This window comes from Aulonocara sp. 'chitande type north' Nkhata Bay, linkage group LG22, assembly GCF_057382095.1.
Source record: "Aulonocara sp. 'chitande type north' Nkhata Bay isolate Kocher_YH1m ecotype deep benthic linkage group LG22, A_spYH_male_GT1.1, whole genome shotgun sequence".
In the NCBI taxonomy this organism is placed as follows: domain Eukaryota; kingdom Metazoa; phylum Chordata; class Actinopteri; order Cichliformes; family Cichlidae; genus Aulonocara; species Aulonocara sp. 'chitande type north' Nkhata Bay.
This window is the reverse complement of record NC_141364.1, coordinates 4,525,664-4,597,752: the sequence shown is the minus strand read 5'-3', so window position 1 is coordinate 4,597,752 and position 72,089 is coordinate 4,525,664. Positions and strand designations below refer to the sequence as shown.

At 41.4% G+C, this 72,089-nt stretch overlaps 1 protein-coding gene, 1 pseudogene and 1 gene segment (V, D, J or C); all 3 read left to right on the top strand.

Annotated features, from left to right (window-relative positions):
- Positions 1–3,874: 3,874 nt before the first annotated feature.
- LOC147303269 (Ig kappa-b4 chain C region pseudogene) lies at positions 3,875–4,317 on the top strand (annotated as a pseudogene).
- A 26,655-nt stretch (positions 4,318–30,972) lies between these two features.
- Positions 30,973–32,450, top strand: LOC147303268 (Ig kappa-b4 chain C region-like). The segment is given in 2 exon segments: positions 30,973–31,260; positions 31,976–32,450. Coding segments are annotated over 2 exon segments (465 nt in total).
- Positions 32,451–41,226: 8,776 nt separating this feature from the next.
- Positions 41,227–52,643, top strand: LOC147303267 (immunoglobulin lambda-like polypeptide 1). The gene is made up of 4 exons (XM_086281240.1): positions 41,227–41,260; positions 47,051–47,292; positions 51,341–51,422; positions 52,110–52,643. The coding sequence occupies exons 1-4, from the start codon at positions 41,227–41,229 to the stop codon at positions 52,442–52,444; spliced, it is 693 nt and encodes a 230-aa protein (XP_086137366.1). The 3' UTR covers positions 52,445–52,643.
- Positions 52,644–72,089: the final 19,446 nt, after the last annotated feature.

Below are 72,089 nucleotides of genomic sequence, written 5' to 3'. Positions count from 1 at the left end.
AATCCTATAAAAAGCAGAAATAGTATATTAAGCACAAATCCTATTAAAAGCAGAAATAGTATATTAAGCACAAATCTTATAAAATAGCAGAAATAGTTTGATTTAGCACAATAGTAATAAGTTAAACAGAAAAATTGGAAAAGCAAAATGGACAGCTGAAAAAATGCTGAACATGCTGAGAGTCCCTCAAATATACTTGTTAAATGAAAAAAATCAGCAAAAAAAATATATAACAGCCACACAATCAGAAATATGTACACAGAAGGAAACACACATGCACAGAGAGACACACACACAAGATCCAATTCAGTCAACCAGTCTAAATATATTGAATTTGAATCTTAGAATGAGATCATCCCATTAAAAGCCTTTCTCTCTCTCTCTCTCACACGCGCACACACACACACACACACACACACACACACACACACACACACACACAGGGAGAGAGAAGTAAGTTTCTAGGTCAGCCTGGGAGCTGCTGAATTTGAATCCACCAATCAGAGTGGCTGTTTACGTTTTCCCGCCAAAACAGGTGCATCTGTTTACACAGGCAGCACAGAGAGGCACAGGATTATTGCAGTCTATTTCTCATAGTGACGACTCCCCTCAAACAAATGACCATAATTTCCTAACCGTAGGGGCTAGAGCGGTCATTCTTACACCGTTTTGTTCAGAAGAGATGGGGGAATCTTCCAGTGTTAACAATTTATCATTAAAATATGAATTATTAAAGATATTTGACTTGTAATGCACCATAACTGAGTAGAGTGAAGCAAAAACTGCCTTGACTTGCCCTCAAACAACGCTTTGTAACTCGAAATCTATTTGGAGCATTGATATCATTCTTTCACCGTAAGAGACAGCAGGCTTTGGTGAACAGTCATGGAAATTTTCAGGTCTCTGTGGAAATCCAACAAAAAGTTATGACGAGAGAAAAAAGTGGTTCATTTCCAGAGTTTGAAATCTGAAGAAATCTGTGCGACGGACGAATTTCCTACCCTCAAACAAGTCCAACTCATTTCAGAACGGTAATAGGTGAGAAAGAAATTCTTGAATTGTGAGCGTCAGGAGTGTCTGAAGATATACCGGGACAAGCCTCATGTCTTAAAGTCGCTTCGTTAAGGAGATATGACGATTCAAATATGCCTCTCATTACAGAAATCCAGCGATGATTTTGAACAAGCTCTCCATTGACTTTCTATGCAGAGTTTTGAGAGTTTGTGTTGGTCTGAGGAGATTTGCCAAAATTCTATAAATCCCACAACAATGATAGTGACATTTCCTGAAAGCCAGCAAAAATACCTACGTTTTGATGTATAATTTGTGGAAGTTGAGTGAAAATTGAGCAAGTAGCAAACAGTTGTTCGGACATGAAGAGAAGACTGCAAAAGCTTCAGTGGCACACTGGAAGCCAAGAGCATAGCAACCATAACAACGCATGTATTTTGTGAAAAATCACAATTGTGCAACTCAAAACTTTAAGAGGCATAAAAGTAAAACGGTAAAAGATTTGAAAAAGCTGAATCACACATGAATAGCCCAATAATTTGTGAACATTTTAAAGTTTGAATGCTTGTTCTACGTGAAAATATGAGGAAGTAGTTAAGTTTCAGAAACGAGCAAATTTTAGCAGAATTGCAGAAGTTTCCCATTCATTTCAATGGGACAAATTAAGCTTAATATTTTAAAAAGTATAATAGTGAAAAATACCAAAAGACATAGCACACATTAGCAGAAATAGCAGAATAGTTTAAAATTTGAACGGTGAAAATCGGCTGAAAATTGCGGAAGTAGTTAAGTGCCAAAAAGTGTACGGAAGTCCCAAGAGGAACTCAATAGTGTGGATGCTTAAAGCATCCACACAATAAAGATTCGAATAACAATACTGTGAATGCTTTTCAAGCATTCACACTAATAATAAAGATTCGAATAACAATACTGTGAATGCTCTTCAAGCATTCACACTAATAATAAAGATTCGAATAACAATACTGTGAATGCTTTTCAAGCATTCACACTAATAATAATAAAGATTAGAATAACAATACTGTGAATGCTTTTCAAGCATTCACACTAATAATAATAAAGATTCGAATAACAATACTGTGAATGCTTTTCAAGCATTCACACTAATAAAGATTCGAATAACAATACTGTGAATGCTTTTCAAGCATTCACACTAATAAAGATTTGAAGAACAATACTGTGAATGCTTTTCAAGCATTCACACTAATTATGTGTTTTACAATCATTAGAGTTTAATCTAAATGTCAAGGAGATTTTGGGCCGATGTGTTACAGAGCTCTCGTCTGCATGATTTGGGAGAAAGGGCCTCATCCCTCCAGTACAGTTAAAATTCTTTGAGAATCAGTGCCAAGGAGCACTGAAGATGTTCCTTTCAGTGCCAACTAGACACTAGTTTTAAAATGTATATATATATATTCAGTTTATTGGAGGCAAATATGTCTTTATGTATTTTTCAGTATTTATGGATTTATCACAATTAACCTACACTGTATATCACGTGAAAAGTTAAAAACAAAAGATATTTGAGGGAATCAAAAAGGTCTCAGTTTATACTGACACATATTAAATCAAGTTTAAAATTCCATTTTAAATTGATGATTTCATTACTGATTGATTTGATATCATCAGAGGAAGAAGTCCCATTTTCAAAACTCATATATTCAAAATAAAAATATATCTTCTTTAAATATGTAGCACTGCAATAATTTCATTTTTTTTAAATCAGTTGGTAAAACTGAAAAGGAAGGAGTGAATGATTTTGTTGAGTTTGTTTGTTTCAGAGTCAGAGAGCCGTGTCTCTCTACAGTCAGAGGTTTTTGTACGGCGCCTCAATCAGTTTGTATCACTGTGGTGGACTTTTGGTGGAGGAACCAGACTGGATGTTGGAAGTAAGTCAAAAACGAAGTTACTTCTATGTCCTTTTTCTCTTTAATGTAATTTTCTTTTCTTTGATTTCATTTAATATGAAAGGCTAGGAAACTTTTTCTGTAACTGATTAATTATTTTATTCATAAATTTTGTCCTAAGAAACAAAGTCAGCTTTGGAAATGAATATTCAGACACTCAGGACAATTTCCAATGAAAATCTGGGATGTTTCATAGTATTAATTATTATTTGTAGTTCTGATGATAAAGTTGTATTTTGAGGGATTGTAGGTTTAGTTCAGTCTGACAGTCAGAGAGCCGTGTCTCTCTACAGTCAGAGGTTTTTGTACGGCGCCTCAATGACTTTGTATCACTGTGGTGGACTTTTGGTGGAGGAACCAGACTGGATGTTGGAAGTAAGTTAATTAACTGTGTTTATTATTTTCTTTTATAACTACTTGTTAGGCTGCTTAGATGAGAGAAAACTATTTTTTTTATTAAAATAATTTAGTGTTTGATGTTTGTCCTTTTTACTGGACTAATTCAGATGAGCTCTGCGAGTTTCTCTTGTTGAATCTACATTTCTGTCACAGTAAAATGTAGACAAGAGTAAACTTCATCATCTTATGATTAGTTTGTAAATTTCCACCACATCAGCTGCTGTTTGGATGAGTTAAAGTTTGCTTTCTGATGTTTTTATCGTGTCAGATGTTTCAGATTTAGTTTGAAATCATGTGAGCTGTTCAATAACATTTCAAATCTACATGAATGAGTAGCTGCTCTGTGCTTGTGTCCACTAATGTCTTCAGTCGTCCATGATTTAGACTTCTAATCATTTTAAAGCCAAACTTCTGCTGTAAATGTTTCCACATCTGCTTCTTTTATTTCCAGTGTAGTTTGAACATATTTCAGCTCAAACTGTGTGATGATTCTCTCTGTGCTGATATGCATGAGAGGTTTCTTAAAGGGAAGTGAAACAATGTGTGAGTGAATGACTGGTGGAGCAGAAAAAACACCTGACAGAAACTTCTTAACGGAGAAATTCAAATTGTGGTTCTTGTCCTCTAAGCTGATTGGTGTTTCCTAGGTGATACCCGCCCCGCCCTGAAGGTGCTGGGTCCCTCCAACAAGGAGCTGGAGCAGGGGAAGGCCACGCTCATGTGTGTGGCCAACAAGGGCTTCCCCTCAGACTGGAGTCTGTCCTGGAAGACGAGCGACAGCAGTGGCAGCAGCAGCATCAGAGGGGAGGAGAGCAGGACTCCTGGAGTGCTGCAGAATGACGGCCTCTACAGCTGGAGCAGCACCCTGACGCTCACTGCAGACCAGTGGGGGAAGGTGGGCTCTGTGACCTGTGAGGCCACCCAGGGCTCCCACACTCCGGTCTCAGAGATACTGAGGAGAGACCAGTGTTCCCAGTCCTGATGTCAATCACTGAGTCTTTGATGTTGATTTTCTTCTGTCTCTTTGTTTCTTTGTGTTTGCAGATTTAAAAAATAAACTCATTAAACAGTCATATTTCCATCTCATAATGACAACAATCAGAGCAACAATCTCCTCTAGTTTCATCCTTTTGTGTCTGTTGTAAAGCTGATATTTCAAACTCTTAAAAGAATAAAAACATAACGAGAAAACATGTTCTTTGACTCTGTGAGTTTAATAAATGCACTTTAAAAAATAAAAATGTTGTAAAATTTAGTTAGAAGGACCAAAAAAAATGTCAGCAGACGCATCAAGTGTAATGTGCAGTTCAAATAGCTTAATATATTTTTAAATCCACATATTAAATATTTCTCTATAAGATGTTGAGGTCATGTCAACCATAGATTATCTGTGTGCTCTTCATAATTTCTACTCTCAAAGCTGTTTTATGATCTACATTTTAATCTGATCTAAAACCTAATAAGTAAAATTAAAGAGCAGGGTGTCATCTGTATGTTTAAACAGAGATCATTTAAATCAAGTTTAAGAGAAGATTTACTGATGTTTGATTAATGAACTATTTGGCAGTGAAACTGTGATGAAGCACCAAAGCAGAGAAGAGTCTAGAAGCTGGTGGTGGCAGAGGTGAAGCAGGTGGAGGCTTAGTTGAGGATCCCTAATTGAACTTTCTCAACAAATTACAACCATAAAGAATGAATGTGTGCAAAAGAAAAAAGGAAATTATCTTCAGTTAGAGCTCAAAAAACTTTTAAAAATCTTTAAAAGTAGGTTTTGTGTGTAAAAACAAACCATTCAGTATTTGATCCTCAGGTTTGTATTTCATCACCTTCAACAGCACATAAAGTTTATAGAGTTGTAAATGAAAATTAACTAACTTAAATCTCTAAAATCTGAGAAGAAGGACATTTTGAGCATTTTATTGTTTCTGAAAATGAAAGCTTCCAACTGCTGGGGAAGTTCTTGCTTTATGATTTATTTTCAGACTCTCATTTTTGATAACGTTCATGGAGAAGTTGCTCTTATTAATTATCGTATTTATAATCGGCTTCATGGACCTGGTCCATAATATTTAAAATTATGATAATGAAATTTGTGTGTGTGTGTGTGTGTGTGTGTGTGTGTGTGTGTGTGTGTGTGTGTGTGTACGTGTGTGTGTGTGTGTGTGTGTGTGTGTGTGTGTGTGTGTGTCCTCAGTGAACTGTATCAGTCTCTGCAGTATCTTCCAGCTGCAGCAGTCACTTCAGTTTCTGTTCAGTCTGACTGAGGGAGGTTTTTGTACGACTGTTTTTCACTGTGTGTTCACCCACTGACTGTTAACATTGAATTCCCCATGACAGTAATAAACTGCTGCATCTTCAGCCTGGACTCCACTGATGGTCAGAGTGAAGTCAGAGTTTGATCCACTGCCTGTAAAACGAGCTGGAATCCCTGATACTCGAGTGCTAGCACGGTAAATGAGTAGTTTAGGAACTCCTCCATCTTTCTGTTGGTACCAGTGTAAGTAGTTGCTATAAACATCCTGACTGGTCCTACACGTGATGCTCACAGATCCTCCCACAGCAGAGCTCACTGCTCCAGGCTGAGTCACTGTGATCTGTCCTCTGGACTCTGAGGACACAGAGACAAAAACATAAAGCAGCTTCATGGTTTTGTGGGCTTCATTTCAGAGGGACAGATGTTGATAGAGGAGAGGAGTTTGATTCTCTGGACTTTACCTGTGAAGCAGCAGCAAAGGAGAGTCCAGATGAGGACGCAGATCAAAGTCATGTTTTTGATGAGGAGGATTTCTGTGGCTTCTGTTGTGATGAAGGACAGCTGTCAGTCATCCAGTGTTCAACTCTCAGGACTATAAACTCTCCCAGAGCACTGGAGCATGGTGCTGCTGATGCAAAGTGCCTCTCTACGGAAATGACTGCAACAGGGAGTGGGATCGATCTGATGATGCTGTTGATGATGTTCACTGTAAATTATTTCAAAAAGAACATTTCTTCCTCCTTCTATGAAAAATTCAATTCTTTTTATCTTGATCTGGTGGTGAATCAACTGATTTTATTATTAGTTAGAAAGATATTTCAGATTTTGTATAATTTTTTTTGAGTGAATGTATGATTGTAACCTCGTGTCTTAGGTTACAATCATACATAGGTATGGTTTTAAATAGGATATTTTCTGCAATCCTCTTAAAAAAACATCTCAGCTGAAGGAGAAGACAAGAAAATATTTCAAGAGCAAACCTGAGCCCTACATTGTAATATAATACTAAGTGTTGACCAGTCTGGACTGTGCAGGGTGCCAGTTCAAGCTCAGTGGGTGCGCAGACGACCACCTGACCCATGGTCAAAGTCAAGTCAAAGTCAAAGTCAAAGTCAACTTTATTGTCAATTCTGCCACATGTACAGGACATACAGAGAATAGAAACTACGTTACTCTCAATCCCTAGATAAAATAGCAAATGAACATTAAAATATAAGAGTGATTAAAAATGCAAGTAAAATAATTAAAAAGTAAAAATTTAAATAAATACAATACAATACAATTTTACATATAACAAGAAAGCTATACAATATACAATATAATGGGTAAATGACATTGGGTGTAAACCAGGCAGAGTAGTGCAAATAGGCAAATAGTGCAAATGGAGATTTAGTAATGTATGGTAAGAGATAGTGTAACAACAAAGGCTTATGAGGTAATGGCAGTCCAATGCTCCACCAAGTGACTGGTAACTGGTGCAGGCCAGTGAGTGAGTCAGAGTGTGTGTGTGTGTGTGTGTGTGACAGAGTTCAGTGAGACCGTGGAGGAGAGAGGGGAGAGGGGGGCAGAATCGGGAGGGAGTTAAGCTTCCTGACAGCCTGATGGATGAAGCTGTCCTTCAGCCTGCTGGTCCTGGCCTGGAGACTCCGCAGTCTCCTCCCCGACGGCAGCAGCTTGAAGAAGCTTTGCATTGGGTGCGTGGGATCAGCCGCTATGCAAAGAGCTTTTTTAGTGAGACGGGTGCTGTAAATGTCCTGGAGGGAGGGGAGAGAGACACCAATGATCCTCTCTGCAGCTCTCACTATGCGTTGGAGGGTTCTATGACAGGACGCATTGCAGGCTCCAAACCACACAGTGATGCAGCTCGACAGGATGCTCTCGATGGTGCCTCTGTAGAAAGTGTACATGATGGGGGCTGGTGCTCCTGCTCTTCTTAGTTTGCGGAGAAAGAAGAGACGCTGCTGTGATTTCTTGGCCAGTGCTGTGGTGTTGTACGTCCAGGAGAGATCCTCTGTGATGTGCACACCCAAGAACTTGGTGCTGCTCACTCTCTCCACAGACGCTCTGTCAATGGTCAGAGGAGCATGTTGGGTGTGCATTCTCATGAAGTCCACAACAATCTCCTTCGTCTTCTCCACATTCAGAGAGAGATTGTTGTCAGCACACCACGTGGCCAGGCGTCTCACCTCACTTCTGTAGTCGGTCTCATCCCTGTTGCTAATGAGACCCACCACCGTTGTGTCGTCCGCAAACTTGATGAAGAGGTTGGAGCTGTATGATGGAGTGCAGTCATGGGTCAGCAGAGTGAAGAGGAGGGGGCTCATGGGATTAGGGTATCGCTGTCATGGTACTGGGTGTGAGACCCAGTGTTTTGTGTATTTTAGTGCTATTTCGTTGTTTATTGTATTTTTTTGGCCGTTTTTTCTGTTTTATTTTTGTTTTATTTTAATTTTGAGTCTTGTGTTCTTTGTTCCTTGTATTAGGTTCACTTCTCCTGTCCCGTCATTATGTTAATGTCAGTCAGCTGTTTCCCCATTTGTTCCCACTTCCCCATATCACCTCCTGTATACAATACAATACAATACAATTTTATTTATATAGCACATTTAAAAAAACACAGGTATGCCAAAGTGCTTCACAGAACGAGTTAGAGCAATAATAAATACAAAACACAAAATACAAAATACAAATAAAATATACTAACAGGCAGGTGACATAACTAACCAATAATACACCAGGCGTAGTAGGCACAACCCGAAAGGCTGAAGGTTAAAACATTATAAATATTAATAAAGCGAAAAAGATAACTTACAGTACACCAAAAATGCGGGTTCTAGGAGGCGGGGAAAGCAAAGCTAAACAAATTAGTTTTTAATCGAGATTTAAAAGATTGAATTGAATCAGACGCCCGAATAGCTAGAGGGAGGTTATTCCAGAGGTAGGGTGCGACAGCAGCGAATGCGCGGTCACCTCTGGTCTTGAGCCGAGATCTAGGTCGCACCAGGAGCATTTGGCCTGCTGATCTAAGCGCTCTCCCAGGGATATAAAAGCTGAGGAGATCCGTAAGATAGCTGGGCGCGGTGTTACTTATGATTTTAAAAGTGAGCAATAAGATTTTAAAATCAATACAAAATTTAATAGGGAGCCAGTGCAGGTCGGAAAGAACTGGAGTAATAGACTCAAACCTGCCAGTTCCAGTTAAAAGACGCGCAGCCGCATTTTGAACGAGCTGTAGTTTGTGAACAAGGGCAGAATGGAGACCAGTGTAAAGGGAATTACTATAATCTAATCTTGATGTAACAAAGGCATGGATAAGTTTCTCCAGGTCCTTACGTGGTAAGTAGGGCTTGGCCTTAGAGATTAGAAGTAGTTGATTGAAACTTGATTTAACTACAGAGGACACATGTTTGTCCAACTTGAAGGAACTGTCCAAGACAACACCCAGGTTCCTCACAGTGTCATAAAGGGAGTCAGCAAAGGGCCCAAAAATACCAATTAGTTCAGCCCGAGAGAAGGGAGTATCAAAGATTACAATTTCAGTCTTCTTATCATTTACAATGAGGGAATTGCTCAGTAGCCAGATTTTAACTTCATTCATACAATCGGAGAAATGTTGCAACGACAACATGACATCCTCAGCTAGTTCAAAATAGATTTGAATGTCATCCGCATAAAAGTGGAAAGAAATATTGTATTTATCAAAGATTCGGCCCAAGGGTAACAAGTATAAAGAGAACAGCATGGGACCCAGCACAGACCCCTGGGGGACACCAGAGGTAACAGGGGCAATAGAGGAGGCGTAGGTACCCATGGTGACAGAAAAGGACCTGTGTGTATTTTTTTCATACACTTGATTAATGAAAACATTCTTGGCAAATGCTTTCGCTTTCGTCCGCCGTATGTATTTAAGTCGGTGTGTTTTCTGTATGTCTGTCATGGTCCTGAGTCTGACGACTCTGTGTTTTGTGTGTATTTATATTATTCTATGTTCTTTGTTTATTCTGTTACATCTTTTGTTAAGGTTTACCATTTGTTAGGGTTTTGTTCTGTGCCTGCCTGCTCCCACTTCTCCGTGTTCATTAGCGTTTCAGGTTTGTTTTCTTAGTTTTTTCCAGTTTAGGTTTTGTTTAGTTTCCTCCACTCCTCTGCCGTTTCTGTTTGTACCTCCACCTTCTCTATAAAAACTCCCCTGCATCTCAGCTGCCTGCATCTTGGGTCCTCATTAAATTCCACACGGCTCATCCCACGAGCCCTGACAATGTCATTGTCAGGTCGTCTGTTATACCCACCACAATTGTCACCATTGTCACAGTTCTCATAGTTTTTTCATAGTTTTCATTTTTGGTTCAGCCCTCAACCCAAATAAAGGCTCATTTTTTGCTGAAACCTACAACTCCTCTGTCATCATCTGCTTTTGGGTCCTGTATCAAAAAAGCACAGGCACATCCTGCCGTGACAGAACGATCTGACGCAAGATGGACCCAGTGGATGCTGTTCGTGAGGAGGGTGTCCCCGTCTCTGGAACCTGTGAGCATACATCTCTGGCACCTCGGATGTGTGGACAAAGCTTGTGGGAGTAAACACCATGGAGGTGATTCTTCACGGCAATCCCGAACTGCTGGAGATCCCGTCGGCTTCGGTGCTGATCTGCTATCTGGTCCGAGCCAAGGAGACGATCCAAGCCCGGGAGTTGCTGGATTACTCTGCCCACTGCGGCTGCAGCTGCCAGTGGACTGCACGCCTGCCGTTTTTTTGTTCCAAGATGGCGCCGGTGTGCATGGCTGGCCGTCTTCGACTCCGTCTGCGCCTCGGCGTTGTACTCCTTGTGTCTTTATCTTTGGCACTTTGTTCTCTAGGTGATTGTACGCTAATAACCTATGATAGAAACACGCTCCTGAATCTTCGTTTCTCCTGTTCTCAACGACCGAACTGTCTTGGGACCGCGGGTGATGCCATTCCCCTGATGCCCGTCTCTCCCACTCATCTGACCGATTTACCTCTTCCCATGCCCCGCAGGATACGTCCCAGGAGACGGGGTAGAAGGAGTGGTGTCCGTGTCCGCTTCAAGGCTTATATCAGAGCCATGGCTACGGATTACCCCCCTACTAGCTGTGAATTTTCTCGTTTCATCCACCATCTTGGTAGCCGCTTTGCGGCTAAACTGCTCAACCACCGTTGGATATGTCCCGTTGGCCCTCAGTCCTATCCTGCCTGCCCAGTGGCCTTCCACTCTGCTCGTTCTTGGATATCACTGCCTGGCCGTGGTGTTCAACAAAACAACCTCAGTACCCTCAAACGAGCTACTACTAAGGACAGGACTCCTCGGACTCGGATGGCCTTATTTAATGTTAGGTCTCTTTCTAATAAGGCCTTCCTCTTAAATGATTTTTTTCTCTCCTCGGGTCTGGATGTTTTATTTTTGACTGAGACATGGACCTCTCCGGGTGAGTTCATCCCCTTCTCTGAACTTCTCCCTTCTGACTGTGCCTTTTTTAGCTCATCGAGGCTTACTGGTAGAGGTGGTGGCTTAGCCTCGGTTTTTAGAAATAAACTTGAGGCACGGCTGCTACCCTCCCCAACCTATTCTAGCTTTGAAGCTCAGCTATTGGAATTGACTGGTCCTCGAACTACTCTGTGTGTCGTGGCTTATCGTCCGCCTAAATATCATAAGATGTTCATCTCTGAATTTGCTGATTTTTTGGGTTCTATTCTTTTTAAATATGATTCTGTAGTTATTTCTGGTGACTTCAATATTCATGTTTGTTGTATGGATGACCACCTGTCTAAAGATTTTTCTGCACTGACTGACTCTTTTAATCTTACCCAGTGGGTAAATGAACCTACTCATGTTAAGGGTCACACCCTTGATCTGGTTTTTTCATTTAACGTGGATATATGCATTAAGGAAATTAGAAATACTGGACTTTCTGATCATTCCCCGGTCATCTTTGACGTTGACCTGGGTATCACTGACCCTTACTTGGAGGTTCCTCTCCATCCTACTCGGACTATTAACGCCGATACTGTGGTCAACTTCTCTACATCTTTTGTTAATTCTTCATTTAATATGTCGGACTGTTTTATCCCACACACACTTGAGAATTTTACCAATACTTTTTTAACTACATGTTCCTCGATTCTTAACACTGTTGCACCTATCAAACACAAACGCCCCAGAACCTATTCGCAATGCTGGTTAAACGACTCTGTCCGTGTTCTACGGCGTTTGTGCAGGCGCGATGAGAGGAGGTGGAGGAATGATAGACTCCAGTCATCATATGACATTTTACGTATTAGCCGCTCGAAATTCCAATCTGCTGCCAGAATGGCTAAAGCAGCCTTCTTCGCTAAGATTATTACTTCTAATGGTGACAATCCTCGCATCCTATTTAAAATTTTTAACTCAGTGGTGAATCCTCGTCCCTCTATGCCACTCTCGTGCTCCCCAGGTCTCTGTGAAAAATTTTCAAACTACTTTAGATAAAGTTTTATCTCTTAGATCTACGCTTCCTTTGGTGGCTGACAGTATGTCTAATCCTGACTGTTCTGCTGCCTTACATCAATTTGAATTAATTTCACTTCCCACTCTGAAGCGTATAACTGAGAAACTAAACAATACTAATTGTGTACATGATGTTCTTCCATCTCGTATAGTCAAGGATTGTTTTAATGTAATTGGACCCTGTCTATTGTCTATATTGAACCTCTCCTTGCTTTCTGGTTATGTACCTTCAGTTCTTAAACATGCTTTTATTCAACCCGTTTTAAAGAAAAATAACCTGGATCATAGTGATTTTGCCAACTATAGACCGATTTCCAAGCTTCCTTTCTTGGCTAAAATCCTTGAGAAGGTGGTTCTACTTCAACTGCAGACCTACCTGGACGAGAATAATATAAATGATAAATTCCAATCAGCCTTTAAACAACATCATAGCACTGAATCAGCGCTGCTTCGTGTTTTTAATGATCTTTTACTTATGGCTGATAATGGTCGTCCTTCTGTTTTAGTTCTATTGGATCTTTCATCTGCATTTGATATGGTTGACCATAACATCCTAGTCGCAAGATTAGAGCACTCTGTTGGCATTAAGGGCACTGCCTTGGACTGGTTCAAATCTTACCTCTCCAATAGGCTTTCTTCGGTACATCTGGCCTCATCTTCCTCTTCCCCTGTACCTGTTTGCTGTGGTGTCCCCCAGGGTTCTGTGTTAGGCCCGACCCTTTTCTCACTGTATATGCTTCCTTTAAGCGCTATCTTTGAGAAATACCACATTGCTTTTCACTATTATGCGGATGACATCCAGATTTATTTTGAGTTACATGATGATCTCGCTTTATCTTTAAATAACTTTCGTGAGTGCATGAGTGAGGTCAAGAAATGGCTGTTGGCAAATACTCTTATTCTCAATGAAAAAAAGACTGAAATCATGATTTTTGGCAGTAATGCCCTTCGCGCCAAACTTCAAGATGCCTTTGGCTTTCTTACTAGTTCTTTCTCTGATACTGTCAGGAATCTGGGTGTCTTGTTTGACAACTCCTTTAAACTTGATAAACAGGTGTCTGCTGTTGTCAGATCTAGTTTTTATCAGCTTCGTCTCATCTCCAGGGCCAGACACTATATCCCGTATAATGACTTAGAAAAGCTCATTCATGCTTTTGTAACGTCAAGACTAGATTACTGTAACTCACTCTATTCTGGTCTCCATGTTACCCTTCTACATAGATTACAGACAGTTCAGAATGCTGCGGCACGTATTCTAACTAAAACCAAGAAGTTTGACCATATTACTCCGGTTCTTGCTGAGCTGCATTGGCTGCCTATCAAATACCGTATTCAATTTAAAATTTTGCTGCTTACTTTTAAAATTATCAATAATACTGCACCAACCTATCTTAAGGAACTTTTAAACCCTTATGTCCCTGCCAGGGCTTTAAGGTCATCCTCGCAGTTATTGTTAGTTCAGCCCAGATCTCGGTTGAAATCTAGAGGCGATCGATCGTTTGCCTTTGCTGCACCTGAGTTATGGAACAGCCTCCCGATTGGCATTCGGGAGTCTGATTCTATTTTTTCTTTTAAAGCACGCCTTAAAACTTATCTTTTTGAACTTGCCTTCTCTACCCGTTAAATGCTGACTGTTAACTGCGACCTATTGCATTAACTTTTTACTATTTCTTCATTCTTGGTGTTCTCTATCATGCGGCACTGGGTCTGCTATAATCTATGTGCTGCAGTCCATTTTATTAGTGGCTTTCTACTGTGGACATTGTTTGCTGTTCTTATTATATTTGATATTAATGCTCTTAACTGTATTATTTTATTGTTTTTTGTAAAGCACTTTGGTATGCCTAAGGCTTTTAATGTGCTCTATAAATAAAGGTTGTTGTTGTTGTTGTTGTTCGTCTCCGCCAGCAGTCCCCGCGCTTGCTGGTTCGGCTTCGTCTCAGTTACGAATCCGTCGCCAGCAGCTCCACTATTCGTGGCTCTCATGCTGCCGTGACATTCGGCGTGCCTGACGCCTGCCAAGCCAATGCTATGCAGCTACGCAGAGTGTGTGTAGCCAAGCCACTGGGGGCTTTTCTGCCATGGCCTCACCGACGACGTCACCGCTTTGTATGCAGTTCGCCACCACAGGCCTCCTGGTTGCCCCCAGAGTTACATCGGTATCAACTGTTAAGCTGTCGACCCCCACAACTATTTGATCATGGGCTATTGTGTTGCCGACCTCCGGGTCGTCCTCTGGAGTTTCATTGAAACTTCATTGATTATCATTCTTTTGATTTTTGGGCCATGTGCTTTTTGTATTGGATTGTCTTGGACTAAAGTGCTGTTAACATGTAAGCAGCACAGAATAAATAGAAAAGTCTGTTTTCCAAAAGACGCCTGCACATGTAAACAGGGCCTCAAAAGTGAAAGACATTTAAAAAATATTCAGAGGAAAGGTACAATTTGTAAAACTTACTTTAGATTTTTAGAAAACTCACTCAGTTAAACACACTTTCAGTGATTCACAATGATGTACAATGCTGACCACAGGATGCAAAAGTTAAACCTGACCACAGCTCAGAATCATTCATCTCTGTTTTAACTTCACATTTGTATATGTTTTGTAGAATAACAGGACAACCTGTGACACTGGACAGACTTGAGTTTCATGCCCTGAACAGGTTTTGTGATGTAGTGTGTAATAACTGCTCCTTATTGTTTTTAACCTGTGTGTGGGAGTACACACAAAATAGTTTTTTGATGCAGTTTGAAGTTTAGTGAATGTATGTTAAAAGTACATTTTAATGTTTAGAGTAGTGCTGTTAGCGTTAATTTCATTAAAATGACGTTGAAGCCACAACTGCATTAACACTACAAATCTCTCTTAGCGAGTTAACGCAGATCGCCCCGTGCGTTGGCTGCACGGCGTCAACGCATTAGCGCAGTTAGATCGTTAACGTGTTAGTGGCGTGCAGCCCCATGCACAGAGAAGGGCTGCAGCCACTGGGGAGCGCCATATTGCGACCTCCACAGTAACAGGAAGCACGTGACCTCCACACTAACCGGAAACACGTGATCTCTACAGTAGGCGGAAATGCGTTCCTGCATGGATCATCGACTGTGGAAACCTTGCAAGTGGATTGTAAAGGTTGGGACAGAGTCTGTCATGTATAAATTTGCCGTTAATAATTATATAATTCTAGGAATCATCTAGTTTGCTTACACTGATTATGTTGGCACTTTGTTAGTGCGGCACTATGTTAAAGACAGAGACATGAAAATAGTAGCCCCCCCATTTTATTTGATGCTCAGAGACATTTTCTTTTAGTAAGGCCACTGCAATGTAAGTTTTACTGTTGTATAAGTTCCGCCAGCAGAGGGCGCTTGGTCCTGTACGCATCGGTAGCTGACGCTACACTAGAAGAAGTAGTGTCAGTGGTGAAGAGGCAGCGTACGGCCTGCGCGCCAAAGAGAACTGATTGTCTTATTTTTCTGTTTTTACAGGTAAGCTGGGTGGTTGATAATATAAACAGATGTTATAAAAGTGACAGACAGCAGTGGCGATTAATGGTAAATGTCTTGTTTGTGGCGAATGTTAAGCTAAAGAGCTAATTTCCAAGTTGGTCCAGTTGTTAGCCTGTGCCGATCCAAGTGTTAGACTGTACCGAAACTCCGTGAGCTCGGTGCAGGTATTTTTGGGTTAAAGCCACAAGATATATATTTTGCACAATAAGAGAAAATGTGAATTGCTTTATGTTTAGTTCATGAAGAGTGAATGCTATAGAAATCCATCCATCCATCCATCCATCTTCATCCGCTTTATCCGGGGCCGGGTCGCGGGGGCAGCAGCCTAAGCAAAGAGGCCCAGACCTCCCTCTCCCCAGCCACCTCCTCTAGCTTATCTGGGGGAATACCAAGGCGTTCCCAGGCCAGCCGAGAGATATAATCTCTCCAGCGTGTCCTGGGTCTGCCCCGGGGCCTCCTCCCGGTGGGACATGCCTGGAACACCTCACCCAGGAGGCGCCCATCCTTGTCAGATGCCCGAACCACCTCAGCTGGCTCCCTTCGATGTGGAGCAGCAGTTGCTCTACTCTGAGCCCCTCCCGGATGGCCGAACTTCTCACCCTATCTCTAAGGGAGAGGCCAGCCACCCTTCAGAGGAAGCTCATTTCCGCCCGCTTGTATCCGCGATCTCGTTCTTTCGGTCACTACCCACAGCTCGTGGCCATAGGTGAGGGTAGGGACGTAGATCGACCGGTAAATTGAGAGCTTCGCTTTTACACTCAGCTCCCTCTTCACCACGACGGACCGGTGCAGCGTCCGCATTACTGCAGCTGCAGCCCCAATCCGTCTGTCGGCTCCCTTCTCCCATCACTCGCGAACAAGACCCCGAGATACTTGAACTCCTCCACTTGGGGCAGGAACTCATCCCCGACCCGGAGTGGGCACTCCACCCTTTTCCGGCTGAGAACCATGGCCTCAGATTTGGAGGTGCTGATCCTCATTCCCGCTGCTTCACACTCGGCTGCGAACCGTTCCAGTGCGAGCTGGAGGCCCTCATCCGATGAAGCCAACAGAACCACATCATCTGCAAAAATCAGAGATGAGATTCTGAGGCCACCAAAGCGAAAGCCCTCCGCCACTTGGCTGCGCCTAGAAATTCTGTCCATAAAAATTATGAACAGAACCGGAGATAAAGGGCAGCCCTGGCGGAGCCCATCACCCACCGGGAACGAGTCCGACTTATTGCCGGCAATGTGAACCAAGCTCTTGCAACGGTTGTATAGGGATCGAATGGCCCATAGCAATGGGCCAGACACCCCATATTCCCGCAACACCTCCCACAGGACACCCCGAGGGACACGGTCGAATGCCTTCTCCAAGTCCACAAAACACATGTAGACTGGTTGGGCAAACTCCCATGCACCCTCAAGTATCCTGGAGAGGATAAAGAGCTGGTCCAGTGTTCCGCGACCAGGACGAAAACCGCATTGTTCCTCCTGTATCCGAGGTTCGACTAACGGACGAACTCTCCTTTCCAGCACCCTGGCATAGACTTTCCCAGGGAGGCTGAGGAGTGTGATCCCCCTGTAGTTGGAACACACCCTCCGGTCCCCCTTCTTAAAGATGGGGACCACCACCCCGGTCTGCCAGTCCACAGGTACTGCCCCTGATCTCCACGCAACATTGCAGAGGCGTGTCAACCAGGACAGCCCTACAACGTCCAGAGCCTTCAGGAACTCGGGGCGGACCTCATCAACACCAAGGGCTCTGCCACCAAGGAGTTGTTTAACTGCCTCAGTGACCTCGCCCCCGGAAATTGGCGGGTCATTCCCCTCATCCCCAGACTCTGCTTCCTCCTCGGAAGACGTGTCAGTGGGATTAAGGAGGTCCTCGAAGTATTCCTTCCACCGCCTGACAATTTCCTCAGTCGACGTCAGCAGCGCTCCGCCAGCACTATACACAGTGCAGGTAGAGCACCGCTTTCCCCTCCTGAGACGTCTGACGGTTTGCCAGAATCTCTTCGAGGCAGTCCGAAAGTCTTTTTCCATGGCCTCTCCGAACTCCTCCCACACCCGAGTTTTTGCTTCAGCCACTGCCCGAGCCGCATTCCGCTTGGCCTGTCGATACCTGTCGGCTGCCTCCGGAGTCCCACAGGCTAACCAAGCCTGATAGGACTCCTTCTTCAGCCTGGTGGCTCCCTTCACCTCTGGTGTCCACCATTTGGTTCGGGGATTACCACCACGGCAGGCACCAACCACCTTGCGGCCGCAGCTCAATGCAGCAGCTTCGGCAATGGAGACGCTGAACATGGTCCATTCGGACTCAATGTCCCCAGTCTCCCTCGGAATGCTGTTGAAGCTCTGCCGGAGGTGTGCGTTGAAGATCTCGCGGACTGGGGCCTCTGCTAGACGTTCCCAGCACACCCTCACTACGCGTTTAGGTGCACCAGGTCTGTCCAGCGTCCTCCCCCGCCACCTGATCCAACTCACCACCAGGTGGTGATCAGTTGACAGCTCAGCCCCTCTCTTTACCCGAGTGTCCAGAACATTTGGTCGCAGGTCTGCTGATACGATTACAAAATCGATCATCGACCTACGGCCTAGAGCGTCCTGGTGCCACGTGCACTTATGGACACTCTTATGTTCGAACAGGGTGTTCGTTATGGCCAAACTGTGATTAGCACAGAAGTCCAGTAACAAAGCACCGCTCGGGTTCAGATCAGGGAGGCCGTTCCTCCCAATCACGCCCCTCGAGGTCTCGCTGTCGTTACCCACGTGAGCATTGAAGTCTCCCAGCAGGACAACAGAGTCTCCAGGTGGAGCACCCTCCAGCACCCCCCCCAGGGACTCTAAGAAGGCTGGGTACTGCCACTCGGCGCATAAGCGCAGATGACAGTCAGGACCCGTTCCCCGACCCTAAGGCGCAGGGAACAAACCCTCTCGTCCACCGGGAAAAACCCCAACGTACCGGCAGCAAGCCGAGGGGATATTAGAATACCCACCCCAGCCCGCCGCCTCTCACCAGGGGCAACTCCAGACTGAGACAGAGTCCAGCCCCTCTCCAGGAGACTGGTTCCAGAGCCCAAGCCATGCGTAGAGGTGAGCCCAACTATATCTAGCCGGTACCTCTCAACCTCACGCACTAACTCAGGCTCCTTCCCCACCAGAGAGGTGACATTCCATGTCCCTATTGCCAGTCTTGGCAGCCGGGGGTCAGTCCGCCAGGGCCTCCGCTCCTGGCTGCCACCCGGCACACAATGCACCCGACCCCTATGGCGCCTCCCGCGGGTGGTGGGCCTGCGGGAGGATGGGCCCATGTCTCCTCTTTGGGCTGTGCCCGGCCGGGCCCCATGGACTAAGGCCCGGCCACCAGACGCTCGCCCTCGAGCACCCTCCCCGGGCCTGGCTCCAGGGCGGGGCCCCGGTAACCCTATCCCGGGCAGGGTAAACTGTTCCCTCGGTGTCCTTTTCATAAGGGTCTTATGAATCGCTCTTTGTCTGGTCCCTCACCCAGGGCCAGTTTGCCATGGGAGACCCTACCAGGGGGCAAAAGCCCCCAGACAACATAGCCCCTGGGATCCCTGGGACACACAAACCCCTCCACCACGATAAGGTAGCGATTCAAGGAGGGGTGCTATAGAAATATGTTAAGAAAAACATTTATTTGAAAGAGATCTAGTTTATTAAATACAGTTAAGAAGACAGGTTCATAAATAGATTAAAACAGTAGTAAAAACAAGATAAAACTAACGAGAGTTCACTATGTTATTCATGTGTATAGTAAAATGTATTTGTGTGATTTAACCAGTTTACAAAGGTGGTGCATGTGAATGTGAAACTGTATAAGTTACTTGTATAAAGTAAGGTCAGCTACACTAGAAGAAGTAGTGTCAGTGGTGAAGAGGCAGCGTACGGCCTGCGCGCCAAAGAGAACTGATTGTCTTATTTTTCTGTTTTTACAGTTTTCTGTAAAAATAAATATGTTGCACGAGAGATGAGTTGGCCCATCATTTCAGCAGTGTAACATTAGCGTTACAACAACGGTCAGACCCCCGAGGTATCTAAACTTGCAATGTGTGTACTTTTTACACCTCTGGTTAGCTTTTAGTGGTCAGTTTCAAACGTATTTGATTTTTGCTTGTTATTAAACAAATTCACTTCACTACTTTTCTCTATCTGACATCAGTGCACATTGTTCCCTTTACTGCATATTGCACTTTATTTATGTCTCTCATTCCACCTGCATCAACATTGTAACGTTTGTCACAAAGACAAACTTACATTCTGCTCTGTTTTTTATTGCCAAGATGTTAGTTAGCCTTTGTTAAATGGTCTGTTATATGTCAATAGATACGTATGTCACTAATAAAAGTGTCTGGTAAATTATGTTTTTGTAAAGAATTTTCTCCCAAATCTCTTACATGCTAACTGTAACGTGTTATTTCTGCTAAAACCTGAACTTAAATGTGTATATGGTGTTTATCTCTTTTTCTCTCTGTTTATTCTGCCTCCAAGCCAGAATTGCAGGGTTAGGGGTTTTTTGTCCTTGCTACATTTGGAGCGCTTAGGCCTAATAAATTATTGTTAAACCATCTGCTGTCTCTGCTCTGGGTTTCTGTGCCTGAGTTCATTTCAGTACAGACCACTCGGTCCCGTGACAGTAACAGCATCGTTTATACTTCTTACTTCAAAGTAAAAAGCTTACAGTTGCTATTAACATTAATGTATTACCCTGTAATCAATAATATTTTATACATTTTATGCATTAACCCTCTGGGCTCTATCCTGGCCATTTGTGGCCACTTCACTTTTCTTTTGACTGCTACACTGCAGTGGACCAAAAGAATGGTGCAGGTTTGATCTTAATGTGGTTATGGCGTTAACGTCATTTTAACAAGATTAACGCTGACAGCACTATTTTAGATTTTTTCAAACTCTAAAATACACAATATATCACAGCCATAACCTTTTGGTTACTGAGGACCAAAACTGGATAAAAACTCTAAAATAAATGCAAATTACATTTTTGGAAAATTGTTTTATTGTGTTTCATTCATTTTTATTTCATAATTATAATAATAATATGTCGTGAAATTATGATTTAAAGAATTCATATTGGTGAGTTTGTTTGTTTCAGAGTCAGAGAGCCGTGTCTCTCTACAGTCAGAGGTTTTTGTACGGCGCCTCAATGAGTTTGTATCACTGTGGTACACGTTCGGTGGAGGAACCAGACTGGATGTTGGAAGTAAGTCAAACTTAAACCTCATTTACTTTAGCAAATTTCTTTCTTTTGATTATCTTAAGTTTTCTGTTCAGTGTGCCAGAAAAAACCTCAGGAAAATAGTTTTTAGATAAATTTTCATGAAGAAACAAAGTTAGCTTCAGAATAAATGTTAAAATGAATATTAAACACAATATAAAACATCAGAGTGGACTTGAGGATATTTTACATATACATACATCTGGTTAAGTCTAGAGAGCTTTTAGTTTTAATTCAGTCTGTTAGAGTCAGAGAGCCGTGTCTCTCTACAGTCAGAGGTTTTTGTACGGCGCCTCAATGAGTTTGTATCACTGTGGTGGACTTTTGGTGGAGGAACCAGACTGGATGTTGGAAGTAAGTTAATTAAACTGTGTTTATTATTAAATATTGTATCATTTTATTTAATAATTATTTGTTAGGCTGCTTAGATGAGACAAAAGTATTTTTTTTATTTAAAATAATTTAGTTTTTGGTGTTTGTCCTTTTTACTGGACTAATTCAGATGAGCTCTGCAAGTTTCTCTTGTTTAATCTACATTTCTGTCACAGTAAAATATATGTAGACAAGAGTAAACTTCATCATCTTATGATTAGTTTGTAAATTTCCACCACATCAGCTGCTGTTTGGATGAGTTAAAGTTTGCTTTCTGATGTTTTTATCGTGTCAGATGTTTCAGATTTAGTTTGAAATCATGTGAGCTGTTCAATAACATTTCAAATCTACATGAATGAGTAGCTGCTCTGTGCTTGTGTCCACTAATGTCTTCAGTCGTCCATGATTTAGACTTCTAATCATTTTAAAGCCAAACTTCTGCTGTAAATGTTTCCACATCTGCTTCTTTTATTTCCAGTGTAGTTTGAACATATTTCAGCTCAAACTGTGTGATGATTCTCTCTGTGCTGATATGCATGAGAGGTTTCTTAAAGGGAAGTGAAACAATGTGTGAGTGAATGACTGGTGGAGCAGAAAAAACACCTGACAGAAACTTCTTAACGGAGAAATTCAAATTGTGGTTCGTGTCCTCTAAGCTGATTGGTGTTTCCTAGGTGATGCCCGCCCCGCCCTGAAGGTGCTGGGTCCCTCCAACAAGGAGCTGGAGCAGGGGAAGGCCACGCTCATGTGTGTGGCCAACAAGGGCTTCCCCTCAGACTGGAGTCTGTCCTGGAAGACGAGCGACAGCAGTGGCAGCAGCAGCATCAGAGGGGAGGAGAGCAGGACTCCTGGAGTGCTGCAGAATGACGGCCTCTACAGCTGGAGCAGCACCCTGACGCTCACTGCAGACCAGTGGGGGAAGGTGGGCTCTGTGACCTGTGAGGCCACCCAGGGCTCCCAGACTCCGGTCTCAGAGATACTGAGGAGAGACCAGTGTTCCCAGTCCTGATGTCAATCACTGAGTCTTTCATGCTGTTTTTCCTCTTTCTCTCTGTTTCTTTTTGTTTGCAGATTTTTAAAAAAGCATCAAACAGTCATGTTTCCATCTCATAATGACAACAATCAGAGCAACAATCTCCTCTAGTTTCATCCTTTTGTGTCTGTTGTAAAGCTGATATTTCAAACTCTTAAAAGAATAAAAATGTAACGAGAAAACATGTTCTTTGACTCTGTGAGTTTAATAAATGCACTTTAAAAAATAAAGATTTTGTAACATTTATTAAACCAGACCAAAAGAAAAAACATCAACAGAACACAGTGAGTGTAATGTGCAGTTAAAATATTTAAACATATTTTTAAACCCACATTTTTTTATAAGATGTTGAGGTCATGTCAACCATAGATTATCTGTGTGCTCTTCATAATTTCTACTCTCAAAGCTGCTTCATGATCTACATTTTAATCTGAAAATGTTGAAAAATTATTATAATTGACATTAAAGAGCAGGGTGTCATCTATATGTTTAAACAGAGTTTATCTAAATAAAGTTCAAATGAAGATTTACTGAAGTTTGATTAATGAACTATTTGGCAGTGAAACTCTGATGAAGCACCAAAGCAGAGAAGAGTCTAGAAGCTGGTGGTGGCAGAGGTGAAGCAGGTGGAGACTTAGCTGAGGATCTCTAATTGTCAGGATGAGGTGGAGATCAGGAGTCTGAGAGTTAAAGCACACAAAACAGAGGCTGAGTAACTCACAGAAGGCAGCGAGACAATAACTGGACTCAAATAATGACGACAGAATTGAGCTTGAAGTGGACACGATGTTAAGAACAGACTAACAGAACAAACACAGGAATGCAGGCAGATGAGAGACTACAGGTCTGCTTTAATCAACTTATATAGAAGTTAATCTCTTCTAGTGTTCACAGCAAAGTGAGAGAAACTCACTTCACTAAACCTCTTAACACAAGAAAAAGACCACGGTCTGTCAGGAGGACGCTTGCTGGTTTTACATCTGACAGAGACAGTCTGTCCTGGAACAAAAGACTGAGTCGGCACTTTTTCTCCCAGTTAATAATAAAGAATATCAGAGTTATTGAAGTTACAGGTTTCATGTTTCATGCTTCATGCACGACATTCACAGTGTTGGTTTTTGCCCAGTTTAGGTATTTGTGTCTTAGTCCTGTTTTTCCTTTGCTTTGTATTTTTCATGCAGTCTCAATGAACGCCTCGCTTTCTGGTAAATTCCATCCTGTTTCCACGTGTCTGATTTTGGGTCCTCTCACTCTCCGCTCCACACAATCTGCTGCTGCAGATCGTGACATTATTTGAATTATTCATTCTTTTTGTTAAAGTCTTTATTAGTTTCACTATTTGACTTGTCCAGGGTGTACCCTGCCTCTGACCTTAAGACAGCTGGAATAGGATGGGATGCATGTATAGTTTCATTATTATCATTATTGTCAGATCATCAGCATGTGATAATGTGGATATAATACCAAAATAGTAAAATGCCTTCTTATTTTGCATTTATTTATTACAGTTTTTTCATTTTTGATTTCAGACAACCAAACTGTACGATTAAGAAGAAAGCTGTGTTTCTTTACACTCAGAGGTTTTAGCTCAATCATGATGAGACAAACTCTTTTCTTTCAGGATCCAGACTGGATGTCTGGAAATAAATCAATTTTAAATGAGTATTTTAAACAATACTTTGTCCTTCTGTTTTTGTTTTAGCATGCTAAGTATGTAAAAAAAAGTCCTGTTTAGAAGCGGACATGTCACAGTGCTGGATCTGTGACCCAGTGTTTTGTCTGTGTTGTTAATTTATATTCTTTGATTACTTTTATTCATGGTTTTGGTTATCTTTTTTTCTTAAGTTCTTAGTGATCCTAGTTCTCCCTCCCTCAGTGTCCATCTCAAGCCTGTGTATAAGCTCTTGTCTCCATGTTTATTGTTCCCTCTGTTGCACAGGCAGTCATGTCTCCATGTCTCGGTGTCTAGTGTCTGTCTCTGTTTTTGTTCCCCCAGTCACGGTGTCTTTTCTGCATCTACATATTCGTCATGCTTCCTGTTTTCTTCTGATAGTCCTTGTCCTGTGTTCAGTTTTCAGTTTTGCTTCCCCTTGGTCTCCTTATGTGTGATTATTTCCATCTGTGCTCTCCTCCTGTGTGTCATTCCCTTGTGTGTTTCCTCTGCCTGTTGTCGTGTTGTCCCATGTGCTGTAAGTTTCTCCATGTTTCTGTCCATCATTCCTAGTTCCATGCTCCTTATTTCCTAGTGTTTCTGTCTCTAGTCCCGCAGAGTCTAGTTCTTATTTTCCATGTTCAAGTTTTGGTTTGTTTTTCGTAAATGTTTATTTTGTGCATTATTTCCCAACAAATAAAGCTGCCTCTTTAAATTTGTTTCCGTGTAAGAATCCTGAATCCAGGAACCTTCATGCTGCCTGCCATACAGCAAACATGACAGGACATTGAATAACAAACATTAGTATACACAGAGCCAGCCAGATGTAGAAGTGTGATGTGTCTCATGTGATGGTGTTTTAACCTGAGTGAGCACTTCATTTAATTATTCACGATATCCATATCCATTTCATCTTTCCAGGATATCAGTGTATTTAAACTTTTAGCGTCCGAGAGCCTGAAAGCTATAAATATTTTACTTTTTACCACTTTGCTTCAGTTTAGTTAATTTTATATCTAAATGTTTACAAATTGCATTTAATTCCTGTTTGAATCATGACATTAAAATGGGAAACAGAGACATTGTCCTGGTAATTTGATGTTTTTGTGTTTCTTTTTAAATTCTTAAATGGTTTTGTCCTGCCTTACCTCTGAGCTACTTTACTCAAATACTCCTGTACAGAAACATGTTATTAATATATGTTGTTTAATCCTGTCATGTCTGGCAGTTTATGCAATTTGAATTATGATCTGAATGCACTGTGGTGCCAAAAACACGTTGCAAGATCAGCTCTATAAGTTCTCTATGGTTCCTCTTGTTTCCTCTGCCTGTTGTCGTGTTGTCCAACAATGTGTCACCAACTGCTGCACCTGTAAGAAAAAACAAAGGGAACAAAAACATACAGCACCTGGAACACAAAGATATGAAAATGCACAGATACATAAATTAACAATCTTTTTGTGGTGTGTGTCATTGTCACAAAAGGTAGACAATAATGAGGGCAGGGAGGTGCAATAATGCCCTCCTGGGTGTCAGAGGCAGACAGCGATAGATCCAGGAGATCCAGGAGATCCAGGAGGCCACAGCAGGAGAAGGAGGAAGGCCCCAGATGGGGCACCCAGAGGGTGAGAGTCTCAGAGAACCAGAGGCAACAGGCATCAGTCAGATGTCCTAGCACGAGCCGAGAACAGTGCCCAAGGACCACCTGGCACGACTTTGAAAAGTGGAATGAGAGGCAGAGTCTTCAGCTCAGAGAAGATCAGCTTCCAAGTTGAAGTCATGAATCACAATCACACACAAATCTGTGTTTATTGATACCAAATACAGTTACAATGCATTCATTGTATACTCTGATTACATTGTATAAAGAGTGAAATGCATGTTTATTACTGCTTCTATTAATAGTGTTGTTATGAGTGGTTATGATGCTGTTTAAGGTAAATCTGGAGGAAATCCATCACTCTCTGCAGCAGTCAGTTCAGCTCTTATTCAGTCTGAGGTAAAATAATATTAAAATGTGTAAACACATCTGTGCTGAGATAACTCTGAACTCTAAACTTATTTGTTCTCTATCATGTAGGAACGTCTGTGAGCAGTAATGTGGTTTTTCTGTAGCTCCTTATTTATTCATGTTGCTTTAAAATTTAAGACTTAAGATTCAAACTAAAAAAATCATTTCACTTTGATAAGGACAAATCATGCTGAAGAACTGAACATAATTTATTGGAGCACAGAGTTTGACAAAAAATAAAGATTTCAAAGTTATGCTCTGATAAAGCAATTAACAAAGTGGAGTCTAAGCAATGATGGGAAAGAGGAAACGAATGCTGGATTCAAAAGTTTACTATTTAAATTTCTACAGCAGCTAATTAATAAATACTTAATTTATCTACTGATGTTTTCTGTGTGTTCAAAGTATTTGGTGGTCTTTTAATTTACAGCAATACACTCAATGTTAATGCTGTGTGTGTGTGTGTGTGTGTGTGTGTGTGTGTGTGTGTGTGTGTGTGTGTGTGTGTGTGTGTGTGTGTGTGTGTGTGTGTCCTCAGTGAACTGTATCAGTCTCTGCAGTATCTTCCAGCTGCAGCAGTCACTTCAGTTTCTGTTCAGTCTGACTGAGGGAGGTTTTTGTACGACTGTTTTTCACTGTGTGAACACACGCTGACTGTTAGGATAGTGATAACTCTGACAGTAATAAACTGCTGCATCTTCAGCCTGGACTCCACTGATGATCAGAGTGAAGTCAGAGTTTGATCCACTGCCTGTAAAACGAACTGGAATCCCTGATTCTCGAGTGCTAGCACGATAAATGAGCAGTTTAGGAACTCCTCCATCTTTCTGTTGGTACCAGGCTAAATAGTGGTTGTTGCCAGAAACATAAACATTCTGACTGGTCCTACACTTGATGTTCGCAGTTCCTCCCACAGCAGAGCTCACTGCTCCAGGCTGAGTCACTGTGATCTGTCCTCTGGACTCTGAGGACACAGAGACAAAAACATAAAGCAGCTTCATGGTTTTGTGGGCTTCATTTCAGAGGGACAGATGTTGATAGAGGAGAGGAGTTTGATTCTCTGGACTTTACCTGTGAAGCAGCAGCAGAGGAGAGTCCAGATGAGGACGCAGATCAAAGTCATGTTTTTGATGAGGAGGATTTCTGTGGCTTCTGTTGTGATGAAGGACAGCTGTCAGTCATCCAGTGTTCAACTCTCAGGACTATAAACTCTCCCAGAGCACTGGAGCATGGTGCTGCTGATGCAAAGTGCCTCTCTATGGAAATCATCTGACTGACTGATACAGAAACGTGTATCAATCTGATGATGCTGTTTACTAAAGAGAGAATTTTTCACTTGATCTTTGGCATGTGACTTACACAAGCCATTCATAATCCATCAGGCTGTTCTGTTTCCAGGACAGATTTTCCTGAACCACTTATTCTGTTACAGTTCGTCTAAATGAAGTATGAATGGTGTCTTCTTGGATTAAAATGTCTGAGGGATCACTGAATACTCTAATGAGAATGGAAATGTCATGAATCGTATGCTGTGTACTCCAAGGATACCAGACAGTTCAAACCATGTTTGATGACAGGGAGATGTTAGATAGATGTGTTAGAGCTTTGTGTCACCACCATTATTATGGCATACGGGGAAATCTTTTACAAGAATGGTCTTCTTCTCTTCAGCAGTGTTCAAATAATTGGAGAATCAGTAACAAGGAGCAGTGAAGCTGTTATGTTCAGTGGTGGCTCACAACCACAATCAAACATTTTATTTTGATTTTTCCTTTTTTGGCTCCTTTGTTGGGACTTATCTTATTTTGTCACTGCAGAATAATGAACTTCGGATTCTTTGAAAATGGTCTTATAACCATTCCCAGGTTGATGGGCAGCAACAGATGCTTCTATAAAATTATTATTATTATTATAATTTCACTGTCCTGTCCGGCACTGTTGCAATCAGAATTATGGTCTGAAGGAAAAAGAAAGATGCTGAAGATTTATTTTCCCGCGTGGATCATTACGGCTTTGCCAAACTGGCCCACTTGATTGAATTTTATTATTTATTTCTTTATTTTTTTACCTTTAAGTTATTACAATCAAAACAGACGGGACCAGGGGATAGGAAGGGAAAGAAAAACAAACGACAAGTTGGGGAAGAAGCTAACACAAAAAAGAAAAACAGAGAGAAAGACACTAAATCAGCTGCTGGGAAAAAAGAAGAAAACAAGCAAAAAGAGAACAACAACCAAGATAAGCACAAGTTACAGTAAATAATAAATACTGAATGTTACTGAGCAGCACACAAGACCGATAATGCACAACATGCTTAGAGGCAGCAGCTAAGATAGTGTGTGTCTGTGAGTACCTGTGTGTGAGCCTCTGTTCGGTGGTGTCGAGCCAAACGGACTTTAACGTGTGTTTGAACGAGCTGACGGTTCACTCGTTAAGCTGAAAGAAAGATGCTTTAATCACAGCAGTCACACATGTGTCCACTGCACCATCTGGAACTCTTCTTGTTTAGCACTCGTAATAACACAAACACTAAATCCTCCTGTTTGTAGCAGTGTGTACACCTGAGACTGTCACCTGTCTGTCTGTCCTGCACTCTCTCTCTGTTTCTTTCTCTCTGATTGTGGAATAAAAGTATGAACATGTGTTTATAAGTTACACTTGTGTTTGAATCCTGCAGCTTATCACACGTTTGATTTCCATGTGTGACGACTGCAAGTGTCCAGAGTGAGGACAGACTGAGGGACCCACTGCTGCACATCATCTGTGAGGCTTTGCAGCCCTGATGATCCACCAGGACAAACTCAGCAGTGTGTGAGGAAGAGGAGGAGGAAGAGCCAGCAGCAGCTGACAGATGGAGAGAATAGACAGACTGTTCCCTGTTTGTGAAGGACTGCTAGGAAAGTTTAACATAACTGTCTGTCCTGAATCAGTCTTATTAGGTAATGTTCAAATAATGTGATCATCCCAGTGTTTCCAGTGTGGGAGAAAGTACTCAGGGCCTTCAAGTTACACACTATGAAAGGCAGCAACAAGTTTAATGTTCAGAAACCTAAAGTCTGTATCAGCAGCAGAATGGAGCTAAAATAAATGTTGGTTTCAGTTCTATGAAGCTTTGAGTATTTTGGATCAGTAGCTGCTGTGTTTGTTGCATCATATTGCTGTAATTGTTTATATGCTTTATATATTCTGAGCTAAGTTGATCTATAGTGTTACATCATATTCTATAAGGATGTTATGTGTTTGTAGACTTTCTGCCCAGTTTGACCCATTTAGCAGACGTCAGCCTGTTTAAGGCTCTGATATCTATTCTGTGTGACTTACAGCAGTTATGACATGGTCTGATTTTCTCACCCAATAAAGGAATATTTCATATATCAGTCTACTCTTCATTCTATCAGACACAGTTATCACAGCTCGTACATTTTCTTTTTACACATGTATGTAAGCATTGAGCCAAATGTAATAATGCCAACATATTAAACGAACAATATTTGTCTCTTATATATAATACATCTGTATATACACTGTCACAGATACTTGTCTTTGAGTGAAGATTTAAGGTGATAGAAAATATAAATAGCTGCAACTTCAATCTTTGACACAGAGTTCAAGCTCACTGCTGTAATATATATATATATATATATATATATATATATATATATATATATATATATATATATATATATCATAATAATCTGACAATACTATAATATTGGCCATATTATATTTACATTACCACAGTGAGATGATTTTAGTCTCATGAACAACATGAGCTAATTGTAATTTACTAGCTAATCTTAAATGACTGCTCAGCACAGAAATGAAGCCCAACAATCATGTTTACAGTCCTGTGGTCTCAGCCTCAGATACTCAACTAATCAAAGTGATGTCATGACAAAAATGAATGACCAACAAAACATTTTTTTCTCCTTCATTTCTGTCAAACAAAGCTGTATGAAACATTTCTCATGGATAGTATCATGGTTGCTAGGCAACCTGAACAGCGCGACGAAGGATAGACCGTCCCATTTCACAAGCCTCTCACTTCCGCACTTCTCGTACTTATAGTACGCACCGTACGTAGTACGTGAACTGCGCGTACTCCGAAGCGTGCGGTCACTGGATTGGGACACAGCCCGAGGAGGTATAAAACTAAGCACACTGACCAAGGGAAACACAGGACCTTTACATAATAAAACAGGAAACATAGACAAGACAATACCAGTTTAGCAGACTTGGCACACATGATAAACTAGACAAGAACCCAAACACAGAAACCAAGAAGACAATGATAAATAATGGCTAACTTTAACCTCAACTAAAAGTTAAATAGGAATAACACATGAACTATAATCACAAATCTAACATAAGAAATACAAAATACACTCAGAGCGCTGGGTCAGAAAACCAGCCAGTGACAGTGACTAACATGTTTTGAGCAGACAGACCAGCAAAGAAGAGATGCTGATGCTGGTCTTAAACACTGCCGCTTGTCCTGGATCACAATCAGGTGAGCATGGCAGGTGTGCTGACGAGGGCTCCGCCCAGAGGTGGAAGCACAGAGACATCATGGAAAAACACAGCCAGCTCCCCCTGACCATGACACTTTTAATGTCCATTTATAGAAAGTCATTTCTTGAACTGCTGGTTCAGTGTTTTATTTATAAATACCTGCTCCAAAACCACGGAGGTCAGGCAGAGAGACACTCTGAAAATGAAGGACAAAAACATTATTATCCATCCTGAACTTGTTTTGTCATCTGAGTTCAGGAAGTTGTTCTCAGGTCACCGTTACCTTGAACCTCAGTGTAGAACAAACAGAAACTTCAAATCCTTCATTCCCTCAGCTGTTAGATTCCTGAACGCTGACAGGAGTCGTTTAGATGAATGTTTCTGTGATTGTTCATTTTCAGACATTTACCCTTCATATTCTGTTTATTTATTTCGAAAATTTTTGTTCATTTTGATGTATTTATTTACTTTTTCCTTGACCTCATTGCTTGTTTATCTCTGCCTTGACGTGCAACAGTGCTCGTGATTATTGTTTAAAGACTGTAGGGTGTGTGAGTTTGACCGTGTGAGCAGGTAGTGTGGGAAAGCTGCAAACAAACTTTGGAATTAATAAAATTATCTGAACTGTGAATCTAATTTTAAAAATGCAATTTATAAAAGCATGTTGCACTGTTTCTTTTTTATTTTTATAACATTATGCAAACAGTGAATGATTTTGTTGAGTTTGTTTGTCTCAGAGTCAGAGAGCCGTGTCTCTCTACAGTCAGAGGTTTTTGTACAGCGCCTCAATGAGTTTGTATCACTGTGGTACACGTTCGGTGGAGGAACCAGACTGGATGTTAACTGTAAGTACATTTCACTCATTTATGAAGCTCAAACTTGTATCATTAAGGTTCATTTCATTTCCTTCTACATAAATACTTCATGTTTCTCATAAATATAAAATCTAATATCAGTGTAAATTTTGAATTCAGACTAAAATCGTCTTGTGCATTTATTTTTACTGGAAATTAAACTTTCAAAAGTTTTTTTTTTTCTTGAAGAAAAGTAGAAAACGTTTATATATTTTACATTCTCATAAAAGTTTTGTCTTCAACCTTTTGCTGCAAACTAAAATTAATAGTTCTTAAAGATTTAACATTATTAACGACACATTAACAGTTTGCTGTCTGAGGGTTGCTGATTTTATGGATTTTAATGTGTGAGTAAGTACAGTTATCTTTATTGTTCCCTAATAGACCAAAAAAAGGTCTATGCTTTTTTCTTTTTTACATACAATTGTTTATGACAAGTTTATGAGAAAAATCTGACATGTTAATTTCTGTTTGTTTTCTAATTATAAAACTAATAAATAATACAAACATAACGCACATGAGTACATCAGAAGTGAAAGAAACGCTTTAATATTTTTATCTTTGGTACTGAAACTCGTCTGTTGCCATGGTTCAGCAGTGAAGCCTGTCTGTTACCATGGTTACCAATCTCAGATAGAGAAGTGAAACAGCTGAAGAGCAGTTTCAACTCCCAGTTTCTCTAACATCTCTCTCTCTCTCTCTGCAGTGGGCCGAGTCCCCCCCTCCCTGACCGTGCTGGCGCCCTCTAGTGAGGAGCTGCAGCAGGGGAAGGCTACAGTCATGTGTGTGGCCAACAAGGGCTTCCCCTCAGACTGGAGGCTGTCCTGGAAGGTGGATGGCAGTGGCAGCATCAGCTGGGAGGAGAGCAGGAGCCCCGGGGCGCTGCAGAATGACGGCCACTACAGCTGGAGCAGCACCCTGAGGCTCCCTGCAGACCAGTGGGAGAAGGTGGGCTCTGTGACCTGTGAGGCCACCCAGGGCTCCCACACTCCACTCTCAGAGACTCTGATGACAGACCAGTGTTCCCAGTCCTGAGCTGACTCACTGGGACTCTGATACTGGCTTTAGTCTGCAGCTTCTCTCAGTCTGCTCCCTCTGTGTCTGTATTGCTTTGATAGTTTTCATGTTTTCATGCTTGTGGCACTGTTGATGGTTTTAATACTTCAAATAAAAACTGAGGTCTTCAAATAGTGGTTTTCATGTGTTTCCATTCAGCTGCTCTTCTGTCTGATAATCATCCTTCAGGTTCAGCAGTGATGCGTCCATACACTGAAAATCTCTGCTTCAGTAACTTTGACTGAGAGAATCACATGTGCTGTATCACATCAGAGTGTAAATGTAAAAAAATGAAAACAACTAAAAAAAAGAAAACAAAAGCTATAAGTAAAATAGAATCACAGCCAACAGCTGCTCCCTGTTATAAATAGTTTTAAGGTCTTTTGCAGCTGCATTATTTTCCATCATGTGGGATTTTGTGATGATCTTTGCTGTTGGGTGTAGAAGAAGTAGAAAACATGGTGACAGATTATTGTAACCTGCATGTGACCCGTGATGAGACCCGTCCTGGTTTTCTTCAAAGTCAGAATTGATAAAATAACCCAAAGAAAATCTAAACTTTCTTTATCGACATAGGAGACACTAAAAATGTCTCTTTCAGAACATCAGTGCAGGTTAAAAAGTGTAAATGTCAGAATAATTTATGTCACAAAGATGAAGTTAAAGACTTGATGAACTAAACTTTAAATCTTCAGATCAAATCATGTGAAATATTTCTGTGACCAAGAATGTAGCTGAGCAATCTACATACATACATATATCAGTACTGCAGTTTACTAAAATATTCTCATTTAATAACTACTTCCCAGTTTGAATATTTACAGGAGAGTTTCTTCATCACAGATCTGACTCACAGTATCAACTGTTTTGTGTTTCACATGTTCTTCTGTGCGAGCTCGTCAGGATGGACACAAGTCTGATGTTTTGAGTCAAACCCACATAAACATTACTGTGTGTGTGTGTGTGTGTGTGTGTGTGTGTGTGTGTGTGTGTGTGTGTGTCCTCAGTGAACTGTATCAGTCTCTGCAGTATCTTCCAGCTGCAGCAGTCACTTCAGTTTCTGTTCAGTCTGACTGAGGGAGGTTTTTGTACGACTGTTTTTCACTGTGTGAACACATTCTGACTGTTCAGCCAGTGATAACTCTGACAGTAATAAACTGCTGCATCTTCAGCCTGGACTCCACTGATGGTCAGAGTGAAGTCAGAGTTTGATCCACTGCCTGTAAAACGAGCTGGAATCCCTGATTCTCGAGTGCTAGCATAGTAAATGAGCAGTTTAGGAACTCCTCCATCTTTCTGTTGGTACCAGTGTAAGTAGTTGTTGTTATAAACATTCTGACTGGTCGTACACTTGATGCTCACAGTTCCTCCCACAGCAGAGCTCACTGCTCCAGGCTGAGTCACTGTGATCTGTCCTCTGGACTCTGAGGACACAGAGACAAAAACATAAAGCAGCTTCATGGTTTTGTGGGCTTCATTTCAGAGGGACAGATGTTGATAGAGGAGAGGAGTTTGATTCTCTGGACTTTACCTGTGAAGCAGCAGCAGAGGAGAGTCCAGATGAGGACGCAGATCAAAGTCATGTTTTTGATGAGGAGGATTTCTGTGGCTTCTGTTGTGATGAAGGACAGCTGTCAGTCATCCAGTGTTCAACTCTCAGGACTATAAACTCTCCCAGAGCACTGGAGCATGGTGCTGCTGATGCAAAGTGCCTCTCTATGGAAATCATCTGACTGTCACAGAGAGACTTAGATCAATCAGCTCACATGTTATTGAACATAAGTATTTTAAAGAATGATTAGCGGTTCAACTTAACGAAGATAAAATGGAAGCTCTTGTCTGTTTCCAGGACAGATTTTTGCCGGTGAAATAAAAGGTCTTTGTGTCATTTAATCACATTTAAGTCGTGTGTACGGACTCTTGGGGTACCTCTCGACTCTGCATACATTTAGGATTTTCATGTCAAATCTTTGGTTCTCTCTTTTGTTATTCATTGTTATTCATTTAGTTCCCTGCGATAGACTGGCGACCTGTCCAGGGTGTACCCTGCCTCTCGCCCTTAGACATCTGCGATATGCTCCAGCGCTCCCCATGACCCTGAAAAAGACAAGCGGAAGTGAATGGATGGATGTTATTCATTTATTTCTTCATTGTGTTACGTTTCGGTGTTGTCAGTGTGTTGTTTTTGGCGTGACTGTTATGTGTTTCCTGTTTTACTTTGAAAGTCTGTGTTATCTTAGTCTTTTCAGCTTACGTTTCCCTGTCTCGTCAGTTCTGAGTTGCCCCAGCTGTGTTTCCCTCTTGTTGTCCATTTTCCTGATTGCTCCCTCTAGGTATTTAAACCCTGTGTTTCAGTGTGTCATGGTCGCGATCTCCCCCGTGTTGTAAATAGTTTGGTGTTTTGTTGTAAATAAATAGTTTGTTGTAAATACTTTCGTTTCGGGATTTTGGTGGTGAGCTTTAGTGGGGTTTTTGTGTGTGTTTTTTTTTTTTTTTCTTTATTTTTACTTTTTTCGTGTTGCACTCCGGTTGCCTAGGCCGGGGTGTAACAATTGTAATTCATTATTCACATCATGGGCTAACACCAGCTCATTGAACTTTTTCAGCCATACGTCCACAGCGGGTTAGGCCTGTGATCAGGGTCTGTTTACTCTACGTCATACGAGGCTGAAAACTAAAGGAGACAGAGCTTTTACCAGAGTGACCCCAGACTCTGGAACTCTCTCCCTCTGAGGCTGAGATCAGTGGACGCAGTGGTCTCTCTTAAGAAACAACCAAATGTCATGTTATTAGACTTGAATTTAGTAAACGCTTTTCTTCAATGCTCTGTTATTTACTTTTGTCTGAAGTTGAATGAGGGATTAGCCAGTTTGTCACAATATTGCAGGTGTCAATATTTTATATGGATAGAACTGAAATGAGTAAACAATATGGAAAAATAAAAATCGGGTGTTTTTTTTAAAGATTTTACTAAAGAATGCTTCATATCAGCTATCAGAATTACACAAGGAGTAAATCTACCGAAAAAAAAGGAAAGAGAAAAAAAGGGCGGGGATAGCTCAGTACGTAGTGTGCTTGGCCCATGATCGGAAGGTCAGGCGTTTAAATCCACCAAACAGCCACCTGAGGTACCCTCTACTAACTGCTCGCCAGGTGCTGGATTGGCGGCTTCCCACTGCTTCACTAATTTAATGGCTTGCAATGGTTCCGGGTCGCTGCTCATGTGGTCGACCGGCCAGTCAGCTGAGCAGTTTTGCATTCTTTTTCTAACTTGGATGCTCTTTTCGTTGTTGTTCTACTCGGTATATTTTTATTCTTTTCCTTCTTCCTTTTTCTCATTTTTGTGATTTTTGGACTTGTTTTCGACACTCGACATGACCCCAAGGCTCACCTACACCAGGGACTCCCTCATCCAGCTGCAGCTGCAGCCCGGCCTCCGGCTTTCCGCTCCGCTCCTACGGACTACTTTCCCGAGGAAATACTCCGTGGACACGGAAATCAAAAAACTCACAATAACAAGGTAACCAGGAGGAGATCAAAGAAGAGTGGGGTGAGAGCCAGAGTCAAGAGGGAGACACACAAACAACGAGCGCTCCCGTCCATTATCCTCGCTAATGTGCGGTCTGTCCGCTCCGCAAGCTGGACGAGCTGCAAGCTGGACGAGCTGCAAGCTGGACGAGCTGCAAGCCTGCGTCAACCACCTGCATGAGTACAGAACTGCCTCCATTCTGGCGTTCATAGAATCGTGGTTAAACAACAGCGACGACAACAGCACGCTTCACATTGATGGCTTTTCACCACCCCTTCATCTGGACAGAGACCGCGAACGCATCGGGAAGCAACATGGCGGCGGCGTGTGTTTGTATGTAAACAACAGCTGGTGCTCTACAGTCACTGTGAGGGAGAAGCTGTGCACTACAGACATCGAGCTTCTGGCTGTTTCCCTGTACTCCTACTACCTCCCCACAGGATTCCCACAGGTTTCCATCAACCTGGTTTAGATCCACCCCAGAGCTGATGCAGCTAAAACCACAAAGTACTTCATCAACACTCTGTACAAACTAGAGTAATTAACTCCGGACTCTCCCAAGTTCATCCTGGGTGATTTCAGTCACTGTTCCCCTGACAATTCGCTTAAAGGATACCAAAGGTATGTCAGGGGAAGACTCTGGATAAATGCTATGGCTCTGTACCAGATGCACTTAAAGCCCTCCCCCTCCCCCTTCTCGGCTCAGCAGACCACCACACCATCCTGCTGGCCCCTCAAGAGGATTAAAAAGGTCACCAAAAACATCAAGCAGTGGGCAGCAGAAAGTATCCTCACCCTACAAGGATGTTTCGAAGCCACTGACTGGGACAGCATTCTTTCTCCCTCAACAGGGAGGTGAAGAGGGCCATAAAAACTGCTAAACTGCAGTATAAAAACACTGTTGAAGAAAAAATTCACCACAGGGGATCTCCGCTCAGTCTGGCAGGGCCTCAAAACCATGGCCTCTGTAAATACTGTGGTCACCACCCCCAGAACCATCCAGGTGGAGGGCAGCAACCCCTCCTCCCTACCTGATGACCTTAACACTTTCTACAGCAGATTTGAGATGGACCCAGCTTGAGGAGTCCAGATCCTCACTCACACCTGGCAGCTCTGCACTCACCTTCAGGACTGAGGACGTGGTGAGAGCCCTCAGGAGGACCAGGGAGAGGAACTCACCCGGCCCTGACAACATCAGCAGTTCTGAGGCACTGTGCAGGGCAACTAGGAAGCGTGTTCCAGACTCTATTTCAACACTCAATTGGCAGTCAAACCGTCCCCCAGCTGTGGAAACACTCCACAGTCATCCCCATCTTCAAAAGAAACAACCCAAAGTCTCTGAATGATCTTCGTCCTGTGGCCCTCACCTCCCTTGTGATGAAGGCCATGGAGAAGATCATAAAACAGCACATCGTAAGAGCAACTGACCCCCTGATGGACCCACTCCAGTTTGCTCACCATGCACGCAGAGGTGTCGATGATGCAACAATCTTCATCTTGGACTCCATCCACAAACATCTGGAGCTCCCTGACTCCTCCGTCAGACTTCTGTTTGCTGATTTCTCACCACCGTTCACCACTCTGCAGCCTCATATCCTGGCCACTAAACTTTCCTCCCGATTTCACCTGGATGATCAGCTGATCCTGTGGATATTGGACCGTTTGACCAACAGGACTCAGAAAGTTCAGGTCAAGAAGTCTCTTTCCGGTTTCTGTTCCACCTGCACTGCATCCCCCCAGGGCTGTGTGCTCTCCCCCCTGCTCTTCATCCTCTACACTGATGACTGCAGATCCACACAGCCCAACTGTCACCTGGTTAAATATGCTGACGACAGTTCTCCTGTCACTGCTGTCAGGCCCTCTCAACACCACGGGCCCGCTCTGCAGGAGTTTGTAGAGTGGTGTGACAGCTCCAAACTTGAATTGAACGTGAGCAAAACCAAAGAGATGGTGGTGACCTTCTCCAGTAGGCAGAGGGATCTGGCTGCTTCAGTCACCACCACCATCCACGGGAAGTCAGTGGAGGTAGTTGAGGAGCACAATTACCTGGGAACCATCTTTGACAACTTCCTGAAATTCTCTGCCAACACAGAGGAGATTCTCAGGTGGTGCCACCAACAGCTATACCTTCTTAGGAAACTCAACTCCTTTGGAGTCAGCACAGCCATCATGATGACTTTTTACGATGCCTTCCTGGAAAGCATCACGACCTTCTCCTTCACCTGCTGGTTCCACTCCCTCAGCCTTCAGAACAGGAACAGACTGCAGCACACGGCATCAGTGTGCTCTAAAATCATTGGCCTGCCTGTCAGAACTCTGGCACAAGTTTTAAGCCAACAGGTCCTTAGACAGGCAGCCAAAATCATCAACAACCCCTCTCACATTCTTCACCCCGGAATTCAATGGCTTCCCTCTGGGCGACGCCCCTGCTGCATTTCCTACAGGACTGAGAGGAGGAGGAGAGCCACCTTTGTCCCCAAAGCCACTCTGCTTTTTAACTCCAGCCAATAAGAACATTTCCCACACCCATAAACATAAACTACTCTACACTCTTTTTATACTGCCGACACTTTACTCACTTTTAGTCACTTACAGTTATATATTTACTTATTCAGTCACTTTAATTTAAAACTGTGTACATAATGTATATTCTGTGTATTTATTATCTCACTCTATTGCCTGTTTATGCCCTGTCCTTATCTTCAACGTCATGCTGCTCTGTTGTATCTTAATTGCCCCGAGATGATAAATAAAGTCTTTCTGCTTCTGATTCTGATTCTAAATGCAGAGGACTTATTCCCTACAGGATTAATAAAGTGTGCAAAAAAATTATTTGTTGAGTTTGTTTGTTTCAGAGTCAGAGAGCCGTGTCTCTCTACAGTCAGAGGTTTTTGTACGGCGGCTCAATGAGTTTGTATCACTGTGGTACACGTTCGGTGGAGGAACCAGACTGGAATTTGGAAGTAAGTCAAAAACAAAGTTACTTCTATGTCCTATTCTTTTTTTTTTTTTTAGAAAAAATATATATCTTGAGTAATGTCCAAGTTATGTTTAGCATTTTTATTTTTTGGGGGTTTGGTTTTGGTAGGCTGAGAAACAAACTGACTTTTAGAAAAGTAACCATAAAAAATTATTTAAATTTGGAAAACACAAGGTTATGCACTACAATTATTTGCTTTAACTGGTTGAGCCTGTAGGTTTAGTTCAGTCTGACAGTCAGAGAGCCGTGTCTCTCTACAGTCAGAGGTTTTTGTACGGCGACTCAATGAGTTTGTATCACTGTGGTGGACTTTTGGTGGAGGAACCAGACTGGAATTTGGAAGTAAGTTACTGTTGTAAAAATAAGATCTTTTATTTGCTTCAATTGTTGACTGTTGGCTGAGAGAAAAACATTTAAAAACTTTTTTCCCCTGATATATCAAGGAGGCTGACAGAAATTTATGTCTAAATTTGTGTTTGAAACGTTAACCTACTTGCTGTTGATAAAACTGTTCCTTCAGTGATTTTTCTGTATATGATCTTCACGGTAAGTTGTGGATAAACAACATTTACTTGAATAAAAATCCTCAAATGAAATTAAACAGACTAAACTTAGATAGTTTCAGATCAAGGTTAACTGTATAGTAAATATCTCTGTTTATGAAGTAAATAGTTTGAGTTGTTTTCTAAACGTATTTCCCAGTAATCCTTAAAATCATGAGTGAGTCAGATTTTTGTGAGTTTAACACTCTTTTGTCAAATGTTGCACTTTTTTCCTTCTGTATGTGGTTTGGACATATTTCACTGCTGTTATTTCTGTGCTGAGAGGTTTCTTAAAGGGAAGTGAAACAACGTGTGAGTGACTGTTGGAGCAGAAAAACATCTGACAGAAACTACCTGTTACCCGTTCTCTAAGCTGATTGGTGTCTCCTAGGTGATGTCCGTCCCACCCTGACGGTGCTCGGCCCTTCCAGTAAGGAGCTGGAGCAGGGGAATGCCACGCTCACATGTCTGGCCAACAAGGGCTTTCCCTCAGACTGGAGTCTGTCCTGGATCGTTGACGGCCGCAGATGCAGCGGCATTGGTTGGGAAGTGAGCAGGAGCCCCGGGGCGCTGCAGACAGACAGGCTCTACAGCTGGAGCAGCACCCTGATGCTGCCTGCAGACCAGTGGGAGAAGGTGGGCTCTGTGACCTGTGAGGCCACGAGGGGCTCCGATACTCCACTCTCAGAGACTCTGAGGAGAGACCAGTGTTCCCAGTCCTGAGCTAAATCACTTGGGCATGATACAGTTTTTTTTGTTTTGTTTTGTTTTGTTTTTTTTTTCTTTTGGGGGGGGGGGGGGGTGTTGTTGTTGTTTTTTTTAAACTTTGCTACAGCTCTCAGTCTGCAGTCTTTTTCAATCTCAGTCTCTTTATTCTTAAGCTCTTAGTTGCCTGTTTTAACAACTTGTCTCAAGATTTTACAGCAATAAAGATTTTTCAACCAAACATTCCTCGTTATTTCTTCTGTTTGTTATATATGTATAAATATATTAACATGGATTTTTACATTTTTAAGGTCAACACATTTTATTAGATAACATTTTCAATCTGGTTACAAACAATTAAGTTGACTAATTAAAATATATAAACCAGTTAAAGAAAAACAGGAAAATGTGAATGAAAAAATATATACTGGAAAAATCAACAGGCTGACACAGTAAATCATGTTTGTTTGTAAATAATCTGCATTCATATGTATCGTGTTGATAACAACAATGATGATATTTGTAAATAAAAATATTATATTTATTAATGATGTAATTTTCCTGCACCTGTAATTAGTGGTGCAACGGATCACGGTTGATCCGTAATCCGAGCCGATCCTACTCCACGGTTTGGTACGCACGTGATCCGAAGATTCGAAAAAGAAGAAAGAGTGTGTGTATGGTGCGCGTGGTCAGTCTGTCAAGCGATAGCTACCCATATGGAAAAGATATATATAAATCTTATAAAGTTTGTATCTGTCTTGTGTGAAACTGGGATGAAAGCATACAAGAGTGAAAACAGATATAAGATCCCTATAAATGAACCTTGTATGTTTTGGATACTTCCTAAAACAATATATGAAAGTGGCCACTTTCATGAGTAAATCATATAAGCCTTATATGATTCACTATATGAAGTAGGCCACATCTGATGCAAGTTTTTTCTATTTCTTTTCCATATGGGTATGGTCAGCGCTAGCAGTCCAAGTGGAGGAGCAGAGGAGTTTGTGGTATTTAAGCAGCCCTTTGCTGCCCAATCCGACCGGGCTAAAGCTATTTCGGAAGCTATCGGGGTGTTTAGCTGCAGACGGGAGGCCGTATTCCGTTGTGCAAAACAACTAGTCAACGCGTTAGTTGACGCATTGATGCCGTGCAGCCCCACGCACGGTGTGATCTGTGGTAACTAGTTAACGGAGATTTGCCGCGTTAATGCAGTTATGGCATTAACGTCATTTTAACGAGATTTACGCGGACAGCACTTGTTTAAACTATGATGAACATGCTTGAGCCACGCTATGATATCCCGTTGCGCGTCCACTTCAGTGACAAGATTGTACCCAGGCATGTATGAGCAGGAAAAGTTTAAAGCTATGGCTGAACTGTCCTCTTCTGTTGCCCAACTACAAATGGGTGGACCTCCATGGCAACGGAAAGCTACGTGACCGTGACTGCTCGTTATATCACAGCAGAGTGTTAGATACAAAGCCCTGTACTGCCCTATACTGTACCTTAATTTGTTTTTATATAATTGCGTGGAATGAGTCTTGAGTTGAATTTTTTAATAGGCAAAAAATACTTAAATAAGTTAATAAGTAAATGTTAAATTTTTGTCTTTTTTTCTTTTTTGCTGATCTGAAAATTGATCCGATCCATCACTTAAAACGTGATCAGATCCCAACCGTGAGATTTTTGACCACTACCTGTAATAGACGTGCACATGATGTCTGAAAAATGACCCAGTCCAAAGTTTAAATGTTGAAGGTCACATTGACGTCCAGGTTGTCATAGTTGGACAACCAAATGCCCAGAATTGATCATGGACCGACGGACCCAACATAGACATGATCATCACGTCTGTCTGACGTTCACTGCTCCCTTTATGGGTCACCAGAGTAGATCATCTTTTTCTGTCCCACCAACTCTCTGCATGTCCTCCTTCATCCATGAACAAACTCTGAGATCTTCCTCTTTTCCTCCTGCCTGGAAGCTTCATATCACCTCAGCTCTCTTAGGTGTAATCATTCTAATCTTTGATGTGCTTAGTTATAATCTTATCCATCCTGGCCACTCCTAATGGAAATCTCTGCCACCTCCACCACGGCCTCCCATCTTTGACATTTGAATTCAAACTTTTATCATTTTAGACATTTCTGCTTCTTTGATCTGATATTTTAAATTAACTGTTTAAACACAAATATGTGAAATGAACCAAATGTCTGCTTACAACTTTGTTCTGATTTGGCAATGATGCCTATCTGTTGCCATGGTCACTGAGCTTAGCAGGGGAAGTGAAACACTGAACAGTTTCTCTCTCTCTTTCTCTACAATGGGTGCTGACCCCCTACAGTGAGGATACAAGGCTACAGTCTTGTGTCCTGTTCCATCCAAAGCAACGGAGAGTGCACACGGCAGGTGAAGAAGAGAGTGCAGTCAGGGAGGAGTGGGTGGAGACGAGTGTCAGGGGTGATTTGTGACAGAAGGAAGACCTGCTGTGATATATGGTTAGGAGACGAGGGCACTGACAAAAAGACAGGAGGCCGAGTTCAAGGTGGCACAGGTGCAGATGTTGAGCTTTTCACTGGGAGTGATCAGGACGAACAAGATAAAAAATGAATACATCAGAGGGACGACACAGCTTCAGAGTCTTGGAGAATCAGTTACTGCTGCTAAATTCTGTTATTTTCTTCTTAACATAACTGCACACTCTCTATATGCTCTTGTAAAGCTGAGGAGCCAAAGAATTTCATTATGGATTAATGTGGCTACACTGTTTATCTGTACATGAAAATAAAACCTGAAACTTGAAACTTGACCTTGAACAGCAGTGGGCTGAGGAAACAAACAACCCTGAGGAGCTCCAGGGCTCAGGGTGGTGGTGTTGGAGATGCTGTAACTCAGCTGGGTGGTGCTTGGCTTGAAATGCTACTGATTTAGCATCAGTGTGTGAGCTAATGATAGTGAAGCTGTTTATGAAATGTGTGCCTGAGTTCTTCTGTGGCTGATCTAAATGAACAGAAGGTCCTCTTTGCAGAAGGCAGATGAGTTCACACTAATGCACTAAGTCCATCAGGCCATCAGACTGCTGAACACGTCATAGACACCTCAGCTTCACTACTGGAACTTCAACATTATGCACTCCACACTGTATATAAATGCCACTTGTTTTGCACATATTCAACTCTGTATATTTTATATATTTTATTATTATTATTATTATTATTTTATTTTATTTTTTTACTATTTAATTTGTAAAAATGTGTATACACACACACACACACACACACACACACACACACACACACACACACACACACGTAGGAAAATATTTAGTATACACATCCAGAAATGCATACACTATTATATATTGTACATATATTTATTAGTTTCAGGTTGGCCATTCTTGTATTTTGCTCGTTTGTGTTGTTGTGTTTGCACATCTCTGTTGCTTGTGGGGCTCGCACACAAGAATTTCACTCGCATGTGCTGTGCCAGTGTGCCTGCACATGTGATGTGACAATAAAAAAAAAAAGTGAAAAAGTGATTAAGTGACTTTATTCATCCTGAACTCTGCTCTGATTGGCTGTTCAGTTTCAGAATCCACTTTTGCTGGAGGAACCACACTGGAATTTTTCATTATAAAACTTAAAAATCAAAAGTTCACTGTAAAATGATTATTATGATGGAAACTGCTTTCTACCCACTCAAAACTCAGGAAATCTCCGTTTCCACAATAATAATCATTTAACAGTGAACTTTAGATTTTTAAGTTTTATAATGAAAAATTCAGTCCCTTCATGAAATTGTGTTTGTGCTCATTGAACTGTGTCAGTCTCTGCTGCAGCTGGAAGTTACTGCAGTTTCTGTTCAGTCTGACTGAGGGAGGTTTTTGTACGACTGTTTTTCACTGTGTGAACACAGCTTGACTGTTGATAGCATGAACACTCTGACAGTAATAAACTGCTGCATCTTCAGCCTGGACTCCACTGATGGTCAGAGTGAAGTCAGAGTTTGATCCACTGCCTGTAAAACGAGCTGGAATCCCTGATTCTAGAGTATCAGCAGCATAAATGAGCAGTTTAGGAACTCCTCCATCTTTCTGTTGGTACCAGGCCAAAAGATGGTAGCTGCTCACAACACCAACATCCTGACTGGTCGTACACTTGATGCTCACAGATCCTCCCACAGCAGAGCTCACTGCTCCAGGCTGAGTCACTGTGATCTGTCCTCTGGACTCTGAGGACACAGAGACAAAAACATAAAGCAGCTTCATGGTTTTGTGGGCTTCATTTCAGAGGGACAGATGTTGATAGAGGAGAGGAGTTTGATTCTCTGGACTTTACCTGTGAAGCAGCAGCAGAGGAGAGTCCAGATGAGGACGCAGATCAAAGTCATGTTTTTGATGAGGAGGATTTCTGTGGCTTCTGTTGTGATGAAGGACAGCTGTCAGTCATCCAGTGTTCAACTCTCAGGACTATAAACTCTCCCAGAGCACTGGAGCATGGTGCTGCTGATGCAAAGTGCCTCTCTATGGAAATCATCTGACTGACTCACACAGAGACTTGGATCAATGTGATGTGTCTAAAAAGAGTTGTCATGGCATATTTGGCATGTGACTCACATGAACCCTTCATGATTTATAGACAGATGAGAAATGTTGTCAAAATTTACTCGTGCAGTGAGGAGATGTGAAGGCTTTTCTCCTGCAGGGGCATTTTGCTGAAATGATTCAAGACCACTTGTCATTGTCCTGGTTCATTCGACCAAGCGGTTTGCGTTTCCTGTGTTTTTGTCATTTTTTTGTATTATGTTAAGTCTACTTGTTTATGTTAAGGATCATTCTTTAATGCCTGCATTGTTCTGTTTAGATTTGGTTATTAGATTTCCCCTTGTGTCGTTGCCCTTTGTGTCTCCCTCTGTGTGTCTGTGTTTATATTGTGGTGTGAGTTCTTGTGCCTTGTTTCTCCTCCGTGTGTTTCATTCCGTCATGTTTATCTATGTTTCCCAGCCCATCGTGTCTGCTCTCTCCCTCGTCTTCCCTCACTCCCTTTAGTCTGCCTCTTCTGCGCTCCCGCATCATGTTTCCTGTTTTATTGTGAAGGTCTTGTGTTTCCATGGTCGTTTTGTCTCGTTGTGGTTATTCGTGTTAGCTGGGTTCCTCGTGTGTTCTCGTTATCCCTCTGTGTATTTAGGTCAGCGTCTCCCTCAGTCCTGTGTTGCGTCCTCCCTCATGGCTGTGTTTCCCTGTGTGCCTCTTTGTGTTTGTAGTTTATACTTCCCCCAGTCTAGTTTTGTTTTGTATTTCCATTCAGCAAATAAAGCTGGTTTTTGATTTTACGTCCTGTTTCTGGGAGTCTGCATTTGAGTCTTTTCCTGCCTGCCTGCTCAGCCGTTTCATGACACCACTTGTTCTTTGACATAAATCATATAAAGTGTCCTTCAAGTCCTTCAGACTTTAAGACAGTTGAACATCTGTGGGTGAATTTGGATCGATGTGTTAGAGTTAAAAGAGTCCAAATTTGGTAAATATAGCTTGAGAGAAACAACGACACTGTCATATTAGACGATGTCATTATTTATTCACCAAAGACTAATGAACTCACGACTCTTCAGTTTAATTTGAAACACAGCATGGAATAATTTACTTGATAGAAATGTGAAATATTCGACCCATAACAGAGACATTTTATGTTTCCGCGGGCACTCCACTGTGTGCGACTCAGGCAGCTTACCAGTTGTTGTTGTTCTTTGCCAGTTTTTCTTGTGGATGAGTGTTGTGTTATGTCAGGCGGTTTACTGATAATCAGCTTATTTGTGGTCTTTTATCTCCTTTTGCTTTGAACACACTCAAGTCACGACTGACATGTAACATGTTCAAGTGGCTTTATTGTCATTTCAGCCATATACAGTGGTGCAGTACACAGTGAAATGAGACAGCGTTCCTCCAAGACCCTGGTGCTACATATAACAGTAAATCAACATAGGACTATAATAAAGTGCAAGTATACAAGAACTACAAAAACAGAACAGAGGGATACAGACACAAGACAGTGCAACAGAAAAGTGCACAGTTTTCTACAAATTATGCATTATTATTTCACACTAAAATCTTTTTGAGCATTTTCTTTCAATGAAACTTAAATTTTTAAAACTTTTTTTTTAGAAATTTTTCTTCAAAAACAGTTCATAGATGGCACATTTTTGTTTCTATGTTTTAACCTTTTGCCAAAGTATCTGCAAATAATTTGTCATCCATTTCATTTCGCCTTTGATGAAGATTTAAAATTACTATACTGCCATATGGTTACCATTTAACCATACTCTAAAACAGGGGTGGGCAATTCCAGGCCTCGGGCGCCGGTGTCCTGCGGGTTTAAGATCTCACCTTGGGTCAACACACCTGAATCACATAATTAGTTCGTTACCAGGCCTCTGGAGAACTTCAGGACATGTTGAGGAGCTAATTTAGCCATTTAAATCAGCTGTGTTGGTTCAAGGACACATCTAAAACCTGCAGGGACACCGGCCCTCGAGGCCTGGAGTTGCCCACCCCTGCTCTAAAAGCATGCTGACCACTTTGGGCTCAGTTTATGAGATTTAATTTGTAATTAAGTTATTTTTATTTTTCCCAAATATACCAAAAAAAAATTGTTTGTTTTTTTCCATTTTTACATACAAAATTGTTTAATTTTTGAGTTATGATAAAATTCTGACAAATTTATTTTTCTGATTATTTTAATTGTAATTGTAGAACTAAGAAATAGATCACAGATTACAGACGAGGACATCAGAAGTCAAAGAAACGCTTTAATATTTTTATCTTTGGTACTGAAACTCGTCTGTTGCCATGGTTCAGCAGTGAAGCCTGTCTGTTACCATGGTTACCAATCTCAGATAGAGAAGTGAAACAGCTGAAGAGCAGTTTCACCCAAACTCCCAGTTTCTCTAACATCTCTCTCTCTCTCTCTGCAGTGGGTCGAGTCCCCCCCTCCCTGACCGTGCTGGCGCCCTCTAGTGAGGAGCTGCAGCAGGGGAAGGCTACAGTCATGTGTGTGGCCAACAAGGGCTTCCCCTCAGACTGGAGGCTGTCCTGGAAGGTGGATGGCAGTGGCAGCATCAGCTGGGAGGAGAGCAGGAGCCCCGGGGCGCTGCAGAATGACGGCCACTACAGCTGGAGCAGCACCCTGAGGCTCCCTGCAGACCAGTGGGAGAAGGTGGGCTCTGTGACCTGTGAGGCCACCCAGGGCTCCCACACTCCACTCTCAGAGACTCTGATGACAGACCAGTGTTCCCAGTCCTGAGCTGACTCACTGGGACTCTGATACTGGCTTTAGTCTGCAGCTTCTCTCAGTCTGCTCCCTCTGTGTCTGTATTGCTTTGATAGTTTTCATGTTTTCATGCTTGTGGCACTGTTGATGGTTTTAATACTTCAAATAAAAACTGAGGTCTTCAAATAGTGGTTTTCATGTGTTTCCATTCAGCTGCTCTTCTGTCTGATAATCATCCTTCAGGTTCAGCAGTGATGCTTCCATACACTGAAAATCTCTGCTTCAGTAACTTTGACTGAGAGAATCACATGTGCTGTATCACATCAGAGTGTAAATGTAAAAAAATGAAAACAACTAAAAAAAAGAAAAGAAAAAGCAATAAGTTAAAAATAGAATCACAGCCAACAGCTGCTCCCTGTTATAAATAGTTTTAAGGTCTTTTGCAGCTGCATTATTTTCCATCATGTTGGATTTTGTGATGATCTTTGCTGTTGGGTGTAGAAGAAGTAGAAAACATGGTGACAGATTATTGTAACCTGCATGTGACCCGTGATGAGACCCGTCCTGGTTTTCTTCAAAGTCAGAATTGATAAAATAACCCAAAGAAAAACTAAACTTTCTTTCTCAACATAGGAGACACTAAAAATGTCTCTTTCAGAACATCAGTGCAGGTTAAAAAGTGTAAATGTCAGAATAATTTATGTCACAAAGATGAAGTTAAAGACTTGATGAACTAAACTTTAAATCTTCAGATCAAATCATGTGAAATATTTCTGTGACCAAGAATGTAGCTGAGCAATCTACATACATACATATATCAGTACTGCAGTTTACTAAAATATTCTCATTTAATAACTACTTCCCAGTTTGAATATTTACAGGAGAGTTTCTTCATCACAGATCTGACTCACAGTATCAACTGTTTTGTGTTTCACATGTTCTTCTGTGCGAGCTCGTCAGGATGGACACAAGTCTGATGTTTTGAGTCAAACCCACATTAACATTACTGTGTGTGTGTGTGTGTGTGTGTGTGTGTGTCCTCAGTGAACTGTATCAGTCTCTGCAGTATCTTCCAGCTGCAGCAGTCACTTCAGTTTCTGTTCAGTCTGACTGAGGGAGGTTTTTGTACGACTGTTTTTCACTGTGTGAACACATACTGACTGTTGATGCGGTGATAACTCTGACAGTAATAAACTGCTGCATCTTCAGCCTGGACTCCACTGATGGTCAGAGTGAAGTCAGAGTTTGATCCACTGCCTGTAAAACGAGCTGGAATCCCTGAATATCGACTGCTAGTGTAGTAAATGAGCAGTTTAGGAACTCCTCCATCTTTCTGTTGGTACCAGGCTAAATAATTGCTATAAACATTCTGACTGGTCCGACACTTGATGCTCACAGTTCCTCCCACAGCAGAGCTCACTGCTCCAGGCTGAGTCACTGTGATCTGTCCTCTGGACTCTGAGGACACAGAGACAAAAACATAAAGCAGCTTCATGGTTTTGTGGGCTTCATTTCAGAGGGACAGATGTTGATAGAGGAGAGGAGTTTGATTCTCTGGACTTTACCTGTGAAGCAGCAGCAGAGGAGAGTCCAGATGAGGACGCAGATCAAAGTCATGTTTTTGATGAGGAGGATTTCTGTGGCTTCTGTTGTGATGAAGGACAGCTGTCAGTCATCCAGTGTTCAACTCTCAGGACTATAAACTCTCCCAGAGCACTGGAGCATGGTGCTGCTGATGCAAAGTGCCTCTCTATGGAAATCATCTGACTCTAACAGGGACTTGCTTCAATCAGCATGTTAAAGAATGGTTTTTACAATTAAATCCTCTGTCTGGACTCTTGGGGTAACTCTCGACTCTGCATACATTTAGGATTCTCATGTCAAACCTCTATTTCTCTATCTTCTTATTCATTTTTATTCATGTTTTTTTCTTCATTGTAATTCATTGTACACTTTTGTAAGCATCATGGGAAAGCACCAGCTTACGTCATTGAACTTTTTCAGCCATACAGCCACAGCAGGTCCCTGATTTCTTGTGATCAGGGTCTGTTTACTCTACATCATAACAGGCTGAAAACTAAATGAGACAGAGCTTTTTCCACAGTGATCCCAGCCTCTGGAACTCTCTCCCTCTGAGTCTGAGATCTGTGGATGCGGTGGTCTCTTAAGAAACAACCAAATGTCATGTTATTAGACTTGACTTTAGTAAACTCTTTTCTTTAATGCTCTGTGATTTTCATATGAAGCACTTTGTGATGCTTGAAATGTGCTACATAAATAAAATTTCACTTACTTACTTTTGTCATATTGTTGAGTGATGGATCAGCCTGCTTGTCACAATACTGCACATGTTAACATTTTATACAGATAGGATTGAAATCGGGCAGCACGGTGGCACGGTGGGTAGCACTGTTGCCGCACAGCAAGAAGGTCCTGAGTTCAATTCCACCATCAGGCCGGGGTCTTTCTGTGTGTCTTTCTGTTGTAACAAAAATTCACCAGTACATCACTGGCCTGCTTTTACTCTCATATACTGCTATGCTTATGAAAATAATACATGGATAATGTGGAGTTTGCATGTTCTCCCCGTGTTTGCGTGGGTTCTCGCCGGGTACTCCGGCTTCCTCCCACTGTCCAAAGACATGCAGCTTGTGGGGATAGGTTAATTGGATAATCCAAATTGCCACTAGGTGTGAATGTGTGAATGAATGTGAGTGCGAATGGTTGTCTGTCCTTGTGTGTTGGCCCTGCGACAGACTGGCGACCTGTCCAGGGTGTACCCCACCTCTCGCCCTATGACAGCTGGGATAAGCTCCAGTGCCTCACGCGACCCTGAAAAGGATAAGCGGAAGTGAATGGATGAATGGATGGAGGATTGAAATCAGTAAACAGTATGGAAAGATAAAATAAAGGTTGTGTAATTTTACTAAAGAATGCTTCATATCAGCTGTCAGAATTACACAGGGAGTAAATCGACAGTGCTCGCCCCCTAATCATAAGTTCGGGGATTCAAATGATTTACGGATAAATTCTTTACAAATCCTACCATGTGGATTCATGGATTTTTTTTTCACATTCTGTCTCTCACAGTTGAAGTGTACCTCTGGTGCAAATTACTGACCTCTGTCATCATTTTAAGTGGGGGAACTTGCACAATCGGTGGCTGACTAAATACTTTTTTGCCCCACTGTATATATATATATATATATATATATTCAGTTTATTGGAGGCAAATATGTCTTTATGTATTTTTCAGTATTTATGGATTTATCACAATTAACCTACACTGTATATCACGTGAAAAATGAAAACAAAAGATATTTGAGGGAATCAAAAAGGTCTCAGTTTATACTGACACATATTAAATCAAGTTTAAAATTCCATTTTAAATTGATGATTTCATTACTGATTGATTTGATATCATCAGAGGAAGAAGTCCCATTTTCAAAACTCATATATTCAAAATGAAAATATATCTTCTTTAAATATGTAGCACTGAAATAATTTAATTTTTTTAGATCAGTTGGTAAAACTGAAAAGGAAGGAGTGAATGATTTTGTTGAGTTTGTTTGTCTCAGAGTCAGAGAGCCGTGTCTCTCTACAGTCAGAGGTTTTTGTACGGCGCCTCAATGAGTTTGTATCACTGTGGTTCACGTTCGGTGGAGGAACCAGACTGGAATTTGGAAGTAAGTCAGACTTAGAGCTTAATTAAATATATTTTTTTGTCATTCCTTTCATTTCCTTTAATATTCAGCATACTAGGAAACAATTTATATTAACGAATCATTACTTTATAATTTCATAATATTTTCTGGCCTATGAACAAAGTTTGCTTTTAAAACGCATATTCAAAAACTCATAACATTTTCTAATGAAAGCCTAGGATGTTTCATAGTATTAATTATTATTTGTAGTTCTGATGATAAAGTTGTATTTTGAGGGCTTGTAGGTTTAGTTCAATCTGACAGAGTCAGAGAGCCGTGTCTCTCTACAGTCAGAGGTTTTTGTACGGCGCCTCAATGAGTTTGTATCACTGTGGTGGACTTTTGGTGGAGGAACCAGACTGGATGTTGGAAGTAAGTTAATTAAACTGTGTTTATTATTAAATGTTTTATCATTTTCTTTCATAACTACTTGTTAGACTGCTTAGATGAGAAAAAACTTTTTTTTTTATTAAAATAATTTAGTTTTTGATGTTTGTCCTTTTTACTGGACTAATTCAGATGAGCTCTGCGAGTTTCTCTTGTTTAATCTACATTTCTGTCACAGTAAAATGTAGACAAGAGTAAACTTCATCATCTTATGATTAGTTTGTAAATTTCCACCACATCAGCTGCTGTTTGGATGAGTCAAAGTTTGCTTTCTGATGTTTTTATCGTGTCCGATGTTTCAGATTTAGTTTGAAATCATGTGAGCTGTTCAATAACATTTCAAATCTGTATGAATGAGTAGCTGCTCTGTGCTTGTGTCCACTAATGTCTTCAGTCGTCCATGATTTAGACTTCTAATCATTTTAAAGCCAAACTTCTGCTGTAAATGTTTCCACATCTGCTTCTTTTATTTCCAGTGTAGTTTGAACATATTTCAGCTCAAACTGTGTGATGATTCTCTCTGTGCTGATATGCATGAGAGGTTTCTTAAAGGGAAGTGAAACAATGTGTGAGTGAATGACTGGTGGAGCAGAAAAAACACCTGACAGAAACTTCTTAACGGAGAAAATCAAATTGTGGTTCGTGTCCTCTAAGCTGATTGGTGTTTCCTAGGTGATACCCGCCCCGCCCTGAAGGTGCTGGGTCCCTCCAACAAGGAGCTGGAGCAGGGGAAGGCCACGCTCATGTGTGTGGTCAACAAGGGCTTCCCCTCAGACTGGAGTCTGTCCTGGAAGACGAGCGACAGCAGTGGCAGCAGCAGCATCAGAGGGGAGGAGAGCAGGACTCCTGGAGTGCTGCAGAATGACGGCCTCTACAGCTGGAGCAGCACCCTGACGCTCACTGCAGACCAGTGGGGGAAGGTGGGCTCTGTGACCTGTGAGGCCACCCAGGGCTCCCAGACTCCGGTCTCAGAGATACTGAGGAGAGACCAGTGTCCCCAGTCCTGATGTCAATCACTGAGTCTTTGATGTTGATTTTCTTCTGTCTCTTTGTTTCTTTGTGTTTGCAGATTTAAAAAATAAACTCATTAAACAGTCATGTTTTCATCTCATAATGACAACAATCAGAGCAACAATCTCCTCTAGTTTCATCCTTTTGTGTCTGTTGTAAAGCTGATATTTCAAACTCTTAAAAGAATAAAAATGTAACGAGAAAACATGTTCTTTGACTCTGTGAGTTTGATAGATGCACATTTAAAAAATAAAGATTTTGTAATATTTGTAAAACAGACCAAAATAAAAATGTAAACAGACACATCAAGTGTAATGTGCAGTGAAAATGGTTAAATATATTTTTTAATCCACATATTAAATATTTCTCTATAAGATGTTGAGGTCATGTCAACCATAGATTATCTGTGTGCTCTTCATAATTTCTAGTCTCAAAGCTGTTTTATGATCTACATTTTAATCTGACCTAAAACCTAATAAGTAAAATTAAAGAGCCGGGTGTCATCTGCATGTTTAAACAGAGATCATTTAAATCAAGTTCAAGTGAAGATTTACTGACGTTTGATTAATGAACTATTTGACAGTGAAACTGTTGTGAAGCACCAAAGCAGAGAAGAGTCTAGAAGCTGGTGGTGGCAGAGGTGAAGCAGGTGGAGACTTAGCTGAGGATCTCTAACTGTCAGGATGAGGTGGAGATCAGGAGATTTAAAGCACACAAAACAGAGGCTGAGTAACTCACAGAAGGCAGCGAGACAATAACTGGACTCAAATAATGACGACAGAATTGAGCTCGACAGTGGACATGATGTTAAGAACAGACTAACAGAACAAACACAGGAATGCAGGCAGATGAGAGACTACAGGTCTGCTTTAATCAGCTTATATAGAAGTTAATCTCTTCTAGTGTTCACAGCAAAATGAGAGAAACTCACTTCACTAAACCTCTTAACACAAGAAAAAGACCACGGTCTGTCAGGAGGACGCTTGCTGGTTTTACATCTGACAGAGACAGTCTGTCCTGGAACAAAAGACTGAGTCGGCACTTTTTCTCCCAGTTAATAATAAAGAATATCAGAGTTATTGAAGTTACAGCTTTCATGTTTCATGCTTCATGCACGACATTCACAGTGTTGGTTTTTGCCCAGTGTAGGTATTTGTGTCTTAGTCCTGTTTTTCCTTTGCTTTGTATTTTTCATGCAGTCTCAATGAACGCCTCGCTTTCTGCTAAATTCCATCCTGTTTCCACGTGTCTGATTTTGGGTCCTCTCACTCTCCGCTCCACACAATCTGCTGCTGCAGATCGTGACATTATTTGAATTATTCATTCTTTTTGTTAAAGTCTTTATTAGTTTCACTATTTGACTTGTCCAGGGTGTACCCTGCCTCTGACCTTAAGACAGCTGGAATAGGATGGGATGCATGTATAGTTTCATTATTATCATTATTGTCAGATCATCAGCATGTGATAATGTGGATATAATACCAAAATAGTAAAATGCCTTCTTATTTTGCATTTATTTATTACAGTTTTTTCATTTTTGATTTCAGACAACCAAACTGTACGATTAAGAAGAAAGCTGTGTTTCTTTACACTCAGAGGTTTTAGCTCAATCATGATGATACAAACTCTTTTCTTTCAGGATCCAGACTGGATGTCTGGAAATAAATCAATTTTAAATGAGTATTTTAAACAATACTTTGTCCTTCTGCTTTTGTTTTAGCATGCTAAGTATGTAAAAAAAGTCCTGTTTAGAAGCGGACATGTCACAGTGCTGGATCTGTGACCCAGTGTTTTGTCTGTGTTGTTAATTTATATTCTTTGATTACTTTTATTCATGGTTTTGGTTATCTTTTTTTCTTAAGTTCTTAGTGATCCTAGTTCTCCCTCCCTCAGTGTCCATCTCAAGCCTGTGTATAAGCTCTTGTCTCCATGTTTATTGTTCCCTCTGTTGCACAGGCAGTCATGTCTCCATGTCTCAGTGTCTAGTGTCTGTCTCTGTTTTTGTTCCCCCAGTCACAGTGTCTTTTCTGCATCTACATATTCGTCATGCTTCCTGCTTTCTTCTGATAGTCCTTGTCCTGTGTTCAGTTTTCAGTTTTGCTTCCCCTTGGTCTCCTTATGTGTGATTATTTCCATCTGTGCTCTCCTCCTGTGTGTCATTCCCTTGTGTGTTTCCTCTGCCTGTTGTCGTGTTGTCCCATGTGCTGTAAGTTTCTCCATGTTTCTGTCCATCATTCCTAGTTCCATGCTCCTTATTTCCTAGTGTTTCTGTCTCTAGTCCCCCAGAGTCTAGTTCTTATTTTCCATGTTCAAGTTTTGGTTTGTTTTTCGTAAATGTTTATTTTGTGCATTATTTCCCAACAAATAAAGCTGCCTCTTTAAATTTGTTTCCGTGTAAGAATCCTGAATCCAGGAACCTTCATGCTGCCTGCCATACAGCAAACATGACAGGACATTGAATAACAAACATTAGTATACACAGAGCCAGCCAGATGTAGAAGTGTGATGTGTCTCATGTGATGGTGTTTTAACCTGAGTGAGCACTTAATGAAATTATTCACGATATCCATATCCATTTCATCTTTCCAGGATATCAGTGTATTTAAACTTTTAGCGTCCGAGAGCCTGAAAGCTATAAATATTTTACTTTTTACCACTTTGCTTCAGTTTAGTTAATTTTATATCTAAATGTTTACAAATTGCATTTAATTCCTGTTTGAATCATGATATTAAAATGGGAAACAGAGACATTGTCCTGGTAATTTGATGTTTTTGTGTTTCTTTTTAAATTCTTAAATGGTTTTGTCCTGCCTTACCTCTGAGCTACTTTACTCAAATACTCCTGTACAGAAACATGTTATTACTATATGTTGTTTAATCCTGTCATGTCTGGCAGTTTATGCAATCTGAATTATGATCTGAATGCACTGTGGTGCCAAAAACATGTTGCAAGATCAGCTCTATAAGTTCTCTATGGTTCCTCTTGTTTCCTCTGCCTGTTGTCGTGTTGTCCAACAATGTGTCACCAACTGCTGCACCTGTAAGAAAAAACAAAGGGAACAAAAACATACAGCACCTGGAACACAAAGATATGAAAATGCACAGATACATAAATTAACAATCTTTTTGTGGTGTGTGTCATTGTCACAAAAGGTAGACAATAATGAGGGCAGGGAGGTGCAATAATGCCCTCCTGGGTGTCAGAGGCAGACAGCGATAGATCCAGGAGATCCAGGAGATCCAGGAGGCCACAGCAGGAGAAGGAGGAAGGCCCCAGATGGGGCACCCAGAGGGTGAGAGTCTCAGAGAAGCAGAGGCAACAGGCATCAGTCGGATGTCCTAGCACGAGCCGAGAACAGTGCCCAAGGACCACCTGGCACGACTTTGAAAAGTGGAATGAGAGGCAGAGTCTTCAGCTCAGAGAAGATCAGCTTCCAAGTTGAAGTCATGAATCACAATCACACTCAAATCTGTGTTTAGTGATACCAAATACAGTTACAATGCATTCATTGTATACTCTGATTACATTGTATAAAGAGTGAAATGCATGTTTATTACTGCTTCTATTAATAGTGTTGCTATGAGTGGTTATGATGCTGTTTAAGGTAAATCTGGAGGAAATCCATCAGTCTCTGCAGCAGTCAGTTCAGCTCTTATTCAGTCTGAGGTAAAATAATATTAAAATGTGTAAACACATCTGTGCTGAGATAACTCTGAACTCTAAACTTATTTGTTCTCTATCATGTAGGAACGTCTGTGAGCAGTAATGTGGTTTTTCTGTAGCTCCTTATTTATTCATGTTGCTTTAAAATTTAAGACTTAAGATTCAAACTAATAAAATCATTTAAAGATTTCAAAGTTATGCTCTGATAAAGCAATTAACAAAGTGGAGTCTAAGCAATGATGGGAAAGAGGAAACGAATGCTGGATTCAAAAGTTTACTATTTAAATTTCTACAGCAGCTAATTAATAAATACTTAATTTATCTACTGATGTTTTCTGTGAGTTCAAAGTATTTGGTGGTCTTTTAATTTACAGCAATACACTCAATGTTAATGCTGTGTGTGTGTGTGTGTGTGTGTGTGTGTGTGTGTGTGTGTGTGTGTGTGTGTGTGTGTGTGTGTGTGTGTGTGTGTGTGTGTGTGTCCTCAGTGAACTGTATCAGTCTCTGCAGTATCTTCCAGCTGCAGCAGTCACTTCAGTTTCTGTTCAGTCTGACTGAGGGAGGTTTTTGTACGACTGTTTTTCACTGTGTGAACACACGCTGACTGTTAGGATAGTGAAAACTCTGACAGTAATAAACTGCTGCATCTTCAGCCTGGACTCCACTGATGGTCAGAGTGAAGTCAGAGTTTGATCCACTGCCTGTAAAACGAGCTGGAATCCCTGATTGTCGAGTGCTAGCACGATAAATGAGCAGTTTAGGAACTCCTCCATCTTTCTGTTGGTACCAGGCTAAATAGTGATAGTTGCTCCAAACATAAACATCCTGACTGGTCGTACACTTGATGCTCACAGTTCCTCCCACAGCAGAGCTCACTGCTCCAGGCTGAGTCACTGTGATCTGTCCTCTGGACTCTGAGGACACAGAGACAAAAACATAAAGCAGCTTCATGGTTTTGTGGGCTTCATTTCAGAGGGACAGATGTTGATAGAGGAGAGGAGTTTGATTCTCTGGACTTTACCTGTGAAGCAGCAGCAGAGGAGAGTCCAGATGAGGACGCAGATCAAAGTCATGTTTTTGATGAGGAGGATTTCTGTGGCTTCTGTTGTGATGAAGGACAGCTGTCAGTCATCCAGTGTTCAACTCTCAGGACTATAAACTCTCCCAGAGCACTGGAGCATGGTGCTGCTGATGCAAAGTGCCTCTCTATGGAAATGACTTCTTTTTAAACACAGCAAAAAAGCTGTCATTACTCATTTATACACATTATTATTGCAGCATTAAAGTTTGAAGTGTTCTGTAAATTTTGTGCCTTTCCCAAGAAAATAAAATAAGCAATACAGAGGAAAAGTAATTAAAAGAAACTGAACAATACCTACTAAATTTATTTTTACATTTTAATTTCAATGTGAAACTAACTATCAGTATTTTTTTTGTCACAGATTTATTCAGCCACACTTTGATTTGACGTTTTTAGCTGTTGCTTTGTTCACTGGAGTTTGGTGGTGGAACCAGATTGGATGTTAACTGTAAAAACTTTTTCTCTCTTATAAACATGAATCCTGTTCATCTTCAGTCTTCATTTTCTAAATATAGATTCATTAATCGATATCACTTTAATGAATCGATTTTTAAATATAAATTTGTTTTGCCCAAAGTGCCCCAATTTTCTGAAGCTGAAGGTTTTTTCTCTCTCTAACTAAATTTGATTGAAGCAGCAGCAAAAGAAGATCCAAACTATGCTTCACATTTCGCATCACATAAACATCGTCATGAATTTCCTCTGACTTTTGCTGTTTTGCTTCCACCACGATAAAATCACACTTCATGCAGAGCTCTCTCTCTCTCTCCCTTTCAGTGTATTTTCAGAACAGTTTCCCATCTAAAAATCTCAGTTTTCTGCATCATTTGCTTGCTTATTACCCACCAGTCTACCATTATGTCAGCTGCTGTTTTTTTTTATTTAACTGACTTCCGACAAGAAAGTCTCATTTCTGCTGTTCAATACTGAAGAAATTTAAACTTTGTAAAATTATGCAAAATTGCAAACTGCTTAGTTGTGTCTCTAATTAAACCTCTTTAACTTTGCTCTGCTTCACTTCAGCAGCATCAGGTAATGTTATATGTTGGTTCATGGTTTTCTTCAGTTTTTGTTCTACTGCAAAATCTCCTTCATGTTTTTCTGTGTTTTATCCTCAGTTATTTTGACACAAAGGCATCTGCTGTGGTGCTTACACCTTTGATAAAGTCTCACAAGTGTCAGCTTTATTTTCATAGATATAAAAATATGGATATGTAATGATAAATATTTAGAATTGTAATATTTCTGGCTTTCTAAGACAAAATTTCGATTCGAATCGAAGAAAGAATTGAATCATGGATCCAATCAAATCAGGACCTTGTGAATCAATCAATCAATCAATCAATCAATCAATCAATCAATCAATCTTTATTTATAAAGCACTTTTCATACAAAAAAAATGTAGCACAAAGTGCTTTACATAGTTAAAAGCAGCCCACCCCACCCTCCAACTCACTCCCCACACTCTCATTAACATAAATGATGTGAATAAACACATATCCCCCCATCCCCCCCCACACACACACACACACACATACACACACGCGCACACTTAAAGAGTAAAAATTGGGCTGGGTTCGCATGAGCCAAGTGAGGAAACACTATCACAGGGAGCCGTCTGCACCGGGAGCCGGTCACAGACCGCAGCCTCCAGGCTGGGCACACAGCAGGAGGGAGGCCAAGGAGCCCCCCAGCCAGGCTGAGAGGACCCCCAGAGACCCAGCAGCCACGGTCAATCACAGCCCCGGTGCAGAGAGCGCCCTCCGAGGAAACACTGGAGATATGACACAATAGGATATATACAGGGTAAAATGATAAAATAAATAAGAACAGGATACAATATAAATATAAATATAAATATAAATATAAATAGAGTAAGAAGATTAAAAAATGAATAAGAATAAAATCAATAAATATTAGGTAAAGCCTAAATTAATAATAGAATAACAGGATAGAATAAATCAGCATAAAATAAATAAACGCTAAGTAAAAGCTAAATTAAAAAGGTGGGTCTTGAGCCTGTTCTTAAAAACATGTACGTTCTCTGCGGCCCTGAGCTCCTCCGGCAGGCTGTTCCACAGACGAGGACCATACCACTGAAACGCTGCCTCTCCGTGAGTATGTGTCCTGACTTTAGGGACAATCAAAAGGCCAGTACCAGAGGACCTCAGGGTCCGCGAGGGTTCGTATGGTAAAAGCAGATCTGAGAGATAAGAAGGCCCAAGACCATTAAGACATTTAAAAACCAATAAAAGAACTTTAAAATCGATCCTGAAACACACGGGGAGCCAGTGCAGCGATTCTAAAACCGGTGTAATGTGGGCCCGCCCTCTGGTCTTCGTCAGCACACGAGCTGCAGAGTTTTGTAAAAGTTGTAAATCAGAATCGAATCGATTTTAGAAATCAGTGACGATACACAGCCCTAATTTTGAGCACTGTCATGAACTGGCAGAGGCAGTTCACACAAGAAGTTTACGGAAATATAAAGTTATTTATCAAACATAACAGAACCAAGATGATGTCATGGCTGGCTGTGTGGCAGGCCGAATAGGAATCCAAGGCAGGACTTGAAACACAAAGGAATTGAGTAAAGGAGGCAGCTTTTATTCGCTGTGACAAAACCAAACACTGAATTCAAGAAAACAAAAACCTAATGCTGCTGAAAAAGCAGAAACTAGGAATTGGGGAAAAAACTAGGAGGCATGAGGGATACAAGGTTTACAGGACACACAGCAACGTCGAGGACATGACAACGAGCAGAAGGAGGCTGAGCAAGGAGGCAGGAGTTCAACAAACATGAAGACAAAGGTGAGGAAGCATGAACCACCGGGGAGGCACACTAACCAGAAATGAAACAAATGAAACAAAGGATTAAACCAGGAAACTGAACAATGCCAAATAAAGCCTAAGACAGTGGTTAACAAACTTTGGTACGCGTACCACTGGTGGTACTTGGTCTCTCTCTAGTGGTAGACGGGAAGTCTCCAGATTAAATAATATACCATGTCCTGAGGGATTTCTGAAAAGTTCAAATGCACAGCTGTGCTATCACTTATGACATAAATGAAATGGTAAATGGCCTGTATTTGTATAGCGCTTTTACTAGTCCCTAAGGACCCCAAAGCAATTTACACAACCAGTCATCCACCCATTCACACACACATTCACACACTGGTGATGGCAGCTACATTGTAGCCACAGCCATCCTGGGGCAGACTGACAGAGGCGAGGCTGCCGGACACTGGCGCCACCGGGCCCTCTGACCACCACCAGTAGGCAACGGGTGAAGTGTCTTGCCCAAGGACACAACGACCGAGACTGTCCAAGCCGGGGCTCGAACTGGCAACCTTCCGATTACAAGGTGAACTCCCAACTCTTGAGCCACGATCGCCCCTACATGAAGACAGAAAAGAAAAAAGCAGTGATGTTTATAGGGTTAGTGAAATTGGACTAGCAGGTCTATAATGCTGTGCTATGTCGTGGCTAGCTACACAGCTATGGTTAGCATACTATCAACACAATGAAGCTGGAGGACGAATGTTAACTTTTTTTTAAAGTTAACATGAGCGTTCCTGATGGTTAGGGACAAATGCAATCGCACGGCAGGATGCTGTAAACAGACCAAACTTCAGTCAGGAGATAATCCATCCACAATATGAGGTTATTCATTAATATACTGCTGCATGGGCTGGGCTGCAGTTACATTGTAGGGTTTAAAAACTGAGCTTTAAAATGAACGGTGGTAATAAAAACCGAGAGAGGCCGACAGTGATCACTGACTTTTTTTAGGGGCTTGTTCAGATTAAACAGAACAAGATACAAAGCATTAAAACATGTTAAAAACACAACAGCCCTGATAAACACAGAGTAGTTTGTTCATACATCATCACTTAAAGACTGATATTCCACCTGCTGTGAATGTTTTAATACAGTACAGCTGGTATTATTATCACTTGTCACATCCTGTTTATGACAGTTAAAATGAATAACATTCATATAAGATTTAAAATTGTCTTGTGTAAACTGCATGTGGTGTTAAATAGGCCTATACTACTGTACTTTAATGTTGGTCATAAGGGTGGTACTTTAAGAGCCATATATTTTATGAGGTGGTACTCATTGTGAAACGTTTGAGAACAACTTGCCTAAGGGACATCGAAACACTGGGTAGCAGAGCCAGGACCATGACAGACAAAAAGATCACCAATAGCTTGATGTCAGATGGAGTGGAAGACAGAGCTCATATGGAAAATCCTCAAGCAGGTGTTGAGGTTCACTTGTTGACCTCACCGATCCTTTGATATCACAGCTGGAGAAGAAGAGTCAGATTAGGCAGATTAGGCATCAAAGCTTTATTACCAATGCGCATTGGGAGATTCCACTGCATGGAGTCACAGCACACACCGAGTGGATCTGAGGAGCACTCCTCATACACACCTTCAGTTGCGGTTTTTGATATGGGCGACATGGGCGTTTGCCCAGGGCAGCATCGTGGTGGGGGCCGGCATCATGGCATCGGCAAAAGAAAAAAAAAGGTAGCTCGCACCCATGCTGCCCCGACATAGTGCCAGGCACCAATTGGTTTTCTATTGCCCATTTGCGGGGAGTAAAGGCTCCCTGTATTTGCGAGGTGTGGCTGCTGCTTGCCAAACACAGCGAGGAGAGGGGCAGGGCTGCGGGGGAATTCTCTGACTTGCTGGAGCGGCATCTAATAACAAGCTCACGTATAAAACAAACCAACAAACTAGGGCTGTGAACGTAAACGCCGTCACCATGATTAACGCGATTAAAAATTTTGACGCGATTAATCCGTTTGGAGCGCAGAATGACTCAAAATCCCAGAAATGTCTCTGTCAACGCATTTCGGGCAGTTTGCCCAAAGTTTGTCCTTTCTGCGCTCCAGATGGGAGCGTGATGACGGCGTTAACGTGTTAGCGTTGACAGCACTACAACAAACACAAAAAGTGAAGAAATTATGATACAGACTTATAATTTGCACCGATGTGTTTTCTAAATTTTATCACAGACATATACGCAAAAAGTGAGCACGAGGGCCCTCAGTGCGCCTGCGTGCTGCTGCTGAAGACTCACACAGTTAATCTAAGCCCATTATGTATTCATTATTTTTCCTGGGTTGTGTTCAAAGAAAAAAAAAGAAACCTATAAAAGGTGTAGGTTATTAGTCTATTAGTTCATGCAGTGGGGTCAAAATTACTGATGGAAGATGGACAAGAAAAGGTCAAAGCCATCAGGTCCTCAGTTAGACAGCCACTACTGTGGCTATGATAGTAAACAGAAGGCAGACAGTAGACACTGATGTGGCTTATTGAATCTTTTGGATTGTGTTCAGAACAATATTAATTAGCCATTAATTGGAAGAGGTGTATTGCTGATTTGTCTGCTATTCTCAATGTATGATGAAATATAACGGCTGTTTATTATCCATTTGCATAGTCTCTCTCTCTCATTATATAAAACATTTATCTGGTTAAATTCAGTATGACCACACACAGGTCATGGCTGCGTGTGTCAAGGTCATCTGGTCTTCCAGGTGGTAGAGTTAACTGAGAGGAAAACGGCCGAGTATGGGAAGTTTGCAGTGGATCGTCTAAGCAGGAGCAGCTATTGCCAGCCCAATGAGGTTCTGCCAAGGTTTAGCCAGGCAGACACTTCACCAGGCCCAGCCGGCTGTTATGATTCAGGGGACTGCACAGTAAGAAGTCCCCTAAATCAGGCACACCAATATTGCAAAGAGGGCATCAAGTCTGTTGTGGATTTAAAGGGGCAACCCATGGATCACACAAACTACTTATAGACAAGAGTTAAATATTCATCACCCAGGCTGGGCCACCTAGGTGGCTTTATTTCTGGGTCTAGAGATGCTTTTTAAGTAATGGTTTAAATACTGCCAGCTCAAAGGCCTGTGGTACATAGCTGATTACTAGAAATAGGTTGATCATAATGAAAATTGAAGAAGGTAACTGAGGACAGTTTGCAACTGAACTTCATTTGGAGTTATTAAGAGTCTTTTTAATTACAGGCTGGTGTGCACCCAAGAAGATTAAACGCTGTGAATAAATGAAACGCTGTGTTCTAATCCCACTAAGTTCAGTTGCATTATACTGACACCTAGAGCCTTAAGGCAACTGTTGTTGGAATTTGGCGCTAAATAAATGAATTGAATTGAATGTGGGAGGGCATCCTCCACACATAGGATGGAGCCTGCATTTGTCTGAAAGGATTAGAGAGAGGCATGGCAGAATCCAAATGCATCCTCTTGTTTTGGTTTTGACTTCACACAATCTGCAGGTACGTTTTCAGTTACAGTTTTCTGATGTGGCTCAAGCCATCATTCTCCACCAGATTGTCTACTCAGCAGTAACTTGGTTCTTCGAGGTTTCTAGTTGTTTCCTTGTGAAGAGAGATGTCTTCTCTCTGTTTCCAGTCTGTCATAACTCAGTTCAAGTATTCTCTGCTTACCTGTTCGGCTCATCTGGTCACTTGACGCTCTTTCATTTCCTCCTGCACTGATCTGGACTCCGCTCCTTGAGTGGAGTTTTTTAGTGGTAACAATCCCAGATTTGTCTGTGTGATGATGGCAAAGATTCCTATGTTTACTTTTATTTATAAGTGAGGAAACTGGCAGTTATTGCTGGTCAGATCAACTTGAACACATGTGAGAGGCTTCTTTAGTTTGGTTTAGTGAAAACACCTTTGACTGCTGCTGTCGCTGACCTGAGGTTTGTCAAATGTGTCAAACAGCTAATGACAGCTGGAAGCAGGGAAATATTTGATCACAACAGAGCATCTCCTGTCTCTCTTCAGCAAGTCAAAGAGATAAATACGGCCAAAAGGAACTGCTTCCTTTTTACTGCCATGCACAAGGGCTCAGCTGGTGATGTAGGGTACACTGCACACGCTTTGAGAATTAAATTAGTTGATGCATTTATTACTTCTAGGCTGGACTACTGTAATTCATTATTATCAGGCTGTCCTAAAATCTCCCTAAAAAGGCTTCAATTGAGCCAAAATCCTGTGTGTCTTTGTTCTGTCTTCCTCTCCTTCCAACCAGTCGCGACAGATCGCCACCACTCTGCTGCAGGAGGGAATTTTTCCTTCCCACTGTCGCTAAGTGGTCATCTGATGTTTTTTATTTCCTTTAAAAAAATATTATTATAAAGTCTTTCCTATACAACATATAATGCTTTCATGCTTTTTCTTTGATCTGGCACTGTATACGTACAATTTATTCAGAAATGAATGTATGAAAATCTACAGATTTATTTGAATATTTTCTTGAATATTTTTAGATGACCTTGTTAGAAGACCTTTTTGAGTTTGTTCTAGTTATATAAGTGTATTTGACAGTTAATCTGGCAGTATCATACAAACAATAAGTCATTTTGGTGAGCTTGTTTGCTTCAAAGTCAGAGAATCGTGTCTGTGGAGGGAGGTTTTTGTACGACTGTTTTTCACTGTGTGAACACACGCTGACTGTTGATGTAGTGATAACTCTGACAGTAATAAACTGCTGCATCTTCAGCCTGGACTCCACTGATGGTCAGAGTGAAGTCAGAGTTTGATCCACTGCCTGTAAAACGAGCTGGACATTCTGATTTTTTATAAGAAGCACTACTAATAAGTAGTTTAGGAGGCCCAACGTTTCTCTGTTGATACCAGGCTAAACTGTGGTAGCTGCCATCTACATAAACATCCTGACTGGTCCTACATATGATGCTCACAGTTCCTCCCACAGCAGAGCTCACTGCTCCAGGCTGAGTCACTGTGATCTGTCCTCTGGACTCTGAGGACACAGAGACAAAAACATAAAGCAGCTTCATGGTTTTGTGGGCTTCATTTCAGAGGGACAGATGTTGATAGAGGAGAGGAGTTTGATTCTCTGGACTTTACCTGTGAAGCAGCAGCAGAGGAGAGTCCAGATGAGGACGCAGATCAAAGTCATGTTTTTGATGAGGAGGATTTCTGTGGCTTCTGTTGTGATGAAGGACAGCTGTCAGTCATCCAGTGTTCAACTCTCAGGACTATAAACTCTCCCAGAGCACTGGAGCATGGTGCTGCTGATGCAAAGTGCCTCTCTATGGAAATCATCTGACTGACTCACACAGAGACTTGGATCAGTCTGATTTCTATCAGTGGATCAATCACTTCATGATAATATTGACCAACAGTGTCCAATTAGACGCATTTGTGTTGAAATTGTTCCTTTCTGAATGTCTGTTATTTAAACCCACTTCATTTTTCTACAACATTATGGTTTTCATACCACTTTAAAGCGCCTTAAAGAAGTTAAACATTTTCCACTTTATAGTTTTACAAAATGACAGAGAAAACTGAAGAAAACTATTTTCAGGAAAATGGATAAAATCAGTCCTGTCACTATTATTAAATGAGATCATTTAATTTATGATCATTAGATCATTGAGGGTCACGCAATTATTTTAAATTCATGATTCACTGTCTTCCTTAGATTTGATTGAAGACAAGTTTGACATTTTATCGATTTCAGAGTCAGAGAGCTGATCAGTGAGTTTGTATCACTGTGGTGGACTTTTGGTGGAGCAACAGGCTGGAAGTGAACTGTTAGTAGATTTGAGTCACTCAAAGAACTAAATTCTGTACTTTTATTGATTCATTTTAAAACCCTGATGCTGCTGCTACATTTTGTTGAACTTTACTAATTATATATTCTGACTCTTGGATGAGTTACATTTTGTCTTCAGACAGAGTAATATCTTCTTCACTTCTTCTTTTGTCTCCCTGAAAATGTTTCAGTAGAACTTTTGTCTCTAAAGCAAATATTGTTTGAAGTTTTTCAATTTCAGAGATAATATATTTTACATTTTGTGCTCCCTTTGTCAAAGGTTTACTTTTGCATAGCAGAAATAAAAGCACTTAATCAGCATGTTGTCCGAGTTTAACTAATTTAATGAGTTTTCTTTTTTTAAAAATTTAATATCTGTCATTGACGAGAGGCCCTCCAAGAACATAAATCTCCACCAAGGCAGCTCATTCTACTGGAAGTATTTACTTTGAAGGAAATAGTTTTGTATTTTTTTCTTTCTATATTTTGTTTTCTTGGTTTTTAAAATAAATACATTTTAAGAAGTTTGGAGTGCTGTAGAAGTCAGATAAGGGTAGAATGATGGATTTTTACACAAACATTGTATTATTCCTTTATATAGGAGCAGATTGTCAGGGGCCTGGGAGAGTCTCGCCATGTTTGGTCATGACACTGCTCCCAGGCGGGGTCCTCTCCAGTTTTCCTTACAGCCGCACCTTTTCACAGTCAGAGGCATTTCATAGAGTGACAAGTTTTCTCCTCATTTTTACGTCAGGGACATGAGCTCCATGTCAGGAACCAGTCACACGCAGATGACAGGGACAGAGAAGAATTTGATGTTTCAGACATGATCACCTGCACAAAGCCTGCACAACCTGATCCTAAGGCTACGTCCACACTAGCCCGGATAGATTTGAAAACGGCCTTTTCTTCTGAAAATGCTCCGCGTCCACACTAGCGTTTTCAGTCGTTTTCACAGAGTTGTGCGTCCACATTGAAAACGTTCCAGTCCTGCGCAAAAGCGAGTGAGAATTAAAGAATTTGAAGAAAAGCTATCTGGAGCATGTACAAACTGATATTAATCTTTTTTTAGTGCTGTCAAAATTGAGAGCAATCAAAACAACTGCTGTATAATGCCCTCTGCTATCTTTGTTTAATTGGTCACATGACTGCATCACATGACTAAAATGCGTCATCGTTTTAGAAAGTCGACGTTTTAGAGTGTCCACACTGCGACGGGACAGCTCCGTTTTGAAATGTATGTGTTTTCGAGAGCGTTCTCAAAACTCTCAAAGCCGAAGTTTATAGTAGTGCAGAAGCGAGCTGAATGTGTGTTGTCGTTTCAACAATAACGATTCACAACTTTTCCTTGGTATGCACACATGGGTATTCACAGACGCGGACTAAAGCTTTCTTGGCTGCTGCCTCAAAGCACACTGTGCGCTGTCTATCTTGCGTGCTGCACAATATCGTTTATTACTTAGTAAATACTGATATCTATGACTAGCTAGTTTATTGTGATGGTGCTTTGTTTTCTCTATTATTATGTTGCTCTTTGTTGTTTGCTGTCTCCTCTGTTTGTTTTTGTTTGTTTGTTTGTTTTTTTTTTTTCTCCATACAGGTGACCCAGGAGTTTTTTTTTTTTTTTGTCTCTCTTCCCCCCCCTTCTCACCGTCTCTTCTCCCCTTTGGTTTTCTTTCTTTCTCTCCCCCTCTCTCTCTCATTCATTCCCCCTGTCCTATTTATTTAAAAAAAAAAAAAAAAAATGACAAAGGATGAACTGAAGCTCTGCCATCACGTAATGTCGCATACTGCTGTTTCTGATGTCATTTAGAAAAGAAAAAAAAAAAAAAAAAAAAAAAGACTCAATTGCTCGAACTATGTACAATTTATTTGAAGGAAAAAGGTACTTAAACAAGGCTGGGTCTAACAGAAACTATTCGCAGGAACTGAAGGAGACCAGAGGACGGGAAAACAGACGTGGAACACAAAGAGAACACGGGCGGGAACTTCTGCAAACACAGGAAAGAGGTTTTACTGATCTGGTAAACAATTAAAGGGCTGAGGTGAGTGGTACTAGTGGAGAGTCTTGTGCTTACTTGAAAACACCGACTATTAGGCAGAGGAGGGGTTGCCGTGGGAGCATCCCAGGGATGGCTGAGAATGTGGGGAAGCTGGTCCAGGTTCCAGGGTGTCCAGGGGAGAGGGATCCACCGTTGAAGTACGGGCTGGAGGGCAGGCTGAGGAGAAGGTGAGTGTGTAGTCCTAGGGTTCTAGGCAGACTGGAGAACGGAGTGGAAACAGAGCACGACGGGTGATGTATCTGGAGAACACAGGAGAACACATTTACCCACGGTCCAGACAAACAGAGTCCAAACACAGTGGAGGCTAGTTTACCACTAGTGGTAGCAGGACGAACTGGCGAGGAGTGGCAGGCAGCGCTGGCTTGAAAACCCTCCAGATGGAGGCCCAGAAATTGGAAGCAGGTGATGAGCTGGCCAACTCCACCCCAGGGGACGGGCAACAGGAACCTGGACCACACCCGACCAGACACTCCCACGGCATATGACAACTGTAGCTTCACAGCTTTCTTCAGCTGTTGCCAGATAAAAGGAGGAAGCAAGTTATGGATTATTGAAGACTGTAGGCTCCATCAAATACTTAGCTTGGCAAGGTTTAGCTCTACGACTCAAGACTCAAGAAGTTTATTGTCATTTCGTATGGTGTTACCCGGGCTGAAACAAAATACTGTTTCTCACCAGCCTCTACAGTGCAATAAACAATACAGTTTAAAAAGAATACGTTTAAAAAAGAGCAGCAATAAATAATAAAAAAGGCAGTAATAAACTGCAACAATATAGATAGGGATAAATAACATAAAATCTAAATTCTAAAACAAACTCATTCAGGTAGGTAGCAGCAGTCCTTTCACAGAAGGTCATGTAGGTGTAGTTGTTGGTATAGTTTATTGGTGTCAATACATTGATGTAAATGATTGAATAGAAAAAACAAATAAGCAGAGTTGCCATGTGGAATTTCTTCCATCTGGCAATAATTTCCTTTGGCATTAATAAAGTATTCTGATTCTGATTCTGAATACAGCAGTGGAGAGCCGACAGGCAAACATTCCGGTGGGCCTCTGGCATTTAAAACAAACCTATTTATTTATTTAGAGAAAAAGAAGAAGAAGGTTGAACTTTTTTGATGTCAATAAAAAAAGTTAATAAAGGCCGGCACATGGATGTGGAGAGAAATGCAGATTCAATCACAGGAAGTCAGGATAAAGTTCACTCAGAAGCTTTATTATGCAACACAATAATGAACAATGGCACTGGAGACGATTTCTTAGTGTGGGGATCACAAAAGTGAAGGTTTTGGCAGGTGGAGTGGGGGTCGCTCCAGTGGGAGTGATGTTGGCTGAGTGAGCTGGATGGATGAGTGTACTGAGCTCAACATGATTAATCCAGTGATGAAGAACAGTTGAAGGCAGGAGAGCAGACAGGTGATGAAACATGAGCCTGAGAACATGAAGCAGCGTGAGCATGACCTGCGTACAGGTCGGTATGCAAACTGCTGATAATGTGACTGGTGGATCTGAGAAGCTCCTGAGAGCACAAGGAGAACAAGGAAAGGTAAACACAGCACGAGACGTAAAGGCAGCCTGTTACTAACATGTTTTGAGCAGACGGACCAGCAAAGAAGAGATGCTGATGCTGGTCTTAAACACTGCCGCTTGTCCTGGATCACAATCAGGTGAGCATGGCAGGTGTGCTGACGAGGGCTCCGCCCAGAGGTGGAAGCACAGAGACATCATGGAAAAACACAGCCAGCTCCCCCTGACCATGACACTTTTAATGCCCATTTATAGAAAGTCATTTCTTGAACTGCTGGTTCAGTGTTTTATTTATAAATACCTGCTCCAAAACCACGGAGGTCAGGCAGAGAGACACTCTGAAAATGAAGGACAAAAACATTATTATCCATCCTGAACTTGTTTTGTCATCTGAGTTCAGGAAGTTGTTCTCAGGTCACCGTTACCTTGAACCTCAGTGTAGAACAAACAGAAACTTCAAATCCTTCATTCCCTCAGCTGTTAGATTCCTGAACGCTGACAGGAGTCGTTTAGATGAATGTTTCTGTGATTCTTCATTTTCAGACATTTACCCTTCATATTCTGTTTATTTATTTTGAACATTTTTGTTCATTTTGATGCATTTATTTACTTTTTCCTTGACCTCATTGCTTGTTTATCTCTGCCTTGACGTGCAACAGTGCTCGTGATTATTGTTTAAAGACTGTAGGCTGTGTGAGTTTGACCGTGTGAGCAGGTAGTGTGGGAAAGCTGCAAACAAACTTTGGAATTAATAAAATTATCTGAAGTGTGAATCTAATTTTAAAAATGCAATTTATAAAAGCATGTTGCACTGTTTCTTTTTTATTTTTATAACATTATGCAAACAGTGAATGATTTTGTTGAGTTTGTTTGTCTCAGAGTCAGAGAGCCGTGTCTCTCTACAGTCAGAGGTTTTTGTACGGCGCCTCAATGAGTTTGTATCACTGTGGTACACGTTCGGTGGAGGAACCAGACTGGAGGTTAACTGAAAGTACATTTCACTCATTTATGAAGCTCAAACTTGTATCATTAAGGTTCATTTCATTTCCTTCTACATAAATACTTCATGTTTCTCATAAATATAAAATCTAATATCAGTGTAAATTTTGAATTCAGACTAAAATCGTCTTGTGCATTTATTTTTACTGGAAATTAAACTTTCAAAAGTTCTTTTTTTTTCTTGAAGAAAAGTAGAAAATGTTTATATATTTTACATTCTCATAAAAGTTTTGTCTTCAACCTTTTGCTGCAAATAATGTGACATCCATCTAAAATTAATAGTTCTTAAAGATTTAACATTATTAACGACACATTAACAGTTTGCTGTCTGAGGGTTGCTGATTTTATGAATTTTAATGTGTGAGTAAGTACAGTTATCTTTATTGTTCCCTAATAGACCAAAAAAAGGTCTATGCTTTTTTCTGTTTTACATACAATTGTTTATGACAAGTTTATGAGAAAAATCTGACATGTTAATTTCTGTTTGTTTTCTAATTATAAAACTAATAAATAATACAAACATAACGCACATGAGTACATCAGAAGTCAAAGAAACGCTTTAATATTTTTATCTTTGGTACTGAAACTCGTCTGTTGCCATGGTTCAGCAGTGAAGCCTGTCTGTTACCATGGTTACCAAACTCAGATAGAGAAGTGAAACAGCTGAAGAGCAGTTTCAACTCCCAGTTTCTCTAACATCTCTCTCTCTCTCCCTGCAGTGGGTCGAGTCCCCCCCTCCCTGACCGTGCTGGCGCCCTCTAGTGAGGAGCTGCAGCAGGGGAAGGCTACAGTCATGTGTGTGGCCAACAAGGGCTTCCCCTCAGACTGGAGGCTGTCCTGGAAGGTGGATGGAAGAAGCAGCAGTGGAGAGGAGAGCAGGAGCCCCGGGGCGCTGCAGAATGACGGCCACTACAGCTGGAGCAGCACCCTGAGGCTCCCTGCAGACCAGTGGGAGAAGGTGGGCTCTGTGACCTGTGAGGCCACCCAGGGCTCCCACACTCCACTCTCAGAGACTCTGATGACAGACCAGTGTTCCCAGTCCTGAGCTGACTCACTGGGACTCTGATACTGGCTTTAGTCTGCAGCTTCTCTCAGTCTGCTCCCTCTGTGTCTGTATTGCTTTGATAGTTTTCATGTTTTCATGCTTGTGGCACTGTTGATGGTTTTAATACTTCAAATAAAAACTGAGGTCTTCAAATAGTGGTTTTCATGTGTTTCCATTCAGCTGCTCTTCTGTCTGATAATCATCCTTCAGCTTCAGCAGTGATGCTTCCATACACTGAAAATCTCTGCTTCAGTAACTTTGACTGAGAGAATCACATGTGCTGTATCACATCAGAGTGTAAATGTAAAAAAATGAAAACAACTAAAAAAAAGAAAAGAAAAAGCAATAAGTTAAAAATAGAATCACAGCCAACAGCTGCTCCCTGTTATAAATAGTTTTAAAGTCTTTTGCAGCTGCATTATTTTCCATCATGTTGGACTTTGTGATGATCTTTGCTGTTGGGTGTAGAAGAAGTAGAAAACATGGTGACAGATTATTGTAACCTGCATGTGACCCGTGATGAGACCCGTCCTGGTTTTCTTCAAAGTCAGAATTGATAAAATAACCCAAAGAAAAACTAAACTTTCTTTATCAACATAGGAGACACTAAAAATGTCTCTTTCAGAACATCAGTGCAGGTTAAAAAGTGTAAATGTCA

What these genes read in the sequence shown, in the direction of transcription:
- LOC147303267 (XM_086281240.1), top strand. Translation starts at nt 41,227, where the DNA reads ATGCCGTGCAGCCCCACGCACGGTGTGATCTGTG. An exon ending in CACGCACGGTGTGATCTGTG is followed by an intron (nt 41,261 to 47,050) that starts GTAACTAGTTAA and finishes CTCTCTCTGCAG; the next exon opens with TGGGTCGAGTCCCCCCCTCC. An exon ending in CTGCAGACCAGTGGGAGAAG is followed by an intron (nt 47,293 to 51,340) that starts GTGGGCTCTGTG and finishes GTCTCTCTACAG; the next exon opens with TCAGAGGTTTTTGTACGGCG.